The sequence below is a fragment of the Hyaena hyaena genome, unplaced genomic scaffold (genome assembly GCF_003009895.1).
Source record: "Hyaena hyaena isolate Hyena2069 unplaced genomic scaffold, ASM300989v1 scaffold_86, whole genome shotgun sequence".
Taxonomy (NCBI): Eukaryota; Metazoa; Chordata; class Mammalia; order Carnivora; family Hyaenidae; genus Hyaena; species Hyaena hyaena.
In genome coordinates, this window is record NW_024080721.1 from 108786 (window position 1) to 180307 (window position 71522).

General features: G+C 46.3%; 2 protein-coding genes across 2 annotated transcripts in view; both read right to left on the bottom strand.

Annotated features, from left to right (window-relative positions):
• Positions 1-22922: 22922 nt before the first annotated feature.
• SPP2 (secreted phosphoprotein 2) lies at positions 22923-44664 on the bottom strand. The gene is made up of 8 exons (XM_039234583.1): positions 44519-44664; positions 44269-44393; positions 37775-37897; positions 36567-36674; positions 32349-32403; positions 31576-31626; positions 29312-29407; positions 22923-23028 (listed from the first exon to the last, which is right to left on the bottom strand). Exons 1-7 carry the CDS (start codon positions 44601-44603, stop codon positions 29322-29324), a joined length of 633 nt encoding a protein of 210 aa, XP_039090514.1. The 5' UTR covers positions 44604-44664; the 3' UTR covers positions 22923-23028; positions 29312-29321.
• A 23200-nt stretch (positions 44665-67864) lies between these two features.
• TRPM8 (transient receptor potential cation channel subfamily M member 8) overlaps positions 67865-71522 on the bottom strand; it is an 81775-nt gene continuing 78117 nt past the window's right edge. Inside the window, exon 25 of the mRNA XM_039234462.1 lies at positions 67865-68636. The gene's annotated coding sequence lies outside the window, so the exon portion shown is untranslated. The remainder of the gene's footprint in view (positions 68637-71522) is intronic.

A 71522-nucleotide genomic window follows, 5' to 3' on the forward strand; every position in this document is an offset into this window, starting at 1 on the left:
CATCCAATGCTTCTCCTTACATTCCATTGATGAGACATAATTGCATAGACACATCTGCTGCAAGGAGAGCTGAGAAATGTAACCTTTGTCCCAAGTGGCTAACATCAGGGTTATTTCTCTGAATTGTCTAAAGAAAGGCAGTAGAATAAATATTGCATGTGAAAATAGCAAGCTCTACCACAATTGTCTGTTTTTATACAACATGATTTATGCATTTACAAAAAAAAAAAAAAAGATTGGCAAATTAAGAATATCGACAAAGGAAAGTAAAAATATATCACACTGGAAGCTACCTAATCGTTCCAAACATGTTGAGTTGTTTGCTATTACAATAGGGATTGAGGAAATGTTTAATAGTTGAAACATTGTGAGTTTATTAAACAATTCCTTAGGGATATAAGTGGCCAGTGAGTCAAGTGGCTTGTGAACATTGGTATAAACTTAGACGATCATGTCTCTACCAAATGCTGAGTGTTACAGACTTTTAAAAATATGCTTCAAAAAGAAATGAGAGATTTATTTCTTTTTTTAAAAAAGGAAAAGAAATACTGTATTTGCGATTTGAGAGAAATGATAAAAGCTTCATAGTAGCTTGGAGAGAATAAAGGAGTTCTGTCAAAATCAGTTCCTGGAGATTCTGAACTCATAAAATCCTTTTCTTCAGAAATATTTGGGAAGCAAGGGAGATGTGGGTAAGAATGAGGACTGTGGATTAGGAGACAATATGAATCATTGTATATTACATAGGTCTATCATTGCATCTATGATTGTATATATGATTATCTAACCAGTAAATGTTATCAATGTTTGGACAGCTACCATAAAACACATTTTTAATTTCAAATACGTTTTAATTTTTTTATTGAAGTATAGTTAATACTACAATGTTACATTAGTTTCAGGTATACAGCATAGTTATTCGATAAGTCTATACATTATGCTATGCTCACAGCAATGCAGATACCATCTGTCATCAAACAATGCTGTTACAATATCACTGACTATATTGCTTATGCTGAGCCTTTTATCTCCGTGATTTAGTCATTCTATAACCCGAAGTCCGTGTCTGCCACTCCCCTTCACCCATTTGCTCCCCACTACCCCCCCACCCCACAGACCCTCTCCCCTCTGGTGCCAAATTTTCAATTTTAAGTTCATTTCATTAACTGAAAAATAAAATCAGAATTATATTTCAGTGAAAAGAATCCCTACACGAGGTATAAATTAAAAAATCATGGGGCATCTGGGTGACTCAGTCTGTTAAGCTTCCAGCTTCAGCTCAGGTCATGATCTCACGGTTCGTAAGTTCAAGCCCTGCATCAGGCTCTGTGCTGACAGCTCAGAGCCTGGAGACTGTTTCAGATTCTGTGTCTCCCTCTCTCTCTGCCTCTCCTCTCCTCATGTTCTGTCTCTCTCTGTCTCAAAAATAAATAAACACTTAAAAAGTTTTTAAAAAATCACATGTGAGTGCAAATTTTACAGATGCCTTACAAAACCCGATCCCAGAAACACAGTATGCATGAAATCTTTGTTGCAGTCTATCTATCTTCGCTGTTTGGGTTACGATCTTCAAAACAAAGTTACTGGGTTATCAGCACTATTAGAGTTTGAGTCGACCTAGCCAATCACTACAGTGGGGGCAGAGGGCTCATTTTCAATTCTAAGTTGCTACAAATATACTTACACAGCTCAAGGGAGAATGGAGGCTAGAGGTTCAAAGACCAGACAGAGATTCCTACTGAGTGGAAAGTGGAGCCAAATTCAGGACGCCTGAAGGACTCACGGCTCATGTATGAAATCTGGCTGCTAAACCTGACAAAAGGTGATGGCTTATTAACTTAATTTCCCCATGAGAATTTTATACTTCAGTTACTGTGAGTTGAAATTAGGAATGCAAAATAGAACTCCCAACTTGCTCCTGTGGTTATAATTGTGTCTCTTCCCTTCTTTCTATGAGGTTGAATTTTAAAAATTGAGAGGCCATTGTATAAAAATATTTCATATTTTTATGAAATATTTATAAAATATTTCATCCAAAAAAATATAACTAGATATTTCTGGCCAAGATGGATTAACAGGGAATGTTTTTTAGAAAGTGAATAACAAGGGGCGCCTGGGTGGTTCAGTCGGTTAAGCGTCCAACTTCAGCTCAGGTCATGATCTCATGGTTTGTGAGTTCGAGCCCTGCATGGGGCTCTGTACTGACAGCTCAGAGCCTGGAGCCTGCTTCGGATTCTGTCTCTGCCCCTCTCTGCCCCTCCCCCACTCATGCTCTCTCTCTCTCAAAAATAAATAAACATTAAAAATAAATAGAACATGAATAACTAAAAGCACTGACTCCAATACCTCAGTCAAACAGTAATCCAGTAGGGTCGTATTTTGTAGTTGTCATTAGAGTCCATAATTGTCTGTCAGTAAATAAGATAATTCTAGAAAATCTGAGTGGGCCAGATTCAATCAATGTAAGGCCATCAGTGGAGAGCTGAGATTTCGTGATGAAGAAATTCTGGCTTTGAACAGCAGTTTCAGCATGTGCCTGAGAATTCTGGTCTGTTGTCCTGATGACCTCCTCTCAACTGCAGACCTGTGCAGCCTGTCCTCACACTCACAGAAGCCAAGCCTTTCAATAAGCCTCTTCATGTGTATTTCCTATTGGTTTCTTGACTTTAGTTGGACCCTGACTGATATGCCCATCAGTTAAAGGGGAGAGATTTTCTAAGTAGATAAGACAGTAAGACTCAACCATATGCTGTCTGCTGTTCGCAAGAAATTCACTTTAAAGATAAGGACACAGGTTTAAAGTGGGAGAGAGAAAAGATACATACTGATCAAAAGAAAGCTGGAGTGGTTTTATTAATACTGCACAAAGTAAATTCCAGAAAAAACAATATTAAAAGGGATATAGAGGAACATTTCACAATGATAAAGAAGTCACTTCATTAGGAGGACATAGCAATTTTACATGTGTATGCATCTCAACAGAGCTTTAAAATACAAAAGCCTATGATAGAAATCAAAAGAGAAATTGACAACTCGACAATTGCAGTTTGATTTCAATGCTCCACTCAGTAAAAGAAAAAATAGGAGCACCTGGGTGACTCAGGCAGTTAATTGTCCGACTTCGGCTCAGGTCATGATCTCGCAATTTGTGAGTTTGAGCCCCGCATCAGGCTCTGTGCTGACAGCTCAGAGCCTGGAGCCCGTTTAGGATTTTGTGTCTCCCTCTCTCTCTGCTCCTCCCCAGCTCTCACTCTGTCTTTCTCTCTCTCAAAAATAAATTAACATTTTTTTAAAAAAAGATAGAAGAGATCAAAAAATCAATTCAGGGGTGCATGGGTGTCTCAGTCAGTTAAGAGTCTGACTCTTTATTTCAGTTCAGGTCATGATCTCATGATTCATAGGATTCATAGAATCCCACATTGGGCTCTGTGCTGACAACATAGAGCCTACTAGGGATTCTCTCTCTCTGTCTCTCCCCCACTCTGCTCTCTCTCCTTCCTACTCTCTCTCTCTCTCTCAAAATAAACATTAAAAAATCAGTTCAAAGTAGAAATTAAAATCTTTTATGACTTATCCTCAAAAGTCACACACTGTCACCTCTGCTATATTCTGTTGGAAGGCAGCTATGTTCACCACTATACCCCCAGTGCTGTATTCGATGGGGTACACAAAGCCAGTACTGATCCAATGTGCAGGGTACTATCCAGGGTATAAGTGCCAGGAGCTGAGAGTCATTTGTAGCCATCATAGAGGCTCACTGAAGTGTATACTTATCACTATATATGTATAATCACTGTAAGTATATACTTGGTCATACACACCATTTGAGATTTTTTTGTGAAAAATCCCAACAGGAGTTAGTGAGGCAACCCAGAAGTTAGCAACAGCAAACCTCCGATGCCATTGCCAGCTGGAGGAACAAAGCGGGAAAGTGGTGTCACCAAAGCCCAGAGATGGCGCCATGTGTTAGAAGCTGGGTATGTCTGGCCTAACCTGGATCCTAGGAGACGTGGCCCCTGTTTGTGATCTCTCCAAAACAGAGAGAGAAGGGAAGAGATGCTTTGGCTTTTCCTTTCCTTCACCCTCCAACTTCTCAACAATGCCTCCCTTTGGCCAAATCTATTTGGAAGCCAGTTGATAACTGTATTAGTTTCTTATTGCTGCTCTAACAAATCGGCATAAAATTTCAATACACGGTGACCCAAATTTATTATCTTACAATTCTGAGGGTGAGAAGTCCAGAGCCAGTGTCACTGGGCTACAGTCAAAGTGCTGGCATTCCTGATTCCTTCTGGGGACTCTGTAGGGGCATCTGTTTCCTAGCTTTCTCCAATTCTAGAGCTAATTTCTTGCATTCCCTGACTCATGGCCCCTTCCTCCATCTTCAAAGCTGGCAGCATAGCTTCTTCAAATTTCTCTCTCTTTCCACTCTCTGCTTCTATTGTCACAACTCCTTCTCTGACTCTACTGATTACATGGACCCACCTAGATAATCTTTCCAACTCGAGATCTCTACTTTAATCACATCAGCAAAGTCCTCTTTGCCATGTAAAGAAATATTTCACAGGTTCTAGAAATTAGGACATGGATATCTTTGGAGGGCCATTATTCTATCACAATAAGGGAGCCTGGGAAGAGTCACTTGTAGGGTTCAGAGCCCAGACATCGAAGGGGTTGGGAAAGGAATAGATCTCAAGGAAAGAGATCCAACACAGCCATTCATCTTTTTCTCTAAATTTTCACAGTTGCAATATTACACAAAGGACCACATTTCTTTGTCTTTCTTTCTCTAAGCACCATCTCTTAATGAATTCTTGTCTTAATCACGTCCCTTTCCCGGAACAGAATAGACACAGGAGACGATGCTGCTGAACTAGAAACAATTCACTAGCAGACGCTGAGAACACGATTGGCAACTTTTCCCTCTGGTTTTGAGCTTATAGAGGCAGAGTGGTTGTTTTTTTTCAAATTATATTCGTATTTTAATCTTTCACTTATTCCTTCCCTTCCAAACTATACAGGTTTGCTTTTCCCATGTGGGGTTTGCTAAAGAGGTAAAGGAGCAATCCCCAAATACTGTCATCTCAGACATTTAAAATCTTGAATCAAGAGACATGTTATCACAGCAAGAACACTGGGTCTTCATAAAAGAAGTGGACCCCAAGTTGTGACCTGTGCGGAACTTCGGCATCTCTCTGTGCATCAGCCTCTTACCTCTATACCTGGGTATCCATGATCCAGCATTACACCTGCCCGACTCTCAATCTACCATCTCCCACCAAAGCACTGCCCTGATGCACAACGTTAGAGGCTGGCCCCTTGAGGAAAAAGGGGAAGGGGAGCTTGGCAACTCCCTTGGTTCCTTTGCTTAGGTCAGCTCTACTGTTGATGCACCACTGAAAGGCCATAACCCCAAATGATCACTGGCATCTTACTGGCACTGGCAAGGAAGGTCAGATAATGGCTGGTCTTCAGAGAGCAGAGGAAACCTGTGGTTGGCCACTCAAGAGTGGCCATGAGGGACAAAATGTAAGACTGCCAATGAATTGTAGGTGTTTAAGAAAATACTAGAATGTAAGCTCCATGGGGGCAGGAATTCTGATGGTCTTGTTCGCCATAAAATCCTCAGCACCTAGGACAGCGCCTGGCTCAATTGAATACTGGCTCAGTACTCAATGAATGTATTACTTAATTTCACTTAAAAAAGTATCATTTGGGGGCTCCTGGGTGGCTTAGTCGGTTAAGCGTCTGACTTTCGCTCAGGTCATGATCTCGCGGTTTGTGGGTTTGGGCCCCGCGTCGGGCTCTGTGCTGACTGCCAGCTCAGAGCCTGGAGCCTGTTTCAGTCTGTGACTCCCTCTCTTTCTGACCCTCCCTTGCTCACGCTGTCTCTCTCTCTCTCTCCTAGAAATAAATAAAACATTTGGAAAAAAAAAAAAGTATCATTTGTTATGACATTACTCCATAGCCAATGACTCATTCTTTCTTTCCCCAAATCATATGTATAGAAAAGTTCAGACATACAAAAAGTTGAAAGAATAGTAAAATAAATAATCACGCACCTGCTGTCTATTTCGGTAATTGTTAACAGTTCATTGTATTTGATTTTTTTTCAATATTACATTTATTTATATTTGTAGACAGGCACATGTACTGATTAAAGTTCAGAGATGCAGAACCACTACACGTCTTTGTATCTTTGTATCTGTATTTGTTTTCATATACGTGTAAGGCCACGATCTTCCCTTCTGATGCTGGAGCTTGAAGTCCATAGGGTGAGAGTCAGAAGAGAAGATCGATGTAAAATGGACGCGATGAAAGCTGGAACCCCATAAGGATGGACAGATGGCTATTCCTCAGAGAACAGCAGAAGGCTACAATTGGCAGGCCCAAGCCATTCTTGTCACCTCCAAGCTTGATGAGGCAGGACACGGCAAAAGCCAGGCCATTCCTCATGGAGCTGAGCACACACACCTGGCCCGAGAGCTGAACAAACCGAAGGGAACTCGCAGGGAAGGTGGGCCGGTTGCAGGGCCCAGACGTTTATTCACGCCAGTGAGGTGAGAAGTGGGCTGGCTCCTCAGGCATCTACGAAATCTACAGGATGTCTCCTGCATCCCTGTGCCCTCAGCATCTCCTATAAACGTCCTTTGTGGCCCACGGGACCAGAAACGTACAAGAAAGGTCATTCTGGGAAACAGGTCGGCAGAGCCGAGCAAACACATTACAAAGCCACCATCTCAAATTAAGCTCCTAAAATGCGGCCATTCCACCTCTAAATTGTCTGACTTTCACCTCGAGTTTCCCTTCTGAAATGGGAGAAGAAAAGAGCCATCTGAGGGACTTATAAGGGCAAGCATTCAGCTCTCGTGAGCGGTATGGATTAAGTGTTTGAAACAAGCCCTGGTCACCTCTGGAGTTCAATTTTACTCTCATTTAATACGGTATCTTCCGTTTTGGGAAGATTCTGTTAAATTCACCTGGCCTGATCGAGCATTGATTTTTACTCTGTTCCACCAAACAATAGAATAAGATCACCAGAACCCTTTTGACAAATGCTAAAACTTTTTGTTTTCTTCAGGGAGAACAACTTAGCATAAAACTCCTGAAGGGAGCCTGCCTCCCCATCTAACAGCTTGAGGTTTAAAATGAATCTTTTGACAAATGGCTTTCCTCTCCTTCTCAAGCTGCTGAGACAAAATTTCCATTCTGAAAAAAGAAAACAGTCCAAGTGTCTCTTCTCGAAGCTCTGTATTGTAGTTCTTATGAAGTGTCACTCTCTCCTGTTTTGTTTTCGAAGGGGTTCAGAAGAAGGCTCCCGGCAATCTGCCGCTTGTGCACATGGACTATTTTAAATTGACGGCAGTCATGACCCAACAGACTCAAGTAAAGCTTTCCTCTTTCCCATAAACTACCTACAAGAACTTGGACAGGGGGCTTAGCCCAGAAAGAGAGCCATTACCAAGAGATCACTTTCTTATCCTACTGACCTATCCACATGGCAGGAGAAACATTTGATTACCAAACACTTGATCTCCTCAGCTTCCTGTGAATTGCCCTCCTCCTCTTTAGAGCCCCAGGCTCCACCCCTTTCCTTTGCTCAGGATAACAGATAAGCCTCCATTGTCCAACTCATCTTAGGGTCTCATCTTCAATTACATAATTATGTTTTTCTCCTGTTATTTTCTCTTATGTGAGTATGATTTATTAGACCAATCCAAAAACCTAGAAGGGTAGAAGGAAAAAATTTTCCTCCCTGACATCTTCTTTTCTTGGCACTCCTTGGATAGGCATTGCTGGTGTGAAGACCAAAACTGCTGGAAAATGTATGTATTGTCTCTTGTAAGAATCAGAATATCCCTTCAGCTGCTAAAACTTGAGTCGAATTGGGAACAGCATATGAAGAATTTGTAACCAAGCAAAACTCCATAGCAACAAGTAATTAAAGATGATTATAATTGTAAGACATTTACTCAGGATTTCTTTTTTAGATCTTTAAGAAAAAGGCAATGTGAAAGAACGTCTCAGAATTTCAAGGCATGTATGTTGGCAACAAGTAAAAACCATTCATGTTAGGTTCAGTCATTCAAAAAACGAGTGCATATTTTAAGCTTGATAAAAAAGCTTTGCTTTGAGAATTCTAGCAAAGTCAGCTCCCCAGTGAAGCCTGGGACAAATTCCACATGTATGTTTCTAATCTGCCTGCAACCCCGAGTGGATTCTTCTCTGGTGACAGCTCTATCCCTGGTGGTTTGGTTTCCAGGCTAGTCCACAAAAGCTTGTTTTACCCACATACACCCAAATTACAGCTCGAAACATCCGATTTCAACTACATCTAACTGCATTGTTTCATGGAAAATGAATCTTGAATTCCGAGTTGCAATGCCAAGAACACATCTTCCCTGAACCCAGGAGCCAGAACAAGCAAACGTAGTGGCTTTAAATTTTACTTAGTAAAATGTAGCTCTAGATTAGCACTTCCCAAAGTATCCCTTGGAAAGTTCCCCAAAACAGCAAGGGAGGGGATGTCCCATTAGATAAGCTTAGGAAATTGTAGGGAAAGAAAGTTCATTTTCCCTCTACCCTTCTGAGTTCTTATTTGAGACCCCTAAATAGAAGACAGATGAACAAGAGAAAAACAAACTGAAGCTGATTGACATGTGTACCTCATCAATACACAGTAGACACCCAGGGAAAAATGAGGAGCTTCCCAGGTGGTCTACCTACACCACCAGCTTAGATACCACCTATAGCTAAAGACAAAAGAAAAGACGATGTGGGTTGGTGAAGGAGAAGCCAGTCACAGAGAGGTTGGTAGGAAAGCCATGGTAAACCAGGGCAAGGTGGTTCTACAGATTTGAGTGCTGACTTCTCCACTGATAGAAGTTTCTTGTGATTTAGAGCCCTCCTCCTCTTCCTGGTCCCAAGAAAGAGACACCCGTGCAAATGGAGATTTCCTTGATATATGTTGATTTTCCTTCAAAAAGGGTAATTTCAATTCCATATTCCAAGCTTTTCCTGTGTCCGCTGTTTCTCAAAATAATCAGCTCAAAATAATCCTTATGTCAAAGAAGCATATTTTGGAGTCACATATTCTGCTACCCTTCAAAATGCTGCATCCCCTCTCTGTGTCTTCAAAGATTTCAGTTCACAGCAGTGGATGCTAAGGAATGACTATAGAAGACATTCAGGTGATGCAAACAAATTTTGTTTAACACTTCATAGTGTGAGCAGTTTCCATTGCCCAGAACTGCAAAATGGGCCAGAAGGCAGGATGCTTTCACAAGATAAAGAACAAGGAGGCCGGGCCTCCCATGTTGGCTTTCAGCTGAGACCAGGCACCACCATCAGTTCGTGATGGACTCCACCCCCAGTTGAGCCTTCAGATGAGCTCTCAGCCCTGGCCGACATCTAAGTGTTGGAAGCAGATGGCCCCACTAAGCCACGCTCCGGTTCCTGACCCACAGGAGCCATGAGATAATGTATTGTGTTGTTTTAAGGTGCAACACTGAGGTGATTTGGTACACAGAAACAGATAAGCAATATGAGAGAATTCGGAAATGCTTCTCAAACTTCTTCTTTTTTTAAATGTTTAGTTATTTATTTTGAAAGAGAGGTGAGGACTGGGCAGAGAGAGGGAGAGAGGGAATCCAAAGCAGAGACAGCACTGACAGTGTAGAGTCCTACATAGGGCTGAAACTCATGAACCATGAGATCCTGACCTGAGCTGAAACCAAGAGTTGAACCCTTAACTGTCTGAGCCATCCAGACGCCCCATATATGATGCTATTTTATGAATTAAACAAGCTTAATCTGACCACAATCTTTGTGATTCCTGCTCCATGTGTGACTGATTAAATACAAAACAAAAAGTGAGAATTGTCAGGGACATCAATCACTTATAGTATTTAGCCAACACTCAAAAAACCCAATGATGCACAATGTAGAATAAATGCCCTGCCAGATGACCTTTATAATATTTCCAGTTGACACAATTATTTCTCAGTGGAGGGCATAAAAGGATGGCATCTTGTTTTTACCCCTGACATGAGTAATAGACCAGCTGGGAAGTTTATGGATGTGGCCAATGACAGTAGTTTAAGAAGAAACAAAAATGTTTGATACAGTTTCCAGATGAGGCTTTTTATAATGGTAACAAGATACACTTAGATAATGCTCCACAATCTATTTTTATAGTTCCTTCCTGGCACTGTGCCTTTTACATAGAGAGCACCCAACATGTGTCAGTGAACTAATGCATCAGCATAACAAGTCTGGGGATCACGGGGTAGCGTGGGCGAGAAATGTGCTTGGAGGATGTTGTCCTCATTTTCCGATGGGCAGGGAGAGCCCTGAGAACACAAAGTGTTTCAGAGTGTCAAGGAAATGACCTGCCCGTGGTCATTTCCAGGTGCGAAAACCACATTGTCTGATGCATGGTCTTGTACCTCTGTCCCATAACATAATGTCTAGAACAACAACAACAAAAGGTGTGTTTATGGGTATGGGGGTGGGATCAGGAGTAAGGGAAAGATAAGCCACAAGGAGGAGAGAGACAAAGAAGAGACAGTCCACACTTCTCTGAAAAAGTCCAGGCATGTGGGAAGGGGTGCTGTCTGCAGCCCTTCTTTGTCTCCTCTTCTTCCCTAGAAGGCAAAGACTTGAATAGGTGTGCATGCAAGAGGTCCTCAGGACCTGGAGGCCCTTTCTCAGCACGTGCAACAGCCACACACAGAAACACTCTAACCAAAAGGCAAGAACTAACTGGAGAATAGGAATCTTCATTAGCCTGCCAATCAGTATCAAAACTCAAAAAAGGTTATTCACCAGGCAAGTGCCTCAGTGCGTGAGCAAGGATCAAGAAGAATCTCAGTAAACTGGGTCATCAAGATAACCGTATCTCTCAGGCAAACACTGCTCCGTTGACTTTATCTAGTTTCTGTGATCATTAAAGGCCTTCACCGGAGAAGCCATTGATCCACCCAAGCTTAACATTTGAAAAAGCATGTGCAAAATCTGCTCAAGCTTATACAGGCTGTGTGGGTCGGGACATCAGGATACTGGGCCCCAGTTGCTGGTATTTGTGGGAGTAGCTAATGATCCTGGGCAAGCCCTGTGGCCGTGGGTTGATAGGCTCTGGTTTCTTCTATAAAATTAGATGAACTGAACGTGATAGTATATCACACTCAGAACCCCTGCTATAACAGCCAGCCTAAAATGACTTGAATGATGAAGAATGGGTTGGTATTGGAAAGGCAGGTATAAGACGGGTTTGGGGCTTAACTGAACTCCCCAGCTCTGGCTCCATGCCTCAGATTCCCTTTAGCCTTGCCTTCTGCCCTGTGTCAGCTTCATCTCTGCAGAAGAAAGGTAGACCCATAACGCACGTAAATGTTTCCATCAGAATCTGGCACACTCTTCCTTGCCTGTCCCTGGCTGCAGTGGACACACATGCCCATTTCTGGAGCGGTCACTGGGTGGAGCTGGCCCTCCCGGCCATGGTCGCCCTGCCCCCAGCTTCCAGGGAACCTGAGACTTCCACACTTCCACTACAGGTGTGTTCTGAGGCTCACCCAACTCCAGAGACTCAGCAAGTTTTATGAAATGACATAAACGCATGAAAACTTAGAAACATGAAGAGAACCAGGTAGCAACATAACATTAAGGCAAAGTCATTCCAAACTACAGAACTACATTGACCCTGGGTCTTCTAGTGATACTCCACGCAGCACCCATGTCTGTTGGGCCCTCATTAACTTCAAAAGGGTGCTCTGCGCAAATGTTGTCCCTCTCTATGATGGCTTCGCTGCTGCAGGCCTTTCCTCATGATGCATGGTGTGGTCTCCTCTCCCTAAAGAAGAGGCATTGGCATAAGTTGTTAGGAGGAGGGTGGAGGCTCTGATCTGCGTGTGTTGCATACTTTTTAGTATGTGTGCTTGTGCATGCTCATGCGTGTGTACATGCCTATGTGTGTGGATGTGTATATGTGTTATGTTTCTATCCTGGAGTCAGGAAGGAGTGCTATCCAAAAGTCATTGGCCAAACAAATAAGGAATCTCGTAGTTCATTGTACTAATCAGCTTCTTTCTGGACTAAATTCCTCAAGTCATTTTCAGATTCCAAATCAGAATTATATAGACATATTTTGTAAGCTTATGGCAGGCCACAGTCTCTTACGAACTCACAAATGAGACAAAATCGTTAGTTTGGTCATTATTCCACGATTGATTATATTGCCTTTAATTATAACCTTTTGCATCAAGATGGTAACTCATATAATAATAAAATGTTTCATCCAACTGAAAAACTGAGGTAGGCTCCCGAACAATTGCTTCTGTTAATCACGATCTTTGAGATAATTATTTTAGCACGATCTTGACTCCAAATATCACCTCTGAGCACACAGGACAGCTTGGTGTGTTTCAGATACATTTGCTCCACCACTTAGAAGTGAACACGCCAATGCCCTTGCAATGGGCTGTTTAAACATTAGCAGGAGAGCAGAATCTGGAATCTTTTAGTTTATTTAGTCCACTGCTCTCATTGCCCAGATATGTCACCAAGGTGAAGTGATACCCCCAAACATTCCCAAGGCAAAAATAATCAGTGTTAGCAAAATAGAAGTTGAATTGCAGATCCTTTGACTCTAGATAAATACAGTTTTCAGTAAATCTTCTATGCTGACCTCTTCAGAACAATGATGCCCATTGTCGGGCAAACATTATGTGCAACAGCCAGTGTGTTTGTGTTATTCGACCCTGGGGATGGAGAAGGGAGCCGCCCCATGCAACTGTAATAATTCTGGCTACTTAGGCATGACTGGCTATAGCTAAGTACTTGCTTTTAGAGTTGAGGCCAATTTTTAAAAAGGCACAAAGAAGCACATTTTAAATATGTGTCTGGCACCAAGATGGAGGGATATGACTAAAACATATCAGAGGGAAGCTCGGATGGCTAAATACTAGGTTGCCTGGTCTTCAGAGGGCTATTTTTCATGCTCAAGAGGAAAGCATCAGCAAGCATTGTCATACAAATGAGTCACAGAGTTATTACACGTCTTGGGCCACCTCGTGTGAAATAATATTTACAGACATTACAGGCTTTAAGCAGTCGGCTTCATGCAGGGGAGGCACGTGCGAGCAGAGGGTGTATGTTTTGACCAAGCAGTTCCCCTTCTAGGAAGACCTTCCTGAAGACTTCGTCAGATACTCAAACTGCATATCCGAGTGTATTTAATTCCTTGCTCTTTAGTTAGTTCAATTTTACGATATTAAATATTTTATAAAAGAAGATTGATTGGCTTCCTCATACTACAGAATAGTGTGCTGCTGTTAAAAATAATTACCACAATGCCTAGAGCCATGGAAAAACGTTTACAATATAATTTGCATGTTAGGTTTCTAGAGCTGTCACAACAAATGACCGCAAATGGGTGACTTGAAACAACAGAGATTGATTCACTCACACTCAGGGAGGCTGGAAGTCTGAAATCAAGGTATCAGTCAACGTGTTGGCAGGGCCACGCTTCCGAGCAAGTCTCCAGGGGATGAGCCTTCCTGCCTCTTCCCGCTGCTCGTAGCTGTTGTCCTGGGGGTCCATGACTCCAATCTCTGCCCCGTCCTCACATGGCTTTCTTCCCCTCTGTGTCCCTGTGTCCTCCCCTCTTCATAAAGACTCCTATCCATGGATTCAGGACCTACTCTAAAATCAAGATGCTCTCATCTTGAGATCCTTGAATGAATCCCATTGGCAAAGACCCTTTTATCAAATAAGGTCATGCTCATGGGTTCTAGGAAGACATGTCTTTTCAGCGCAGGGAATGTAAAATTCAATGTATTACAATTAGTCAGAAAGGCTGGCTATAGGCATTATTCAATCCTGCCTCACCAATGTACATATATACAACCTGTAAAGGGATTGAGAAACCAACATGAACATGCAAAGACCCCACCGCTGCCCCCCACCCCGTTCAGAGTTCAGAGAATGAAGGCGTTCTGGAGGCAGAAGTCCCCAGTCAAGGTGTTAGCAGGCCTGGTTCCTTCTGGAAGCTCTGAGAGAGAATCTGGTCCAGGCCTCCCTCCTAGCTCCTGGTTGCTCCGGCAACCCTTGGCTTTCCTTGGCTTCTAGGCACAAAACTCCAGTGTCTGCCTCCATCATCACATGGACTTCCTTCCTCTCTCTTGGTGTCTCTGTTTTCTCTTCTTATAAGAGCACCAGTCACTGGCTTAGGGCCCATTTGAATCCAAGATGACCTCGTCTTACCCAACTACCTCTGCAAAGATGCTCTTTTCAAATGAAGTCACATTCTGAGGTTCTGGGTGGATATGAGTTTGGGGGGAACATAACGGAACCCACAGCAGCTGGCCGGGGGTCCTCTTGAGGCAGTCCAGCATGGCCGCATGGCCGGGCAGGAAGGCCTGGAAGAGGAGTATGGGAGTGTGATGTAGGATGCTCTGGGACTGAGCGAGAAGTTGCAGGGACCATTCCAAACGGAGCTATGTCCACTCCAGGCCCAGGCCAAAGGAACCCGGGAGAGAAGGGCGCACAAGACATTTCTAAAGAGCCCTGAGTGGAAGAACCAGACTTACCACGTGCCAGGCCCCAGGGCAAAGCTACCCAGCACCCCCTATCAAGCCCCCCCAAAAGTGTCCATTACCCTCCCCTGTGCTTGCAGGGTGAGTGTGAGAACAGAATACCATCCCCATCCCCATCCCCAGTGCAGACACCTCTGAGATGGGAGAGATGGTGGCGATCCCCGGCTTAGAGTTTTGACTGTTATCATAGGACATGTGCTAACATGTATACATTAATATGTAATAAGCATTGCATATTATATGCCAGGCATTTTCTTGAAAATGTGAGTTTTCCTACCACAAAACCCAATTTTGACAGTTGAGAAGGGGACGTCCCTAACAGGATGTGTGCTTCAGAAGAGGAAGCAGCAGCACAGCCAACCTCCGAGCCACCAGGAGTTAAACTCGGAGACGCCCCAGTAGACCGTGGCCCACGGAGGGGATAGAGCAGAGGAATGAATGCACGACAAAGCAGCAAAGAAAGGAGAGGAAGGAACGGTGGAGATTGCAGTCAGGCTTCTGCGGGGGCTGCAAACACGCAGAGCTGTGTCTTGGAAGAAGCAGCAACAGCCCATGTGCTTCTGTCCACAGGACGACACACACTTCCCACTTTCATTGTGACCTAGTCACCGTGGCACACCAAGCCTTGCTCTCCTCGCCACAAGCCCCGCAGAGCCCAGCTTAGTAAATCCTGCCACCTAGTGCCTTCCGGCTCAGAGTGCCGCTGAACAACAGGGAATCTAAGGAAACAGCTCATTTTTCTTCCCCTCCTCCACTTCACCCACAAAGCCATTACCTCTCCCACATGCTAGTTATGAGAAAAAATAAAGCTCAGATGTTTTATCTGCTCACTAATTGTGTTTTTTCTCCTGAGGTAGGTTGTGTTTGGCTTTTAGGGATGCCAGTTTTCTGTTGAGTGATGGCCAAGGGAGTGTCTGTTTGGATAGTCAAAGAAAGAATGCCAAGGTCATGGGCAAAGGAAAACTTGGCATGAAGCCGGCTCCTCATCTAATTTCATAAGCTGGGAACGCTGGGCCCTCAGTCTAAAGAAGAATTAAATAGAAGGACAAGAGTATGAGTGTTTAACAGGGAGCTTTGGGGTAAAACAAGTCCCCACCCCCACCTGTATGGAGTCCCTATAGCTGATACAGAGAACCATGCTCCCTGGATTGGCTTATGGAGTCGCTTAACGCACATTCATCCGAAGGGTAGGTGGGTCTGTAGGGTGGGCTTGCAATGGTTTTGTAAGAAGCCTGCACTGGCAACATCTCATGGCCAATGCGGTCCATCAGGCCAATGGTTTGGCTACCCTTCTCTTTGCCTCATATCTACTGAGAGAATCTCAGACCCACTGATTAGCTTGGGCCTGGGTTTGCCTCTTTCTGGCGATGGTACAAGTTTTCTCTAAGCCACGTCTTCCTAATTGGTCAAATTGTGGTCATAGTGGGTAGGTACCCACTAGGTTTATTTTGCAAATTATAGGATGGAATCCATGTAGAGTGCTTGCCTGGTTTCTAGTGTCCAATAAAGGACAGCTCTGGTGGCAGGGTGAACAATGGCCTCCCAAAGCCATCCACATCCTAATTTCCAGAATCTGTGAATGTGTAACCTCACAAGGTAACAGAGATTTTGCAGATGTGGTTAAATTAAAGATCTTGAGATAAACATATCCTGAAATATCTGTGTGAACCCAATGTTCCTTGTTAAGAAGGATGCAGGGTGGTCACGGAAAAGGCCATGTGTGTTGGAAGCAAAGGTTGGAGCTTTGTCCTTTGAAGATGGTGAAGGGGCTATAAGCTAAGGAATGAGGCCGCCCTGCAGAAGCTGAAAAAGTCAGAGAAATGAATCCTCCCTGGAGACTCCGGAAGGAACACAGCTTTGGTAAAAATACCTTGATTTTGCCCCAGGAGACCCATTTTGAACTTCCAACCTTCAGAACTGTAAAATGATACACGTGTTATTTTAAGCTACTCCCTTTGCTTCAGCAGCAATAGGGAATGAATATAGTTATAAATACCCAAATCCTCCCAGTATGGCTGGCCCTGTGATATTGGTCTAGGAGCTTTTTATGAAAGGGATTTCCTCCCAGTCAGGGAGGATCTCCCAGCCCAAGGATCCATTCAGGGTGAACCTATTAGTGAGTAACATACTGATCAAAAAAACTGACCACTGACTATGATAATACAGTCAAATTCAAATCATATTTTAGAAATGGGTAGACACTGAGGGAAAGCAAGCCTGGAAGAGCTACCCATTCCATTCCCAGTTTGCTCAGTAGCTGGAGATTGGAAGACACTCTGCAACAATGTTAAATAAAATAAAATAAAATAAAATAAAATAAAATAAAATAAAATAAATAAAATAAAAAGAAATGGGTAGATACCATTTGGTATAAAATAGGCCTGCCCCAAACAGAACAAAGCAGTAAAGGACATCAGGGAAAAGGCTCAGCTCATGTGAAGACTGATGCAAGATATAACAGAAAATAAATGTTTGATAATTTGCCTAATTTGGAACATGGAAGGAGAATGGCTGAAGCAATCTACAAACTACCAAGGCAAGAGAGCATGGGAACCAACACTGACATTTGGACCAGCCCTACGCCGCAGCCCACATGTAAGCACGGGAACACAAGGAGGGAGAGAAGCAGACTGAGCTGGCCAAGGGAAAAATCAGCTCTGGGGGCGGCCAGGGCTGACGCAGAAGACCTTGCAATGGGGAGGGTGGAAAGGTGAGTGGAATCAAAAGAGGGAAGGAAGACAGAAGAAGTGTGGGTTTTGGACACATATGTAGACTCAAGAATGGGAGTTTGAGAAATCTGAGGGTCTCAGACCCATGGCTTCTCTCACTGACCTCTTGCTGTTTCGTGTAACTTCTATTGGCAATTCCATCAGAATGAGCATCAAAATGAGCAGCTTTGGATGGCTTCTCTCCCTCTGTCTATTGGCACCTCTAGGAAGATGTGTTCCTATGCTGGAGAGTCCATTCCTTTGGCAGCGTGAGCAGGTGGATAGAATCATGACTATAGCAACTATGACAGTTCAGAGATATAGCGGAAACATCCTGCTGTTCTGGAGAAATGGCTCTAGCCAGAGAACATGGGAGTGTGGAGGTTGTCACAAATTAAATCTGGGATTCAACTTCTCAAAGTTCCCAGGGTGGAGCAGAGGTTATAAGCCCTGTGATGTGTCCAATTCTCTTGACCACCATTGCTCAGCTGTCTGCATGTGACCCTAGGAGCCCCCTGCAGTTCACCACCTGATCCCAGCTAGAGATTTCATGTGCTACCTGGACCAGTGGCCACTGCTGTCACCATGGCAACTATGGCTGGGCTCCTGACCATCCATCCCTTGGGCAGCAGCTAGGGTAACCTTAAGAAACCATGTAACATAGCAAGGCTTTTGGGCTACCACTCTGGACAAGTCTAACCAATCACCTCCAGAAAGACTCCAGGGAGCTCTGGCTCCCACCATATTCTAGGCTTCTTGCGTCCTGAGACCCTAAAGCCTGCCCACCCAGCCCCACTCCTACCCACTACAGCTGCAGCCCCAGCTGAAGCCCCTTTGGGCTTCTCCCCTCACCCCACTCACACTCATCCACAGTGGGTCCCCCATACCCTCCTAAAAATCTACCATTCACATAAACAGAGATTTTCACATAGGACTATTGAGCAACGTGGGAAGTCTTCATTTGCCTTCCTTGGGTTGCTGAAGTTCTGAAGATACCACTGCCCAGGAAAGGACAAGGCAAGTGTTGAGGAAAGAAAACAAAAAGAAGGAAAGAGATAGTCCAGAAAACTCAGAATTGATCAAGCTGAGCTTCATTTTAAAAGCTCAGAACGGGGGGTGCCTGGGTGGCTTAGTCAGTAAGCGTCCGACTTTTGCTTAGGTCATGATCTCACGGTTCGTGGGTTCGAGCCCCGCGTCGGGCTCTGTGCTGACTGCCAGCTCAGAGCCTGGAGCCTGTTTCAGTCTGTGACTCCCTCTCTCTCTGACCCTCCCCTGCTCACGTTGTCTCTCTCTCTCTCTCCTAGAAATAATAAATAAAAAAATATATTAAAAAAATAAATAAAAGCTCAGAACGTGACATCCACAGTACAGAACATTCCAAAGGTGAGACCTGACCCGACAGCTTTCCGGCACACATACCCTGGGTGTGGGAAGAAGGGCATGGTGTGTGACATGTTGGTGACAAGCCAAGCCACACTGAGACCTTCCGGGATAGAAAAGAAAAAAGAAAATCAAATGTTGGAATTCTGGGCAATTTTTAATCCAAGCTGTGAAGGGACAAGGGACAAATGTGGCCTCCCCAGAGAGGTGTGCATGTTCCCAGGGGCTCACAAGAATGCAACATTGTTATGCTTGCGCATACTGCTAATGATTCCCTAGCAAGCAAGTCACCTCATACGAGGTTGGCTCTGGTCACACCTGCCTCTGGAGAGAGGCCAAAATTGTTCTGCTACCAGCCTCCAAGTGGCACAATGACATTGTTACAGAGAGGTTTGTCACTGTTTGTCTTGTGCCAGGATTTCTATACCGGCGGAAGCTGGGAAGGAACAGGTGTGTGTCGTTCATGGGAAACCCACAGAGTCTCTTTGGTTAACAGAAAAGTACTCACTTGAATTGTGGCCCAAAGGAATTAGAAATACCTCCGCCGAGTGTGAGGAGCTTGTCCACAGCAGCTGAGCCCACTTCCCCCACTAAATGTTTCTCTTTCTGCTGGCCTGCCAAGGCCCAGGAAACATCAGTGCTGGGAGAAGACATGGGCCAAGTGAGAGCACGGTGCCTGTGCTCAGTGAGGGGAATAGCTCACACAATCCCCATGCACACATTTCTAGAACAAATCAGACAGTTCCTCCACCAGATCCATGACCCAGCAAACTCCCACCCCAGCACCCAGGACTGTTGCTGAGCAGGGATTGATCATTTCAGGCTGTGTCTGTTTCTTTCTATTCTCTCCTTCCAGAAGACAGTGGAAGAAATGTGTTGGCAAAAATGCTTGGGGAATGCAGATTACGGAAATACTTAAATTACTGTGTATGTGGTTAATATACTGTTCTGACCACTAAAGAGGTCACACCTGCCCTCTACAGTTGTTCTTTTTTTTTTTTTTTTTCCTGAGAGAGAGAGCTGGGGAGGATCAGAGAGAGAGGGAGATACAGAGTCTGAAACAGGCTCCAGGCTCTGAGCTGTCAGCATAGAGCCCAACACAGGGCTCAAACCCATGAACTGTGAGGTCATGACCTGAGCCGAAGTCGACAGCTCAACCCACTGAGCCACCCAGGTGCCCCCACAGTTGTTCTTTTATTAGACCAGAGCCCTGGGAGATGGTGGGCGGTGGAAGTCCCATGTACAGGCTGTGCTGGGCTTCACAAGATTGGTACCAAAACCAGATAAGACAGCACAAAACAAGACTATGATCACTCTCACATATGAAAGGTGATATTAACATCCTAAATGAAGCAGTGCCGACTGGAATCTGGCTGCATATTTAAAGAACAGGAAACCACAGCCAAGTGGGGTTGTTCCAGAAATGCAAAGATGGTTCAATTAAGGCAATATATTAGTATAATTCACTGGTTTGTTATCAAAGAAGAAAGACAAATTCCAAATCTCCAAATGCAAATTCAAAAAAGAGACATCTCAAAAGATGTTTGACTCAATGTACATTTATGTTATAAACTCTTAAAAGGGGAAGGATGGATGCAACCTGAATAGGGTAGAAAATATAAGCACCCCTTAACCCCTTACACCAAGCCAGAAGGCAGCTGGGTGCTTAATGGTGCAAGGCTGAAATCCTTCTCAGAACACTATCAAAGTAAGAAATAAAAGAGGGATTGGGGCGCCTGGGTGGCTCAGTCGGTTAGGCGTCCGACTTCGGCCCAAGTCATGATCTCACAGTTCGTGGGTTCAAGCCCCGCGTCAGGCTCTGTGCTGACAGCTAGCTCAGAGCCTGGAGCTTGTTTCAGATTCTGTGTCTCCCTCTGTCTCTGACCCTCCCCTGCTCATGCTGTCTCTCTCTCTCTCTCTCTCTCTCTCTCAGAAATAAATAAAAACATTAAAAAATAGTTTTTAAAGAAATAAAACAGGGATGCTAGTCACCATGCTGCTATCTAACCCTGTTGAAATATACTCAAAGAAAATAAGAAAAAGAAAGAAATGACAATAAGGGCACCTGGGTGACTCAATCGGTTAAGCATCTGACTCTAGATTTTGGTTCAGGTCATGATCCCAGAGTCATGAGATTGAGCCTGATGTCAGGCTCCGAGCTGAGCGTGGAGCATGCTTGAGATTCTCTTCCTCCCTCTGTCTCTCTCTTTGTCTCTCTCTCTCTGTCTCTGTCTCTCTCTCTCTCTCCCCTACCCCCTACCCTTGCACTCTCCCTGTCTCTCTAAAAACAATAACAATAACAACTAAAAAAAAAAGAAATGACACTGAAAAATGAAGAGGAGACAAAATTAATATTATTTGCAAAAGTTATGTGGTATACATAGAACACTCTGGAATAACAACAGAAGACCCATTAAAATCAATATGAAAATTACAGTAGGAAGACAGGCCAAATTTCTAATATATTAGTCAATTTTATATTATAAAATCTAATGAAAAAGGATCTCATTTATAATTTTGGGGAGATGGCAACTGGGTGGCTCAGTCAGTTAAGCGTCTGATTCTTAATATTAGCTCATGATCTTGCAGTTCATGAGTTCAAGCCCCACATTAGGCTCTGTGCTGACAACGCAAAGCCTGCTTGCGATTCTGTCTCCTTTGCCCTCTCTTCTTCTCTCTCTCTCTCTCTCCCTCTGTCTCTCCTTTCTCAAATAAATAAATCTGTAAAAAAAATAATATTTTAAAAACTATGCCAAACACACCCCTCAAAAAACCTTAAACTCTATTAAGGGTCATATAACTTACAGAACAAAACTCAGAAGTCTAAAGATGTCAAATTTTCAAAATAAGCTACAAATTTGGTATAATTTGATTTAAAATATCAACAGAAGGGTTGGTTTTTTTTTTTTCATGACTTGACATTGCTGATTAAAATGGAAATAAAATAAGCACATGGGAATAACCAGGAAAGTTCTGAAAAATAGGGAAGATGGTGGGTGAGGCAGGGTCCAGCCTTGGCAGACATTGAAAAGCTGTAGGGAGAGGAGCAGTTTGCCCCGGGAGCAGGAGAAGGCTGTTGCTTCTAAATGAAGATGCGAAGGACTAATAACGTCTTAGAGTAGTACCAGTCCAGGAAATAGTCCTCAGGGGCTTGTGACGTCCTCATGGAAAGCCGGGGAACCTGACAGGGCTTCAATCCCACAGGTGAGGCACTGCATTTGGGTTTGCAGATTCTCACATCTTATGATCCTCTCAGGGCTCCCCACGAGGGCCTGGCCCCAGGAGCGACTCCTACTGCAGCAATTGCTAAGTGACTCTGTCCTTGGGTTCTTTCCTGGCAATACCTGCTTTGACAGAAGGCTGGCTTTGCTATATTGACACCCTGGACTGAGAAGTCTAGAGAAAAAGAATCCACAGGGGCATTTTGGTGGTAGGGAGGGGACTGCCTTTGCCTTTTCATTCCTAAATCACCTTTTCGTCCCTAAATTTTACATTTAAAATTAACATAAGTCACAAAAGGAAAGACACCCTTGATGCCCAGCTGCCTGGGACTGATTGTCTTTTTAAGAATAAGGAATTGAGGGGCGCCTGGGTGGCTTAGTCGGTTAAGCATCCGACTTTCGCTTAGGTCATGATCTCACAGTTCGTGGGCTCGAGCCCCGCGTCGGGCTCTGTGCTGACTGCCAGCTCAGAGCCTGGAGCCTATTTCAGAGTCTGTGTCTCCCTCTCTCTCTCTGGCCCTCCCCTGCTCACACTGTCTCTCTCTCCTAGAAATAAATAAAAATATTTAAAAAAAAAAAAAAGAATAAGGAATTGGGACACCTGGGTGGCTCAGTTGGTTAAGCGTCCAACTTTGGCTCAGGTCATGATCTCATGGTATGTGGGTTCAAGCCCGGCATCGGGCTCTGAGGTGCTGACAACTCAGAGCCTGGAGCCTGCTTCAGATTCTGTGTCTCCCTCTCGCTCTGACCCTCCCCTGCTCACGCTGTCTCTCTCTCTCTCTCTCTCTCTCAGAAATAAATTTAAAAAACATTTTAAAAATAAGAATAAGGAATTTACAGTCATTGCATATTGATCTAAAACATGTGTTTGACATAATTAGGCTAAGCATGGCCACTTTGTGAGTCCTCAGCTCCTAAAATCCTTAGGTAATACTAATCTCTTCGTGTCATTGCTTCTTATCTAAAAACTTGGTAGTTATGCCCATTTATTTTTAAAAACTCAAACAATGAAAAAAGAGGAAGAGTAAGACATTTATTAAGGACTGGGACTGATCAAAAGAAAAATTACACAGTTCATGAAGTATCTTTCTTCACTGGAACTTCTATTCCTTCTGATGCATTTTGCTGTTAAAGAGAGAAGAGGGGAGGGATTAGATTCTGTCGCATGCTCTCCTCCTTCTCCCCAAGGAGGCCCAGGACCCAGCACTCCTGATGTATTCAAAGGAAATCCAAGATGGCGCTAGGAACTGGAGCAAACATACTAAGTGCGCAGAGGAGAGAGACACCTGCAGGGGGAAGGGGACATAGCCCCAGAAAGGAAGCTCAAGTCTCAAAAAAGGAAGGACCAGAGGGGCTCTGAGGCAAAGCTGCAGGCAGTAGAGAGGGTGCAAGGAAGGGAGCCACCCAAACCAGTGAAGGGGGAGACAGGCCTCAGCTACAGCCATCCGTTCATCTGATCAATAAGCATGTATGTATTCATTCAGTATTAGGGGTACAAAGATAAATAAGGTGCAGCCTCAGTGGAAAGAAGGAAGGAAGGAAGGAAGGAAGGAAGGAAGGAAGGAAGGAAGGAAGAGAGGAAGGGAGGGAAGGAGGGAAGGGAGGGGAGGAGAGGGAAAGGGAAGGAAGGGAAAGAAGGAGGAAGGGAAGGAAGGAGGGGGGAAGGAAGGAGGGAAGGGAGAGAGAAAGAAAGGAAGAAATTGCCAGCTGTAGAGAAGCCAGAAGGGGCTAGAATACAGTATGAGAAATGTAATTCCAGACATTCATCTTGTGCAGGAGACCCTGTGGACAATCTGGGGGTGGGGTGCTGTAGCAGGGCACCAGGGGTCTGGGAATGGAGATCGGAGCCAGACTGGGGGCCCATGGAAATAATCAGCCATGACACTCTTCTGTGTGAGGTGGAGGCAGAGAGGAACAGGGACACAGATCTGGCCACACCATGGTGCAGAGGGCCTGATTCCTTGTGTCCCACTCGACCCCCATCCCCACCAGTGTTAACATAACTCTGGTGACATGTGGAGGTGACCTTGAGGGAACAAGATGAAACCATCAGGAAGACGCGACCACACAAGGCCAGCGAAGGGTCAGAGCCAGGGACCTTCAGAAGGAGGCAGCAGAAAGCAGTGACTGGGTGTAGGAGAGCAGGGAGGAAGTCTGGGAGAATTATGTTTCAGACCTAGGTAACCAGGAAGATGAGTTGGTTACAAGAGAAAGACCAGCCCCGAAGGGAAGAACTGTGCTTTGAGCATGTGGCAGAAGACACAGATGGAGGTGTCTGGCATGCTGTTGGTTAAGGCACAGTATGGAAATACCGCAGAGGTGCAATGTGGACATGGCAGGCAGAATGCTTTCCGGACAGATGGGCGTCACAGTGCTGGGGGTGCCCGGGATCACCCAGGAAAGAGAAGACAGTGCATAAAAGAAGAGCTGAGGCCTGGGGGACACCACCATTTGGGGTGCATGAGGAAGAGGAGAGATCCATGCAGGAGAGAAGTCTTGGCTGAAAGGAGAGTCAGGAAAGAGGCACTAAATGCAGCCATGAAGTCCAGTGGACACAGGGAAGGTCAGGGGGCTGGAGGCCCCAAGAGGCGCAGAGAGAGCAGGGCGGAGCCAATAGAAAGAGGAGGCAGCAGTACAGACACTACACCTTTCAAGCCAAGTGGGAAGAGAACCCGAGAGAGTAAAGAGAAGGTAGGGATGAGCAAGGGGTGGGGACCGTTGCTCAGTAGATCCTCTGAATTCACAGAAATTCACCGGCTCACTAAAATTCCTTTGTAACCCCCAGATCAATACTCGTGGAGGGTTTACATTCATTCTACAACATGCTCAGGTGGCAAAAACTAGAGTCTCCCAACATGCGTGTTGTCGGCCAAGGTCAAACAAGACAACGCTCTGCCTCCTTATTGCAGCTCAGACTGTCAACAAGTGTCCTTCTCTCAGCCACGTTTTTGGCATTTTTGTGCTTTCTGGTGGTGATTTTGCTATTTAAGGTGGCCCCCGCGCATAGTGCAGAAGGGCTGGCTAGTGCCGCTAAGCATGGGCTGTGACATGCCTCGTGGAGAATGCACGTGTGTTAGACAAATGTGGTTCGAGCACAAGTTACATGCTACTGGCCGTGAGTTCTACGTGAATCAATAGTGTGTGGTAAAGAAAGTGTCCTTAAGCAGAAACACACATACGACAAGGCTGTGCACTGACTGGTTGACAAAAGGTGGCCAGAGACTCACAGGAACCTCACGCTGTACTTCCCACAGGGACAGTGGTTGAGTATCTGCTTATTCAGCGTTGGCCCAACTTTACAGATCATAACTACGACGATAATGAGAACCAACCGTACTTGGTGGAGGAATTGTCACGTGTGTGCCATGAATGAGCGTTAGAGCAGAGCGTAAGTGGACACAGTAGCATATAGCCAGGTTGCCACTTCCCAAGCACTGGCTGGTCTTTTCCATCTCCGATGCAGGGGGCAGGGGGATGGATCTGGCTTCCCCAGGAGGTGGGCAGCCATGGGAGATCATGACAAGAAGTTGTCATTCAAGGGTCTCACACCTCATTCAGTTACTCACTTAGGGGCCCGTGTTGTAGAGTCTCCCCACCCACCTTGCTGATGATCGGTAGGTATGTGTTAACACTTCCAGTCAACTAGTCTACCTGCCAGACAGTTGCTGCCTACCTGGCTTCACCCCACCCCTGACACATGTATCTTCAATAAATAATCCTTGGGGGGGTTGCCCTTTCACGGATTTTCTCAAACATGAAGACGTTGGCGTGAGGTAGAGTAGCACAGGCAGGAAAAGAGAGATACCCAGACATCAGTAGTTAAAACCGCAGGCTCAATACCACATCTGAGAGCAAGAGCCTCCTATGCCTCTGCTTCTTCATCTACAGAACAGAGACAATATGAGTTGTTGCAAGATTTATAAAAGGCAATGCACATAAAGGGTCCAAACGCAGATGCAGGCACTCTTGGGTGTTGAGCATTTGTTGGGCAAAATGATACAATCCTGAGACTGAGTCTTTCTATCACGCAGCTGTCCCCAACAGGTCTCACTAGCAATGGCCTCCTCCGCTGCCCTTGAACGCAGAGTTCCAAGGGTTGGCACACATCGACATGGCCACACAAAGGCAAAGGCCTTCCTCATGCTGTTGTGGTCTGGGTGTACTCAGTGTGGTCTGCCATCATCGGGCCACTGCGTAATTAAAGGGCGTGGACTATTCTAGCACTAAGGATCGAGCAAGGGTAAGACACTTGGCGAGATCCTTTCCAGTGTGAGAGTGGGAACCTGAATAGCGAATAAGAAAAAGATTCCAAAGCTCTTGTTTAAATGCTCCCTCTCACTATCTACTCCCATATATGAAATGACTTTCTAGCAACCTGAAAGAATCTTAGACAGTGTTTATTAAATTAGGAAAACATGTACTCGACCCCTATTTTGTTCCAGGCACAGAACCAGGGTCTGACGGCTCAGGCTACCTGAACCGAAGCCTCTGTCTTCAGGGAGCTCCCCACCCGAAAAATGTCACTCACAGCTTGCAAATAGTCACCCTGGTTTGGCTCATGCATGTGTTCCTTCCTTCCAATCTGATTGAACATTTATGATGTTCTAGACATTGCCCTTAAGTTTATGGTAGGAACTAAAATCATTAATAAGAATAAGGAGGCCATGCCTCACCAAGGAGTTCACCGTCCAGCAGGGACAAAAACAAATACAAAAATAATAATAATAAATCCCTTTGAGAGAAATGAGCCAAGAAGTTATGAGAGTGGAGCAGTGCCTCACAGTTCATGGTGGCGGAGCAGACTGGGAGCCAGGTCCACCGATCCCAGACCCTGTGCTGGCCTTCCCAGGCTCATTTTGTGATTCTAGGAAATTCAGAGCGCAGCGGGGAAATCTAAAGGTCATGGGAGGGCAGGGACATGGCTGGGACTTAAATCAAAGTCAGTGTCCAAATGAGGGCAGCAACATTGACCCTTCCGTCTGCACTGCCTTTCATTTTTTTAAACATTTATTTATTTTTGAGAGAGAGAGACAGACAGACAGAGCGTGAGCAGGGGAGGGGCAGAGAGAGAGGGAGACACAGAATCAGAGGTAAGCTTCAGGCTCCACGCTGTCAGCACAGAGTCCAACACGGGGCTCAAAATCACAAACCGTGAGATCATGACCTGAGCTGAAGTTGGACGCTTAACCGACTGAGCCACCCAGGCGCCCCTGCACTGCCTTTAAAGAGACATTTCCTAAGTGATCAATTTTGTTATGGAAATCAAATCAAGAGTTTGTACCGCAGTGCATGTATGTGTATATGACCAATAGCATCATATTATTAAATGAAATATAGCCAGTTCATGGAGAATTCTATATTTCCCCAAGGATGCTCTATAAAGCAAAAGGAAATGATTTAAATTTATAAAAAAGGAATATGATGAGTCCATTTCTTCATAATGAGTAGTTTCTTGATTTCCATATGAAGTTGGTGTTTATTTTTAGGAAGCACAGAGATTAAAAAGAAAACCTACCGTTTGCATCTTTCATCCAATACAGCCTCACTGGTAAATTTGCTTTCTATTTTAGTAAAACGTCAGTGGACTGCCTTCAAACTACAGTGGTTAAAAATTAATTATACTAGGCTCAACCGATGTTCTTTAAAAATAACAATTTCAGGGACCTAATGTGCAGGATTCCATCATCTGCTCAAAAATACCCGCTGGAAGCTTGCTGTGTGCCAGACTCTGTGCTGGGCACATGGAAATTGTAGCGAGTGAATTGCCCTCCACCCTGTGCCCCGGGGGGTCTGGCGCAGCACGATGCCACAGAGAGGAGGTGGACACCTTCTGGGGGGTCCCGTGATGAGGATGTCCTAAAGGGTTAGGAGTAGACCTCCCAGGGGACATCTGGACACCAAGCTGAGCCCTGCCCAGGGAGGGGCGAGCAGCCAGGTGGCTGTTCCACGTGGAGGTCACAGCAGGACGGGCTGGGCATATTTCAGTCCTGCTGAGCTGAGGGGTGAGGCCGACTTGGAGAAGCAGACACGGGCCAGAACACCAAGGCCTTTGGGCCACGCTAACGGGTTCAGACTTTATCCTGAAGGGTTACGGTGCTGTGTAAACTGAGCTGTGAGAGCTCAAGCTTTGGTATTAACATGTGTCTGTGTGCAAAAGCAGATGTGCACTGAATCGATGTCTGTAATTGTGCCTGGGGATTCCTTTTAAGCGTCCACTTCCTGATATCCCCTTACTAAAGGGAACCTTTAAACAGACTTAGGTACAGATTCCCCAGTAACTGGGAATTTATAAACCCGTGAGACTCGATGGCACTCGATGCTGGTTTGGTACATCAGCGCTCGGTCTTCAGCTCCCCCAGCACTGGGGGCAAATAGGCTGCTCTTCCTTTTGGCTTAGTGCCTGTCTTTTGCACACCTCTGCTTTACCCCATACATGAAGTGAGCATTAGGGGATTACATGGAAAGGATCAGAATCTCCTCCATGTTTCAAGAGAAGCCCGAGGACAGGGTGCAAGGTGGACAGCATAAGATCAGAGCCAGAGTCAAGAATGCACACACCGGTCCATGGTGAGAATGAGGAAATAATCAGCCAATACCAGAGAAAATGTGTGGCCAAAATCAATAAGACTGGACCCCTGTGAATGTTGAGGGAAGAGAAAGAGTAAAGAAGAATCAGTGATGCTCTAAAATTTTGAGCTTGAGAAAATTAGGTGGATGGTGCTGCCCTCAATTAAGACAGGAAGAGGAGGCTGGGTGGGTTCTGGGAGGCCACAGGTAACCATAGCAACTGCATCCAGCGGGCCCAGATCTCAGGATAGAGTGCGGTCAGAGAAGTATGCTTGGAAGTAATTGCAGATCATCGATGAAGTCGGGCAAGTGGAATAGATAATAGAACAATCTGTAGAAGGAGGAGAGAGTGGGCTAAGGAGATAATACAAATGGTCACCAGGATTTAAATTATCGATCGAGGAGAGGCAGGCGGATCCAATTTCATGGATCCGAGGGTTGGAAATCCAGGATGCAAAGAGCAGAAGCGAATGAGAGGTGAGCAGGGTGGGCAGCAGCCAAAGTCCATGGAGAAGTCGAGGAGCTTAGCGGACAAGGAGGGCGGGCAGTTGCTGGGATGGGGACGCATCAAAGGAACGGCTGTTCTGTCTGTCTGTTTGCCCTTCAACTGGACACTTGGTCACACCAGAGGTGATGATTACAAAAGCCACAGGAGAAAGCCCGAGGTGCATGGGATGGAAGAGGCGCCTGAAGGGCAGAGGCTTGGAGGAGGCGAGGAGGTGGGGAGGCGAGGGTGAGAACAGAGCAGCAGAGTAAGACGTTTGGGGGCAGCAGTGCCCAGGCGCTCGCTCCAAGCAGCTTCTATTTCTAAATATGCGTGTTTTCAGCCGTGTCCCCTTACCTCGAGGCCGTTACTCAAAGCCAGTGTCTGTTCTTGCTCTGTGCCTCCTGTACGGGTACCCTCGATTCTCAGGAGGAAAGATCCTTCTCAGGCTTTCTACAGACAGAAGGAAGGATAGGCTCTGTCATTCACACCAACATGTGAGATGACATGGGCCCCACGACAATAAGTAGTGGAAACGGTCATGACCGGCATGAGCCAACCCACACTGCCGAGGGATGCCCAAGACAGGACAGCTCCATCTTCCTTACCCGGCTCTCCCTCACTCTCCCCTGCGAGGCATCACAGCTGAACCCAGGCATATTTCTCTGCGCGTGTGATCTGTCCTGGCCACTACTGTAAGCCTCGAGGGCAGGGACTGTCACATTTGTCTTTCAGTCCTCCGTGAGATCTGCCCAGTGCTTGTCACACACATTTGGTGGAATAAATTAAATTGTTGTCTTCAAAGAAATCTCAGAGACAGATGCTCAGGCGCGTGTATCCATGACATTCCCAAGGCCCAAAATGTTTTTAAAATTCAGCTCTGGAATCACCTTCTGAGCTGTGCAAAAAGGATCAGTCACATCAATTTATATCCATAAAGTAGTTTTGGTCCCAAATGGCATTTTCCCAATGCGTAGCCAGCCTCCCCCAAGATGGCCTCCTGGACTTCATACTTGGTCACCGGACCAGAGTTGGCCTGTGTGACTAATAAAATACACAGAAGTGATGATATATAACTTCCAAAATTAGGTAACAAAAGACCATGTCTTCTGTCTCAAGTGCTCTGTGGCATGCTTATTCTCTCCTTCTCTCTTTTATTCTCTCCCTCTCTCTCCCTCTCTCTTCCTCTCATCATTGTCTCTGGGGGAAGCCAGCTGTCACATTTTGAGGACATTCAGACAGCCCTACGGGAAAGCCCACAGTGGGAGAAATTAAGCTCTCAGTCCCAGAGCCCATGAAGAGCTGAGGCTCTTCACAACCATGTGAGTGACCTTGGAAGTGGATCCTTCAGACCCAGTCAAGCCTTCAAATGAGATCACAGCCCCAGACAATATCTTATCTGCAGCCTTATTAGGGGCTGTGTCAGAACCACGCAGCTGAGCTGCCTCTGGGTTCCTGACCTTCAAAGATTGTGATATAACAAACATTTGTTGCTTTCAGCTGCTGAGTTTTGGGATGATTTGACACACAACAATATATAACTAATGTACCCAAGTTGGTTATTAATCTGATTAGTCACTTTCATTTTGGCTATTTCCAAAATCAAATCCAAGGACACACACTGTCCACCGCTACAGCAGTTTGAAAGAATGGGCCATAGATTCTGAAGGCAATTCCAAAAAAAGAAGCATTCAAAAAAAATGTCTTCAGCAATGGTCACGCTGTTCAAATAATTTTATGTTCTCCCAGACAACTCAGAGGGAGTCTAAAACTTCTTGTTTTAAATCAAGCCTCAGGTTGTAAGCTTTGGCACTTCAAATAAATTTCAGTATGCCAAGTGAGGATCAAACACATATTAATGAAATATTAATATCTGTATTCATTTTAATGAAGAAATCCAAAATAAAGTGAATTTCACAACTCTTCCCAAAAACAGCACTGGCAAAAACAGAAGCTTTAGAGTCTGACAGATCAGAAATAAAGTACTGTCTGTAGATCCATCTCCTACATTGGCAATGTAGCCTTGGACAAACTACAGAAACTCACTAAGTCTCAGTTTGTTCGTCCACAAAATGGGAAGGAATGCAGTGCCTCCTGGGATGGTTGTGAAAGAGAAAGCTGGGTCAACCAGTTAGCACAGAGTATTTTGCATATACAATTAACACCACGAATTATCACTCATCTCTTATATAAAAGCAGGCTCACAGAGCTATCAAGAAGATTAAATGAGGAAAGTGATCTGTAAAAGAGAGGAACTCCAGTCTTATTCACTTCATCTGCTGGCCCCCAAACACCTTTCAAAACAGATGGCAAAGAGGGGTTCAAGAGAGTTTACACTTTTTCAGAAAATGCCCCAAAGTGGGGCAGGAGGAAAGGTCAATGCCAATGTCCTCAACCAGATGTGATATTTTGATTCCTGCTAACATTTAAGTAAGTTTTGATGCCTCATGTTTACCTTTTTAGTGATTCACAAAGCAAGTTCGTGCAGTACTGCTCTTTCCGTTTGCACTTAAATATTTTGTATTTCTGGGGTTAATCTACTATGAAATGGTTTCAACAGAGTCTGGCTTGATCCGAAAAGCCTCTGCTGGTGTCGCATGGAAAAAAGTAGGACCACTTACCAAGTGACCGTTCATATAACTGTTCACTTCTGGATTTGTCAGGAATGAGACCTGTAGTACAAGAACAGTCATCAGGCAAGACCCTTTCTCCATTTCCAGAATATTCTGTGATTTTATTATCGATGCCCCGAATATGCCTCCTTTTAAGCAAGGAAACAATGGAAGATCACCATCAGCACCAATAAGAAAAAGGCTCAGGAAAGTAAAAATGGCTCCTAGCCCATTGAACCCTAACCCAACCCCACTTCAACTGAGAGCCCACGCAAAAAGGAAAGGAAGGAGGGCCCTCCCTCCCTCAACCAAGACTCTTAAAGGGATGGTCAGTTCTCATCACATGGCTGCAGGAAGACAGAATTCACCCTCAATCAATGAGATGAGCTTTAGTCCAGGCCTTCCAGCCACACATTGTTGCACACTTGGGTCCTACAACCCAGGCTATGTACCCAGAAGGAAATAAGCATGTTCAAGTTAAGGGGGCCTCTCAAGGTAAAATCCAACTTCTGCCCTGCCTGCTTGACACACAGGGCCTTCAAATGGAATCATGTATGGAAAATCTCTGTATAAACATAAAGGGATACCTAATGAAAAGTTGTATCGTTATTGCCTACTGGTAAGAAAGGAACAAAATAAAAGAAGATGCTCATTTTCTGGAATACTGTAATTGTTCAAAGGTATGGATAGTGTTTCCAGTTTTAATGACTCATTAACAGAGAATTACAATATAAAGTTGTTTCAAGAAAGGAAAACATTAAAAAGAACATATCTCAACTTACCAAGTAGATAGCTGTTTCTCCATGTAGAGGAACCAAATATGTCCCCAAAACCCATCTAACTCAATTTTAAGTCATTTCAGCACATGAAAAAGAGAAAGAGAAAAAACACATTGTAAAAAAGGCAAACATTATCAGGAGGATTCTGATGTATCACATAATTCATTTTTGATGAAATAAGGCAATTTATTGTATTAAATAATTTGATGTGGTGTCAAAGATGTATGTCTATGAAAGCACATGGCAAAGAGCAAATTACATGAAGTTTAAATTGCCTGAAAAGCTTTCCACTGGACTCAGAATGTGCTCCCAAATGTTGGGAAGCAGAAATACAGAACCTTTCATATGGACTTGCAAATAGGCTGCATTTAGATCAGATGTGGGGGTTTTCTGGGCATGAAGCTCCCCTAATGTGTTCAGTTAGGAAAAGTCTTGCACAAGTAGATTCCACGAAGCCACTGAAAGTCCATATACGTAACAACATATATCCACACAAAAATTTGCACACCAATGCTCATACCATCATTGTTTATAATAGCAGAAATAACCCAAATGTTGATCAAGTACTGAATGGATAGATCAAAGGTAGTATATCCATACAATAGCATCTTATTCAACACTAGAAAGGACTGAAGTACCAATACATCAGGTTGAACTTCCAGAACATGATGCTTAGTGAGGTAAGCCAGTTACAAAGGACACATACTGTATAATTCCATTAGTATGAAATGGCCAGAGAGGCAAATCCATAGACCCAGAAGGCAGATGAGTGATTGCTGGGGGCTGGGGAATGGGGAGCACAGAAATGGCTGCTAACAGGGATGAGATTTCTTTTTCAGTTGATGAAAACATTCTGGACTTAGATAGTGGTGGTGGTTGTACAACCTTATGAATATACTAAAAGCCACTGAATTGGACACATTAAAAGGGTGAGTTGTATGCTATGGGGATTATAACTCAGTAAAGGTGTTATTAAAAGAAAAGGGAGGGGACTTGCGTGGCTCAGTCAGTTAAGTGTCCGACTCTTGATTTCAGCTCAGGTCATCAACTCTGGTTCATGGGATCAAGCACCATGTTGGGCTCTGTGTTCACAGCAAAGAGCCTACCTGGGATTCTCTCTTTCTCTCTCTCTCTCTCTCTCTCTCTCTCTCTCTGAAAATAAATAAATAAACTTGAAAAAAATGGTCTGGGGAATACATGACCTAAGCCAGGCCAATGGGAGTCATGCCAAGAGGCATGTCCAGTAGGGCTAGAGAGAAATGCTGCCTTTCCCCCCCTAAGTTAGAGGATCTGAATCTGGAGCAGTGTGTGGCCTTGCTGAAAGGAAAAAGCTCATCTGCAGTAAAAGAGGGAAGCAGAGAAGGGAGGGGAAGTGGTGGGGATGGGGGAGGGGGGGAGGGAGAAGCTGGCAAAGGTGGTATGGAAGATTCCTAAATGAACTGGTCCATGAGTTCAACTCCGCCCCTTCCTTTCTGGGAATGTGATCCAGGGACTTACCCGTTTTGGCTTAGGCGAGTTGTAGTTGAGTTTCTATCATTTGCGATGGAACACGGTAAATAAGTTAAATGCCTGTCACCTCTCATCCCCTGAGATCAGAATTCCATTTCAGTTACTCTTCCTCAGTTTCTCCCTTTGGATTGTTTCTGGGTCTCCTGGCTGAAGCCATAGGCAAATCTCATCCCAACTACTCCAAATCAGTGTTTGTCTAAAGTCAAGTTCCCTCATCAACCTACAGGAATTAGCATCACACTCTGGACGGTGGCTAAACCATTAAGTGGTTGACTATGCACTCAGGTGCCACAGAACCCTCTGTCCTCTCTATATTTCTCCTTCAAAATTAACAAAAAATCATAGAAACTACCCACAATTCAAATATGTACTTGGTTAAGGAGAGAAGAATATTAGCAAACTTAGACATTTATTTCCTCATATTTCCTTACAGCTTTTATACTTATTAAAATCATGTAAGGGAAAAATCCAAACTTCTAATATTTATGGTGTCTCTCATTATATCCTTGGGAGATATTTTCCCTTTGATCTAAATCCTTAGTTTTCATATTTTGGATTTTCAGTCTTATCCTCCATGGTTTACACCTTTCTTCACATCATATTCCTTTCCCTGGAATTGTTTCTATAAACTACATATGCTTTTCAAATGATCTTCATTTTCATTACCCCAGGATTTTTTTTTTCATTTTTATTTCTTCTATTTCCTACTTCCAACAATGATTTCTTTGTCTGGTGCCTAAATTCATCCTAGTTTAGTTTCTTTTATGTTTCTAATATCACTGCTTATTCCACTGAAAATGGTTAAAAGCTGTTTTCTCATTTTTTTTCCTGTTTCATATAAGAAATCTATTTCAGAGTTTCCAGGAATTACTTGAAATCTCCATCTGCTTTCTCTTTCTTCCTCCAAATTACAGAACTCTTTAATTTAAAGAATTCTTTTTTTTTTTTAATTTGCTCATCATTCTTTATGACCTCTTAATCTTTGAAGGACATCCACCTGAGAGTTTATTTCACAACCTTGCTTGTTTCAGGGGCTCACCTAAGGAAATGTCAGAGTCTTCTTACAAAGCTTGGATTGGCAGAAGTGGGCAGTCTTCACTATGCCATGAAAAAGTTGCAACAGATGTGTGGGTTGTGTGATCAGAACTGACTTCCCAAACCAGTGATGGAAGAGGGATTTAATGGAGAGGGGCAGTTACTGAGTTCATTTCCATGTGTTAAAGGCCATAGAATGAACTAGAATCCATTTCTCAACACTCACTACTCACTCCCAGCTGCTGCTGGCTTCCCTCACCCGTCCTGCCTGCCTCCTAGGGTCCCCACCTGGTCTCAGCTGACCATAGGGCCATTGTCATTAGGATGAAGCCAGGGATCCTAGACACGAGCCCAGAGGTCCATCCCTTCCTCTCCGGATCAACCCTCATGTGTCTGTGCCCGTATTGTGCTCATGACGGTTGTGATGATTTCTGCCCGTTCCAACTCACCAGCTTCTCTTGCACGTCACAGAACCCCTGATGGTCCCCTTGTGCTTGGAGTCGCTTTTCCTCCCTCCGCTGAGCGCCTGTCCCCTTTGCCCCGATGGACATTCTTGCTGCGAACGTCAGTTCCCCAGGGAAGCTCTCCCTGCCCCTGACGATATTGTGTCCTCTCAACCTATGTCTCCAAATGCTCGCCTGGTGGTCAGGACCAGCCCTGCTGCACGGACCCCCCCCCCCCCCCATTTACTCGTCTACAAACTCCACACGGGTCGGGACTTGCTTGTCTCACTCCTCACTCTCTCCCTAGCTGCTCCCATATAAGCCACAAAATTAATACGAACAAAATGCCTGTGAAATGCTGTGCTGGGTCCTTGTCATTTCTGGGTTGGCCGGGCCACGACACATGAGTGTGTCAGCTCAAAAACACATCAGACTTCCTAGACCTTCCACTGGAGTCTAGAAAAGGAAGCCCTTTGGGGCGCCTGGGTGGCTCAGTCGGTTAAGCGTCCGACTTTGGCTCAGGTCATGATCTCACGGTTTGTGGGTTTGAGCCCTGCGTCGGGCTCTGTGTGGACAGTTCAGAGCCTGGAGCCTGGTTTGGATTATGTGTTTCCCTCTCTCTCTGCCCTCCCCCCGCTCATGTTCTGTCTCTCTCTGTGTCAAAAATAAACATTTTTTAAAAATTAAAAAAAAAAAAAAAGAAGCCCTTCATCCCATCCTAACACCCAGGAAATAGATCCTGAAACCAAATCAATTTCAGTTGAGTTGCAGACTCCGGGAGCCACGTCCAGCATCTCTCCTGGACCAGACGCTGGACCAGATCTTTCTTTTCCACCAATTTACTCAGTTCTCACAGTGCTGTCAGGCGGTCTTTCCTGATGGCATCTCACTGGTGAAGAGGCGGCCGGCCCATCATGGAGTTAAGTACCCAGTACGACAAAACTGCCCTTCCTCTTCCCTCCACTAAACATAGTGCCAGTGAGCTGCATACTTGGTTCTAAAACTTTAAAGATTTGCCAACTGTTGCCTTAAGCTCTCTGTTTCCAAATCTCTGGGAAACAGAGAGAGAGAGAGAGAGTCTGGGAAGTTCGGGAGACGCCAGCCAAGCAAGCAGAGCTGGGCTTGCCCGTTCCTGGGCGATATTCTGGTGAGTCTATCACATGGGTCTGCTGGTCACAGACCCACACAGAGCCTCCCAGGTGCCATCCCGGGAGACACCAGCCCCTGGTCCTACCTCTTCGCTGCTGTTAGACTCAGAACTGGATGACCAGCGGCAGTGAACCCACACGTCGTGCACCTGCTCGGCAGACATGCGCACTGTGCTTCTGCAAACAGCTGCCGGCTGGAAGGGAAAACAGAGAGTTGCATCCTCAGCAGCTCGTAGGAAGGGTTGGGGCCTGTCTCAGAGATCAGTCAATGCTGTAATGCCTGATGGAAGGACACAAACAGAAGGGGGAAATTCAGAGGCACCTCGCGTTTCCGAAATGAAAATCTCTCAGGAGCGAAGCCTACACAAATGAAATATCTCAAGATGGGCTGTTAGGAGTGTGGTGTATCTTGAGTTCCCCTGGAGAGCAAACACCACCTCTGTGAGCACTAAGCGGGCTGCCCCGAAGTTTCCCACTGGAACACAAGGAAGCCGGAAGGACCCAAGGACTGTGTTCTCCTCTCCTTTGGCCTCAGGGTCCGTTAGGAGCAGATGCTGTGACACTTGGGTTTGAGCCCTTTGTCCAACAGTCACAGAGGAAAGTCTCATGAAATACGTAGCAAAATAAAGGATTTCCTTTTTAGAGTTTACATTGTTGCAAAGCGACTCTGACATAAAGTAACAAACTCATAAACTCACAAAACCCTGAGAACTCCTACGTCTGCAGGCAGGCACCTTGGAGATGGAGAGCTGGCGTGGTGGTATTGGCCTGCTACCCCAGACTCCTGCCCACAGGTGGTAACCTACTGTTGGACCGCAGTCTGGTCACCAGGCAAACAAAATTGAACATGACATGGTTCAATAGAACCAGAGCCAGTTGACCTATTATACAATGGTCAGCTACAAAATAGCGTGGCTCATGCCAAGAACAGTGTTAGATTAGTTTAAGATGGAATTTAAAATATCTCTGGAATTTGCCTTTGGGACTGGCCTCTTTGTATTCACTTAGCCCGGAACCATCATTGTACCCATTTCAAAGAGCAGGAAACTGAGGCAGCAGGGGTTACATAATTTGCCAAGATCACTCAAGACCATGGAGTCCAGAGCTCAAGCCCTCAACCGCTGAGTCGCACTGCCCCTGCGCAGGGAACACAGCACGGACACAGTTAGAGCCCCCGCCCCGTGTGCCTGGAGACCAGAGCATCCGTATGACTGGGCACAGCCCCGGGTCATGGAAGACATGAGGCGCTTCTGCATGTTAATTTCTGGGATTCGGCGTTTCCTGCCCCGCTTACCGCGTAGTAGCCCCTTTGGAAGTCACAGGTAGAAGGGTCTGCTCCAGAATCTCTCCTGCATGTGGTCTCCCGAATGCCGAACTCCAGGTCCATGTTCAAGCTGTCCTGCTCCAGGACATAGACCTTCACAGACACAAAGCATCAGTTTGCCATTGGTGAGCTTCTGAGGCTTATGACGCTACAAATGTTCCTCCCTGCACAGTAAGAAAAAGTTACAGACCCTCTGTGGAATCTCCCAGTTCCAGGCCCTCAGTCCAAGACCAGAAGAAGAGATGTTTTTCCAAAGGCACATAATACTTCATTAAAAAAAAAAAAATGGAGTCAGAACTTAGGCGTTCAAAATCCAAGGTCAACATTGCTTATGATGATTTCCATTTATAATTGATCCTCATGGCGGACTCCATTTTTGCCAATTTGCCTACTCACAAAAATTTATTTATAACCCCAAAATCAAAGTTCGGAGTCCCTTTGCTGCCATCCACAGGCATGCGCGGAGGGGCAAAGAACTTGAGGTGCCCTGTGCACACGTTCCCAGCTGAGATCAGTCAAGGCAGCTCTCTGCCTTCTGGTTTCTGCCATCATGCTGTAGGCTAGCGTCACTTTCCTGGTCTTTTTCGGGCCCAGTTTTTCTCATTTCTGTGTTTTCTACTGGTGATTTTGCTGTTTGAAATGGCCCCTGGGTGTAGACTTAAGAGAGCCGTCCAGGGCTCCCAAACGCAGAGGCCTGGACGTGCCGTAAGGAGAAAATGCGCATGGTAGACGAGGAGCCATGGCTCAGGACGTGTTTAGTGTGTATGGTGACTTTATAGACAAGTGAGAAACTTCCAAACTCCCTGACGAATTGCAGTGTTCTGATGACACAGAAGTCTCAGGACTCAGGGAGTCTCCACTGTGTGCCCAGCGCCACAGGCAGAGCAGGGAGGATTCCGTGCAGCCTGGATGGCAGTTTAAGCGCCACACAGTAAACACGATAAAGGAAGCTAAGCGAGGTGGCTGTGGATGGTTATGGTGTCATGAGGGAAAAAGCAACATGGTGATGGGGTGGAGAGGAGGAAGTATTGGGGACAGCATGCCAGAGAAATCCTCCCAAGGAAGAAATATTTTCCGCTGAGGCTTATAGAATGGGAAAGAGCTCATCGCGTGTGGAAAAGGCAGAGCCAATGTCCTGGGGCAGAACAAGTCCAGCGGTTGTGGCCGAAGCAAAATGAGCAAGAGGGGAACCCTACACGATGATGTGTGAGAGATGGGGGCGGGGGGTGTCTGGTAATTTATGCTCCTGCTGCCCATGGGACGGTGTTTAGATTTCATTCTCATTGCAATAGAAAGGTCTCAGAAGGATTTAAGGGCTAAGATGTGAATCACACAAGGGGGAGGGGCGGGAAGAAGATGGCAGCCGGGAGGCCGGACAGGAGCTGCCACGGCCCAGTACCTGGCCACACACCCAGGCTCCAAACCTCAAGTCCCTTTCAGTCCAGTGAGAAGAAGGTGGGGAGAGGTCTCAGTGAGAGCCCGGACCGCTCACAGGTAGAAAAGAGCCGGAACCCGCAGAACATTTTGTTTGGTAATAAGTGACAAACTCCCAGCCTGGGATGGGGGACCTTCATGTCTATTCCTTTCTTTTAACTTTTTTAAAATGTTCATTTATTTTTGACAGAGAGAAAGCGCAAGTGGGGGAGGAGCAGAGAGAGAGGGAGACACAGAATCCCAAGCAGGCTCCAGGCTCTGAGCTGTCAGCACAGAGCCTGACACGGGGCTCGAACTCACAAACTGTGAGATCACGACCTGAGCTGAAGTCGGATGCTTAACCCACTGAGCCACCCAGGCGCCTCTTTCATATCTCCTTATAACACTGGGTGAGGCATGCTCGTAGAAGTAGATTTTTCTGGAAAGAAGTAACACTAAACATCCACAATATTTACCACTTCATTTACTCATAATTTTAAAACATTGGATAATAAATCAGTCTCATAAAGAAAGAACCCTATTCAGCTGGAGACCATTGGTGGGGCCCTTCCCCCACATCACACGTCAGCAGTTTCCCTGAAAGCGACCCAGTGAGAGCAAACTGGAGTCACAAAGCCTGGGTTGAAAAGAGGAACATGTGGAAATTTTCGAATACAAATAATTTTCTTGAACTCTGAGATAAGTTTGCAACCTTTTTTTTTTTTTCCATCTTTAAGCACTTGTACGCACTCTGTTCAGAATAAGAAGAAAAGCCTAATGATTTTGCCTTTTCGTGGAAACTCAGTTTCAACCAGTGACTTTTCCTCTCTGTGTTGTTTTAAAAAAGGCGAGACAACTTAAATGTCTGAAGGTAAGGAATCAACTGGAGGAAACCCAAGATCCAGCATTGTTGGATTAAATTGTAGTGAAGTAAATCACGGGACTTCACAACTGTTACACTACGCTCCTGTTTGTCTTTAAAGAAAATATATTTTATTCCAATACGTGAAAAAGGTCCAGCAAGGCATTCTCCCACATGTTCACAGTGGGTGTCTCAGAGGAATGGATAATAGATAGTAATTTTGTTTTTTTCTTTCTTGTTGTATTTTCTGACTTTGTATAATGAGAATATTTGGGGGTTTCATTCCAAACAGAAGTAAAAGTATATAAGCAATAAAAGTCCATGACAATTCCTTTTGGTGATTATAATGGTTCACTTTATGTGTCAACTTAACGGAGCCACAATGCCTGGATTTTTGGTCAAAAAATATTTTGGTGATTTTCGTGGATGTTTTCTGGATATTTTCGTGAAGGTGTGTTTGGGATGCAATTGACATTTACATTGGTGACTTTGGGGGGCACCTGGCTGGCTCAGCCGGTTAAGAGTCCGACTTTGGTTCAGGTCATGATCTCAGTTTGTGGGTCGGGCTCTGTGCTGACAGCTAGGCTCTGAGCCCAGAGCCTGCTTCAGATTCTGTGTCTCCCTCTCTCTCTGCCACTCCACTCCTCGCTCACTTGCTCTCTCGCTCGCTCGCTCTCTCTCCCTCTCTCAAATATAAATAAACATTAAAAATGTTTTTAAATAAATTGGTGAATCTGAATAAAGCAGATCATCCTCCTTAAATGTGGGTGGGCCTCACCAACCAGTTGAAGGCCTGGATGGAGCAAAAATTGTCTTTTTCCTGAGCAGGCAGGAAATCTGCCAGCCTCCTGCCCTCAGACATGAACTTCACAACCACCTGCCAGCCCACCCTGCAGATTCTGGATTTCCCAAACCTCCATCCGCATAGCGTAAGCCAATTCTTTAAGGTAAATCTCACTCACTCTCTCTTTCCTCCCGCATTTCTTTCTCTATACACACACACACACACACACACACACACACACACAATTGGTTCTGCTCTGGAGAAGCCTAATACGGTGATCATTTAGGTTTTTCAAACTAATCCTTACAATTGGACAAAAAGTAAAGATCAGGTACGAAGCTAAGAATAATTTAGAAAATTATTTAGAAGAAAAAGCAGGGGTTGGGGGGAAGCAAAGAAGATGAACGGTAAAAATGGACAGAAAGGGGCACAGACATCCAAGGATCCCAAACCTTCCGTGGCTTTGCTGCCATCTGCCCCGGAACCCAGGCACCCCCACCCTCCCGCACCCACCCCAGGCTTAGTTGTCCCTTGTCACCTCAGCTGCCCTCCATCACCACCTGCTCCCTGTGGCGGGGGGCTCGGCCCCCTCCCTGGCTCCCCAGTCCACACGCGGCAGCTGGAGAGAGTCTTCCCAAGCGCGAAGATCTGCCTGCGCGTTTGTGCATCTTCCGTTGTCCTTAAAACAGACTTTGGACTTCTCAAAGTCATGCTCTGGGAATGTCCCAAATCAGGCCCACCTCTCCGAGCTCACTTGGCCCTGCCGGACCCTCTCTCAAGGCCTTCAGCCCCCTAGATCCCCCCCCCACGATCCCCCCCATGGCTGGAGGTTCTTGTCACTGAGTCTTCTGCCCCATGTGACGGCTGCCCCGGCCGCGGCCCGGCCACCCCTTCCTCTGCCTGTTCTGCTTTCCCCGCAGTGCGCCCCGCCCTCCGAAACGAACTTCATTTGTTCATGTAGTGGTACATCCCATCCTCCGTCTTTCCCACCCTCTGCTCCGTCCCCAGCGGAACCCGAATTCTGTTATTTTCCCCAGCACAGGGCCCATGTCCACCTTCCTCCCCCGCCCGTGATCCTGACGGAAGGATCTGAGCAAGTCCAGTGTCGATGTCAGAGCACATTGTCTTGTCTTTTCCCATCTTTTAAAAATGTGGACCCAAGTCATTTTGAAGCAATTGCAAGAATATTTGACCCAGGTCCACTGATGAAACCCAAGGGTTCTTAACCCCTAATGAACATGAGAATGACGCGGAGAACACTGAAGAATGTGGTCGCCACCCTGGAGCCTGAGACCTAATTACTCGACCTTCCCTCCCCAACATCAGGAGGCGTCCCGGCTCCGGCCATGCTGACGCGCGGGGTCCAGAGCCTCCGGGCATAGGAGGCAAACTCAGGAATACAGTAGCAGGACCTGACCCTCCTCCCTGAGTCCCTGACCGGGACCCCAAAACCCCCACACGTACATCAACACGACTGAGCCACTTCATCCTTTGGATATATTCCTAGAGTGAAACTAGGAGATCAAAAGTTACAAATGTTTGCTGTTTTTATTGTTTCACATGCTTAGTAATCCGAAAAGGCTGATGAGAAGAAGAATAGGCAGATTTCCAGAGGGAAGAGCCGGAGAGGAAAGGCGTCGCCTGTGAACGAAATCACCAAGCATCACGGGGACGCATGCGTGGGTGTGGTTTGCAGGTGCACCTGTGTCTGACTCACGTGTCTGATACAAGATGGCGCACATGCTAGAATGTGCCCTGGGGAGGCGCACCTCACCCCACCCGTCCCTGCAGGCCAGATTTCCACGGTGTCAGGCCCCACCCTCACACTCCTGTTCACTTACCGAGCCACTAACTTTGTTCTGAAGTGAGTATCAGCCAGATTACAGGTAAATTGAAACCTTGTATCTGTAAGCTCAGCCAGAGGACGCTGATGCCCTCACACCACAAGCAGATTTCGTTAAATGCGAAAGATGGAAGCCAACGCAGCCAGTGTGCAAAAGGGGCGTCCTTGATTCTGATCCTTACTCTTCCAGAAGGAATGCACCTGGCAGCCTGGCAGCTGACCTGTCTCCCAGTGTCCCCGAACCCCACTCCGGGCCCTGACGCCTGGGCATTTAGCTAAAACACAGCCCATCACCTTCATGACCTATGGCCCAATTAGAAAACATAACTGAGACAATTCACTTAATTTCCTGGGAATCTGGACTTGAGAAACCGAGCCCGTTTCAGAACAAGGGTCAGGATGGATGTGCTGTATTCGAACATGGGGCTAGGAAAGCCGTGTGCTTTTCACAGCAGGAGAGAGAACAAGGTACTTGTGAGCTGAGGCGGTACCCAGTCCCCGCTGGAGAGGGCTAGGCGAGCTGCAGGCAGAAAGAAAGCAAAGGCCTTGGGCCCCTGAGGGGGTGTAGCCGCTGCCTACACTCCTGGCTGCCTCTCTGCCCCGGTGCCCTGTGGCCTGGCTGCACGGAGCTCTCATTCTTACCACCCGACCCGTGACTTTACAGACCCTCCCCCACCTCCCATCTTAGCACCCAGTGCCTGGGGGGACTTCTGTTCCCACCCAGCCCACGACCATAAGTAGGCCAGGAAGTCACTGGGGACAGAGGGGGGGAAGGGGACTTGCTGTCCAGGCGTTGAGGCATCTTTCCGCATTTCTTTCTTCGCTGATCACAGACTGAGTGATCGGAAGCCCAAGAAAACTCCTGTCTTCCCCATTTCCCAAAGCTAACAGGACGCAGACCACTACCAAATTCACAGAAGAAGGTGGGATTTCTTTGGCTCAAAAGGCGGAATTTATTTCGTCTAAGGATGAGGAGCAGGAGGTCCAAAAAAAAAAAAAAAAAACCCCTCATTTCCCATAAAGGAGCCATTCTTCATGAAACCTCTCAAGAGGAACCCGGATAGAGAAGCAGGCTGCGGGAAGGGTAACATCTGGAAGGAGGAAACCAGGCCAGAGGGGAAGCTACAGAGGGATCCAGCATCCAAAGTGGCTTTGAGGGTCTGATGACAAGAACTGTAATTAAACTCTTTCTCATGAAAAAAAGTTCAAAAACGAGGATTAGCTGTTATCTTTTTAAACTGGAAAACATTTTAAAGTGGACCCAATAGATGAAAGGATTAAAAAAAAAAAAGGAACAGAAAACAGTAGAAAGAATCAAGATAGAATGTGCACTTACTCTTTTTTTATTATTTTTAATGGTTACTTATTTTTTGCGAGAGAGACAGAGCAAGAGTGGGGGAGGGACGGAGAGAGAGGGAGACAGAATCCAAACCAGCCCCAGGCTCCGAGCTGTCAGCACAGAGCCCAATGCAGGGCTCGAACTCATGAACAGTGAGATCATGACCCGAGCCAAAGTCGGACGCTTAACCGACTGAGCTACCCCCAGGCGCCCCTGTACTTACTCTTTTGACTGAGCTTCTGAAGGCTCGAAACAGATACGGACTCAAGGACTGGGCATTCACTTTTGCCACAGACGCGCCGAGGGCTTCCCGCAAGGAGGACGGGTCATAGTCATACACCGGAAAACCTGGACGTGAAAGGATGTGGGGGACACAGTGAGACAAGACCCCCCCACCCCACCCCACCCCCGCCTCTGGCCAGGATGGCGCCCGAGGCATTAAGGGCAGTGGGGCCTGGCGCTGAGCTCCTTACCTGCACAAGACGGCAAGTTCATTCCAAGAACAAGCACAATCAGTATCTTCATCCCTATCTGCTCCATTCGGGGAAGAATCTTCATTCAGAGGCAGCGAGATCGTGTCTATGTGTCTGAGAAAGCAGCTCTTGATCAAATGTGACCCGGCTTGCTCTCTCCGACCGGAGCAGCCTGCAGCTTAAACAGAAACCATTGATCTTGGGGTCAATATTTACTGCTGGCGTTTCCTATGGAAACGGTCCAGGTTGAGGCTACTTTTGAAGTTCTGACCTCAGCAGGGGACTTTAGCCCACGGCGAAAGACATCAGGATCCGGTCGCCTGTGGGTGCTGTTTGTTTTTCCGTCTTAATTTCATCCGCATGTGCTGCTTTGTCTCTTTTTTTCAGTTGCACGTTTAGAAAAAGGGGGTGTTTTCGTGTTTTCGGCAAAACCGTGAATTTTAAAGTGCTGTGTCTTTGGGGCTCTCCCTCGTGTTCCTAAAGATCTTGTGGTTGATGGCATATGGAAGTGGTGTGGCTATTTCAAGGTGTTTTTGGAAAGTATGAAAGCAAAGGAGATAATTTAATACACAGGAGCTAAATGCGACGGGCAAGGACACGAGCTAAGATACAGCTTCCTGCTAACGGACAATTTTGCACATCACTTAGAGGAAAAGGTGTTTGCGTGTTGATGATCCTCACATGCTACAAGAGTCCAATGTAGCTGGTGAATATTAAAAACGAAAGATACTGGGGCGCCTGGGTGGCTCAGTCGGTTAAGCATCCGACTTCAGCTCAGGTCATGATCTTATGGCTCGTGAGTTCGAGCCCCACGTCAGGCTCTGTGCTGACATCTCGAAGTCTGGACCCTGCTTCTGATTCTGTGTCTCCCTCTCTCTCTCTCTGCCCCTCCCCGACTCATGCTCTGTCTCTCTCTCTCTCTCAAGAATAAGTACATTTTTAAAAATATTTTAAAAAATGAGAGATACTTTATACTTAGTAGTGTGTATTCATGCATGAGAAGCCATGTTGCACTGTGGCTCAGGAAGGCCTAGCCTGGGATCTTGGCTCCACACGCATCAAGTGTCTACCCTCGTGCACAGTACTCAATGCCTCTGAACCTCAACTTCCTCATCTGTAAAATGGGCATAAATAGTAAAATATAAAGTGTGTGTTTTTTAAAAATTTTTTAATGCTTATTTATTTTTGACAGAGAGATAGACTTTAGCAGGGAAGGGAAGAGAGAAAGAGACACAGAATCTGAAACAGCCGTGCTGACAGCTCAGAGCCTGATGCAGGGCTCGAACTCATGAACTGCAAGATCATGACCTGAGCTGAAGTTGGATGTTCAACCAACTGAGTCACCCAAGTGCCCCTGAAGTGTATTGTTAATTGGAGTTCTCCAGAGAAACAGAACCGACAAGGTGTTTAGAGAGGCAGGCAGACAGAGACAGAGACAGAGAGGGACAGAGAGATTTGTTTTAAAGAAAAGGCTCACAAAATGGTGGAGGCTAGAAAGTCCAAAATCTGCAAGGTGGGCCAGCAGACCAGAGACGCAAAGAGAGGCGCAGTCCAGTTCAAAGGCAGTCTGCTGGCACAATTCCCTCCTGCTCAGAGGAACTCATTTTTTGTCTATTGGTGCTTTCAATTGACTAATCTCCTTTTTTCAAAAGACTAATCTCCTTTACTCGAAGTCTGCTGATTTAAATGTTAACCTCATCTGAAAATATCAGTAGAGAAACAGAAAAATGTTCAACCCAGTATCTGGACAACATAACCAACTGACTTATAAAATTAACCATCACATGAGGCGCCTGGGTGGCTCAGTCGGTTAAACATCTGATTTCGGCTCAGGTCATAATCTCACGGTTTGTGGGTTTGAGCCCCGCGTCGGGCTCTGTGCTGACAACTCAGAGCCTGGAGCTGCTTCAGATTCTGTGCCTCCCTCTCTCTCTGACCCTCCCCTGCTCACGCTGTCTCTCTCTCTCTCTCTCAGAAATAAATAAAAAACATTTAAAAAAAATTGTTTAAATTAACCATCACATGAGGATTAAAGTACAAACCGTTAGAAGAACCCTTGACAAATTCATTGCTCAATAAATGTTAGTAAGAATGAAATTCAATACTTACTTCCTAGCATCTGTTAGTATCAGGCAACAGGTCTGGAGAAGATCTTAAGTGAACGAACGATCTGGCTCACCCTGCTTAAACCAGGCACATATGAGTGCCAACCGGTGAAGCATGAATTGCTATAAGAGTTCTTGGCAGTTTTCCTGGCTCCCAGGCGGGTGTCATGTCTGCACGGGGCCTGGACAGAAGCAGAAGCACAAACAAGGTAGAAGGGGCCGGAGGCCAGGAAGGAAGAGCGGAGACCCTCTGGGAAGGAGATTGGGGCCGTTTACCAGGATCGCGCGTGGGGCGGGCTGCTGGTCGGGGGCAGGCGTTTGTTAGCGACGGGAAGGAGGGGGAGGAGGAGACACTGTGTAGGTTTACCGTGGCCGCCGGGCCCTACTGGAAGGACGGCACACAAGTGTTACATTAACGCTACTACAGGAGGCAACTTGATGAATGAAAATTTTGCCTCTGTTTTGCCTGCCTTGCACAAAGGGTCAAAGTCATGCATCTCGTGACTTCACATACTGGATGGTTCATGAATATTTACTGTCCTGAGCCCAGAGGTGATCTTTCTACACACCTCATTCATCCGCACATCGCCACCAAGGTTACAACTCAGGAAGCAACAGATGTTGGCGAGGATTCAGAGAAAGGGGACCCCTCATGCACTGCTGGTGGGAATGCAAACTGGTGCGGCTGCTCTAGAAAACGGTGTAGAGTTTCCTTTAAAAATTAAAACTAGAACTACCTTACAGCCAGCAGATGCACTACTAGTTATTTATCAAAAGGACACAAAAATGCTGATTCAAAGGGGCACATGCACCCCAATGTTTATAGCAGCGCTATCAACAGTAGCCAAAGTATGGGAAGAGCCCAAATGTCCGTCAGTGGATGAATGGATAAAGAAGATGTGGTATATTGGGGCGCCTGGGTGACTTATTCGGTTAACCATCTGACTTCAGCTCAGGTCATGATCTCACCGTTTGTGAGTTCGAGTCCTGCATCGGGCTCTGTGCTGACAGCTCAAAGCCTGGAACCTGCTTCAGATTCTGTGTCCCATTCTCTCTCTGCCCCTCCCCCACTTGTGCTCCATCTCTCTCTGTCTCTCAAAAATAAATAAATGTAAAAAAATTTAAAATAAAAAAGATGTGGTATATATACATATACACACACACAATGGAGTATTACTCAGCAATCAAAAAATGAAATCTTGCCATTTGCAATAATGTGGATGGAATAGAGGGTATTATGCTAAGCAAAATTAGTCAGAGAAAGACAAGTATCATATAACTTCTCTCATATGAGGGATGTAAGATACAAAACAGATGCCCATAGGGGAAGGGAAGGACAAATAAGGGAGGGAGAAAAACCCTAAGAGACTCTTAAATACAGAGAACAAATGGAGGGTTGCTGGAGAGATATTGGGTGGGGGGATGGGCTAAATAAGTGATGGGCATTAAGGGGGGCACTTGCTGGGATGAGCACTGGGCGTTGTATGTAAGTGATGAATCACTAAACTCTACTCCTGAAATCATTATTACACTAAATGTTAACAACTTGGATTTAAATCTAAAAAATAAAAATTTTCAAAACAAAATTTTTTAATTGGGGCACCTGGTGGCTTAGTCAGTTGAGCATCCAACTTCCACTCAGGTGATGATCTCGTGGTTGTTGAGGTTGAGCCCCACGTCGGGCTCTGTGCTGACGGCTCAGAGCCTGGAGCCTGCTTCAGATTCTGTGTCTCCCTCTGTCTCTGCTCTCTCTCTCTTGTTCTCTCTCCCTCTCTCTCTCTTTCTTTTTCTCTCAAATATGGATAAACATTTTTTTAAATATTTTTACTTATTTCTAGGAGAGAGAGATAGAGTGTGAGCAGGGGAGAGTCAGAGAGAGAGGGAGATACAGACTCTGAAACAGGCTCCAGGCTCTGAGCTGGCAGTCAGCACAGAGCCCGACGCGGGGCTCGAACCCACAAACCGCGAGATCATGACCTAAGCGAAAGTCAGACGCTTAACCGACTAAGCCACCCAGGTGCCCCCCAAATATGGATAAACATTATAAAAAATTGTTTTAATCCCTGGATAATCTCAGGGTCTAAATGTCCATCTGTCCCATGCAATACTTCTGGTCCAGTACCTCTGGCCTCCTCTCAGGCCATGCATCTTCCTGGACCGGTTCCATTCATACGGGGGCCCTTTGCAGTTCCTTGGGGATGCAAAGCAGTCTCCCTTCTAGAGCTTTCCATGCACGATTCCTTCTACCCAACAGTGAGGGCCTTCCTTCCTCGTGCTTTCCCCAACCCAGCTCCTTCCCACCATTTGGGTTATCAGGGTAACTAGCGCCTCCCTGGAAAGCCTTCCTGAGCACCCCTAAACTTCGTGTACCCTTAGTCCTTTCACATCAGCTCTCTGCTTCCTCCCTTCCCAGCCCTTATCACAAGGCCCAGGGGTCTTGTGTGCTTGCTTCAAACTGTCTTTGATCGTGAGTAGACTGCACACTCCGTGAGGCAGGGAACACGCCTTCTTGTCTGTGCGGAACCACAGCATCCAGACTGGAGCACACGTGGTCCCTCGGAAGCTTCATCCAAGTTCTTTCCTTTTCAAGCCAGCAGTACCTTCTGAGGCGCACAAAGCAGTGTGCTATGAGATCTATAATTCTCTTCTTCCTAACCTGGTTTGAACTCAATTCCATTAGAGTCTTCCAGATTTAACTAACGGCACCATCTGGCTCCAAGCTCCAAGGTCTCATTAAGTGAGCAGTGCTAATAAAAGTAATTGCAAAAGAATAGAGGAGATGGAGGAGATAGCAATAAAATAATGCTGCCAGCACAGGGCTATTGTTTCGTTTGTAGCTTTTGCTGGGGTGAGAGAGATCATTCCAGTGCTGGATTCACTTGGCGACAATAAACAATGGCTTGGAGTATGGAGAACAGGTGCTCATTGGTGCTAAGAACGGATGGCCTAGGGACACCTGGGTGGCTCAGTTGGTGGAACATCTGATGTCAGCTCAGGTCATGATCTCACAGTTCATGAGTTCGAGCCCTGCATCGGGCTCTCTGCTGTCAGCGCAGAGCCTGTTTCAGACCCTCTGTCCCCTCTCTCAGCCCCTTCCCCACTTGTGCTCTCCCAAAAATAAATAAATATTTCAAAAAAAGAAGTGATGATCTAAAACTGTGTCACGTCTGGCAAACAAAAAATCTTACATATAAGCCATCCCAATGAAATTCAGGCCATAATGATTTATTTCATTATTGTTTGCCTAGCTGCAGAAAGGTGTACAGCATTAATTCTAACAATTTTCTGCTCTCTCAACAAAAATTATTTAGTTAAGCTATTAAAAGTTATATGGCGGTAAGTGAAGAAGGTCTTATAACTTTTTTTTAACAGAGACCCTGGACATCTATATAACCTTTATCAGAGGAAGCTTAGCGAACAATTGGAACAGCTATGAATAAAGATGGTGGTTATCCAAATCACAGACTAGTAAGATTCATTGCGAACATCTCTGTCATTTCTCTTGAGACTGTTTCTTTTTCTTTTGGTCACGTCTACGGTACTATTACTTAAGAAAAATCACCAAGTTTAGAGCAAATATACACCAAATCTTCATCAGAGCCATAAATCACAAACTTTGCCTCTATCATGCAATCTCTCCTAACGACATGGTCTCTAAGCTCCCAAACTCCGCCGTCAAGATGTACCTCAATTACCTATGGTCACAACCTTTCCGTGTTCTGGAAAGGTCAATATTATCGTTGCTTTTATACTCTAGGGGATGATGGGTTTTTATTTGCAAGGAAAAAGATTATAGATCAGAGGTTCTCAAAGTGTGATCCCCAGGCCGGCAGCTTCGGCACCCCCTGGAAACGTACTAGCAACACAAATTCTCAAACACCCCCTCCTGACACTTACGTCAGATATCCCAGGGGCGGGGCACCTGGGTGGCTTAGTCGGTTAAGCGTCCGACTTTCGCTCAGGTCATGATCCCGCGGTTTGTGGGTTCGAGCCCCACGTCAGGCTCTGTGCTGACTGCCAGCTCAGAGCCTGGAGCCTGTTTCAGTCTGTGACTCCCTCTCTCTCTGACCCTCCCCTGCTCACGCTGTCTCTCTCTCTCTCCCCTAGAAATAAATAAAACATTAAAGAAAAAAAAAAAAGAAATCCCAGGGGGGAGACCCGGGCATCCGTGTTTCACGAATGCTCTAGGCGGTTCTGACGCATGCACAAATGTGAGAACCACCACCTGGGACAAGTGATTCTCAACCCGGGCTGACTTCTCCTCAAGGTCATGTGGCAACGTCTGGGGATATTTGAGTTGTCAGTCACCAGGGCAGAGGATGTGACTGGGCATCTCCAAGCCAGAGCTGCAGCTGAACTTCCTACACTGTGCAGATCCCCAGAGGAAAGAATTATCCAGTCCGATATGTCAAGAGTGCCAACGCTGAGAAACCCCGGTTGAAGGTAAGAACCTTTGACCAGCAGCCTTGAGTTTTAATTATGGCTTCCTATTAATTTTCACTTATTTTGTTTTTGGTGTGATGTGTCCTGTGAAAGATTTTATTTTTATGTTACAGCCACTCAACTTGTTTTTGGTTTCTACCAGTGCCTTCTGTCCAAAGCCTCCAGGTTGGAGTCATAATTGTTTACTTAGATGTTTTAATTTCCTCTTTTACATTTTAATGATTTAACCCACTTGGAATGAAAGTTGTGAAGTAATGATTTAAGGATTTCTTTTTCTAAGACTTCTCATACCTGGGGTACACAGTCACTTCTTTTTTTTAATTTAATTTAATTTTTTTTACAATTATTTCTGAGAGACAGAGATAAAGCATGAGCTGGGGAGGGGCAGAGAGAGACAGAGACACAGAATGTGAAGCAGCTCCAGGCTCTGAGCTGTCAGCACAGAGCCCGACGCGGGTTTCGAACTCGAAAGTGGTAAGATCATGACCTGAGCCAAAGTCAGACACCTAACTGACTGAGTCACCCAGGTACCTCAAGTACACAGTCACTTCCATTTCCTCACCAAACCCTGATAGATAAGAGGATGTGCTTCACCACAACAAAAGAGTTCGATAGGCACAAGGAGAGTTCATTTTGAATTGGCTTCACCTTCATGAGACTAAAATTTAAAACCAGATTAAATAATATATGTTTATTTATCACATTTAAAAAATAAACCTGTGATGATAGGCAACCCAGGGCTTGTTTGGAGGCTCCACAATCATCAGGGACCTGGGTTCCTTCAAGACATCCTGTCCTTATGGTCCAAAACAGCTGCCAGAGCTCCGACCATCACATTCTATTCCATGCAGCTTGAAGAAGGAAAGAGAAGGATGGGCCTCTTCTCTTTTTTTTATTTTATCTTTTAAGCTTATTTGTTTATTTTGAGAGAGAAAAAGAAGACACAGGAGGGGCAGAAAGAGAGGCAGAGAGAGAGAGAGAATCCCAAGCATCCTCCACATTGTCAGTGCAGAGCCTGATTGGGGCTCAAACTCACGAACCATGAGATGATGACCTGAGCCAAAACTAAGAGCTGGATGCTTAACCAACTAAGCCACCCAGGTGCCATCAGCCTCCTCTCTTTAGGGACCTTTTCCAAAGGTCACACACAGCATTGCTGCTTACAACTCATTGGCCAAAAATAACGTAGCAGGGGATTTATGCTCCACAGTAGAGAGGCGAAGGGGGTCTGCAGGAAGACAATGGTGCAAGGCTAGAGGGCCACCCCTGAATAGAGAGTCCCAAAGAAAAGATGAAATTAATAGTCTCTGACCAAGAATACTAAGAAGAGATTTATACCTTTAGTGCAGACTTTGGAGTTGAGTTTCTGATTGGTACAGAGAAAATAAGCAAGCCTTTTAAAATGACGCATTGGAAAAAAATAAAAAATAAAATGACGCATTGGTATTTCCGGGAAAAATAAACATTTGCTCTGGAAATAATTCAGTTGGGAAAACTTTGGTTACAGTGTGCTAACCAACATGGTCCCCAAAACCATAGTAGCTTAAAACAATCAGATTTTATCTTTTGCTTACGGCTATGTGCGCGTCGCCAGTTGACAAAGGGACAGTCTTCATCCTAGTCACAAAAGGACCCAGACCGACGGAGCAATCACCTTCTTGAACCCAGGGAATTTGCAGCGCGGGATACAAGAGACCCCTGGAGAATTTCCCATCAGCCATTAAATGCCCTGGAGCCTGTTGGCCACATCAGTCACACGACCCGCCGCCTGGACTCAAAGAGGGCGGGAAAAAGCCTTGCTATGTACCCTGAAGGTGTATTCCCTAATGTTTGACATCGGGCAATAATGGCCATCACACAAGCACACGGGGAGTTGCTGTGGAAAATACAGATATAATCATGATCGTATAAGCATTCAACAATGATGTTTGGGGGGATGGCAGTTCTGGGAGGTGTTTACTGCATGGCCGGTGGGGGTGGCGAAGAGACATTAACAAAAGGAGTCCGTGGGGAGCCTGGGTGGCTCAGTGGGTTGAGCGTCCAGCTCTTCGTTTCAGCTCAAGTCATGATCTCACGGTTCACGGGTTGGAACCCCAGGTCGGGTTCTGTGCTGTTAGCCGGGAGCCTGCTCGGGATTCTCTCTCTCTCTCTCTCTCTCTCTCTCTCTCTCCTTCTCTGCCCCTCCCCGACTCTGTCTCTCTCAAAAGTAAATAAATTAATTAAAAAAAATAAGGAGTCCTTATCTTCCACAATAAGAAGTCATGAGAATAAAAAAATCAACAAATAGCAGGACAAGTCTATTACTTAGAAATATGAAAATAAGGGGCCCCCTGGGTGGCTCAGTCGGTTAAGCATCCAACTTTGGCTCAGGTCATGATCTCACAGTTTGTGGGTTCGAGCCCTGTGTCGGGCTCTGTGCTGATGGCTCAGAGCCTAGAGCCTGTTTCAGATTCTGTGTCTTCCTCTCTCTCTGTCCTTCCCCAGCTCATGCTGTGTCTCAGTCTCTCAAAATAAACAAGTGTTAAAAAATAAAAAAATAAAAAAAGAAATATGAAAACAAGAAAGCACAACAGACAAGCAAAACACTTTTATGTGTTTGCCTTAGTTCTTCGTTGGGGGTGGGGGTGGGCAGGACACAGACTTATTTTTCACTGTTAGCCTTGTGGTGCTTTTCAGCTTTTTAAAAATATGCCAAACATTATTTTGGAAAGGCAAGAAATTAAATTTCAAATTTCAAGAGTGGGAGGGAAATGCCTCGAATGTTCGATAGCAACCGTCTCTTTCTTTTTTGAACGCACAACACCCCATGTGGCCTCCTATGACAAAAAGGGAGGAACACAATGAAATGCCTTATCCGTGCCTTTGCCCCTCGACTCTGGGTGCTCAGACCCGGAACAAATCCTGTGTCTGTTTCCCTTTTCACAAGCAGCCAAGAGGCACCATTTAAGAATGAAGCAAACTAAAGAACACAATCGCCCCCAAAGGAAAGATAATTTGCAGACTTTTCTACTCCCAGCAGCCATGTATAATCTGGCGCTAACCCCTTGGAAGCCCAGCGGTGTTTCCAAGAGACAGGAATCCAGAGAATTCTAAAACAACACACTTTCCTTTTAAAAATGCAAATCAGTGGACATATTTGCAGGCTCTACCATCGAGTGCAATCCAGAGATTTGTCCAAACACCTCCATGATGCTTCTAAGTTCTTGGGATTGCTTTGTGTCTCTCTGAAATTAAGAGATACTGAACATTTTTTTTTTCTTACCTGGTAGTCATTTTCCAAGCATATGCTTGCTTGACGAACATGCGAGCGGGAGCTGTTTGGGAGGGCAGCACGGCTCTGTCCCTCTGCGGGCTTCTGGAAGGGCAGCCAACCCCCGGTGACTGAGACTGTTAAGCTCTTTTCATCGACTCACATAGATGTAAATAATGATGAGAGCCCGGCGTCTTCTCACCAGAAGCCCTGCACTGCCCTGTGCTCCTCTGTCATCTGTGATGAAGGTGGTGGCCGAGGGGAGACTACTCGAGGTAAGGGAATAAAGAATTTGTGATTCCACCTCAAGACAACGTCCTGCTTCTCAAAGCTCACCTCTTGCTGCCTGATTCTCCTCTCCGCTCCCTCCTCCCAGCCCAGGCAGATGGAGATCCTGGGCCAACTAGGGAGAAGGTCATGTTCGCAAAGAGGCAAAAACGAAGTCATGAGTCATTTCCAAAACGTTCCCCTGGCTTTGATGCAGTCGCTTGGAGGTTTGCCAAGTGCCAAGGACCACGCTGAACACTCACATCCACAGCCAGCCCCTAGGGCACACTGATCCCTTTGGGGCGGACAAGATGGCGGGGCCCAGATTGTAGGGCTAATGGTAGCATTCATTGTGTTGTCATGCTGCCTTCCACATTTTTCATGGCCCTATGGGTGTTAAAGTCTCCCCCCTAGGGACACCCCTGGAGGGCTGGGCCAATCTACCGGTAGAGGCAGAGCCTGGGAGGTAAAGGCTCAACAGGAATTATTGGGACTTTCTCCTTCCTGGCCTTCTTCATGGCCAAGCACTTGCTCTCCCAGACTCGGCTCAGGCCCCAGATGCCCGCACGGTTCACTGCGACTCGCTCTTGCTCCTCTGCCTGCCCCCACGGACCCTGCAATGGGTCCCCAGGACTTCCTGTGGGATCATGCCTTTCACATCATGTTAGGATCCTGAGTTCTCTTGTCTGTCTCCTCACTAGAGTGTGAGTCCTGCGAAGTGGTGTCCTTTATTCTAAATAATTTAACAAGTGATTGTTGATGTATGAGTGAACGCAAGAATGAATGCATGAATGCCTGCATGCATGAAACGAACGAACGCATGAGTTCAGGTGAGGAAATCAGAGTTTCCCGACCTGCCCATTTCACGTAAGTGAAACGCCATAAGTAGTTTCGCCAGAACAGAACAACATACTGTGTCTCCTAACTTCTGACCGCCTTTTGCCAAACTTAGAATGTTTTCCCTCTTTAAGATCCCCCTCTACAACTCCGCTAACACTGGGCAAGAACTAAGCTTCAGTACTCGAAAGGGAACAGAGCACAGATGGAAGAACTCAGAGAGAAAAGAATTACAAATCAGAAGAAAAACAGAGAACATACAAAAACAAGAGAGAGGAAGAGAGATGGTCACCAAAACCACCACGTCCAGATGATCACCTAGCAGGGATGCCGGGGTGAGGTTTGTCTCGTGGAAGCAGTAACAGTGCCTGGGATTCATGATTCCTTTCATCACATCTTGACACCGAAGTCCAAGAAACCTGCAGAAGAAATAAAATATAATTACTTTAATTAATGTCGAGAACTCTGAAAGGTGTGAGATTTCGCCCAACCAGGGAGGGGTGTAGAATCTGGGACAAGACCCGCCACTCCTGAGCTGGAGGTGAGGGACGGCTTATTACTGACGACAGCAGCCAGAGTACCTCATGCTCTGCTTTCTGGTTACCTGAGCCCCAGGCCCCGGGCGGCATGAGAAAAGCCAGCCTTTTCCCAGGGGCGCCTGGGTGGCTCAGTCGGTCAAGCGTCCGACTTCGGCTCAGGTCATGATCTCACAGTTGGTGGGTTCGAGCCTCGCATTGGGCTCTGTGCTGACAGCTGGGAGCCTGGAGCCTGCTTCAGATTCTGTGTCTCCTTCTCTCTCTAACCCTCCCCTGCTCACGCTGTCTCTCTCTCTCTCAGAAATAAATAAAACATTAAAATTTTTTAAAAAAAGAAGAGCCAGCTTACACCTGCATGTAGGGTGGCCCACACTACAGAAGACCCTGCTTCTAGAGAATCTGAACCCCCCGGCATACAGTAAGGCAGCCCAGCCTTTTCTCCAGGGGAGAACGTTACTTTCATGGCAGAAAGTTAGCATGCCTGTCCTTGGTTTTGAAGGGAGACATCATCTCTGTCTTCCAAGGCTGTGCATCATATAAAAATCCTTGAGGGGCACTTGGGGGCTCAGTCAGTACAGCATCCGACTCTTGATTTCAGCTCGGGTCATGATCTCACGGTTCAGTTCGTGAGATGGAGTCCTGTGTCAGGTTCTGCACTGACCGCACAGAGTCTGCTTGGGATTCTCTGTCTCTGTCTCTGTCTCTGTCTCTGTCTGTCTCTCTGCCCCTTCCCCCCTCATGAATAAATAAATAAATAAAACATGAAAAAAAAAAAAAAGGGCACACCTGGGTGGCTCATTCAGTTAAGCGTCCAACTTAGGCTCAGGTCATGATCTCGTAGTTGGTGGGTTCAAGCCCCACATCGGGCTCTGTGCTGACAGCTCAGAGCCTGGAGCCTGCTTCATGTTCTGTGTCTCCCTCTCTCTCTGCCCTTCCACTGCTCACACTGTCTCTCTCTCTCTCAGAAATAAATAAAAACATTAAAAAAAAAAAGAAGCTATTTAAGGGTTTTAAACAAGAGTGTCACATGATCAGGTTCTCACATTGAAGAGAGCACTTCCGCCCAGATGTGGAGTTTAGACGAAGTGAATGGTGAACAGGGAGGGTCAGAGTCCATCACTGTGCCTGCGAGGAGAGCCGTAGTGGTCCAGGAGAGAATGGTTAGATTTAAGAGACATTCAGGGATACACCTACCAGGGTATGAAGTGAGGGGAGACGGGCCACCAAGAAGGACCCCAGGACTCCCATCCACACGGCCGGTGGGTACGCTGGACAGTGTAGTCAGAGAGGCGGCGAGGAAGCGAGGCTGTTGGCTACACGGGCATGGAGGCCAGCTGGGAGATGCAACTGGAGGTATAGCCCGGGGTGGAGGCGGGGGGCGACTTCACAGAGATAGTAACTGGAGTCGTGAGAGTGAACGAGAGGTCCCACGGAGGCACAGAGAGAGCCCAGGACGGAGCCCTCAGAAAGCCAGCATGAATAGACACATAGGGTAGAATGGTTTCCAAGGTACCTCGGAAGGTGCCCTCACAGGTATGAAGACAACCAGGAGACTGGTTTCCTGAAAGTAAAGAGGAGAGGAGAGGAAAGGAGGGGAGAGGAGGGGAGGGGAGGAGGGAGGAAGGGAGGGGAGGAGTGAGGAGGAGGGAAGGAAGGGGAGGGGAGAGGGGAGAGGAGAGGAGGGGAGAGGAGAGGAGAGGAGACGGAAGATGGAAATTATCAACCATGTCGAATCTGCTGGGACAGGAGGGAGGAGGTCTTTACACCATTAGATGTAAAGACCAGGATCGGACTCACTGGTGATCTCGGAAGGTGCGTTCTGGGGGGGAATGCGGGCTGAGGCACCCCGGGGGAGGACTCTGCCATGAGTGAGAGGGACAGAGATAGAGGCCGCCAATACAGGGCCGTCTGTGAAAATCCAGACTACGAAAAGGAGGCACGGAAAGGCCAACAGAAAGATGGAGGACAGAGGCTTTGCATCTTGTGGGCAGGAAAGATTTGAGGGGATGGAAATTCTTCCAGGGGGAAGCAGTCACTTGGGAAGGGACGAGGTTAAATAGCGGTGGGCAGAGTGGTCACCGTAGTTTCCTGAGATGCACAGAGCAAGTAGATAACGTCCGACGCCACTTGGAGATGACGAAGGCCAGGGCCTGGGTAGCTGTGGGCGGAAGGAGAAAACCCCAAGTCCACGCGCAGGGTAGCCTCCAAATCTGACGGAGGGAAGTTGGGGAGGTAGGAGGCCAGGCTATTTGCCAAGAAGGAGATGGCGGAGGGGGAGTCAGCACTCGGGAGGGTGGGGGGTCTGGCGTGGCCACTGGGGGAGGGGGTGGCAGAGGAAAGCAAGGAGGGTCAGACAGAGTTTATGTGTGCGTGCACACACACCCAAGCACACACGCTCAGGACACGATCCAGTCTCCGCGTGCCTTAGATTGTCTCTCAAGTCCAGCCAGCCAGGCCTCCTTCCTCCTGCCCGGTGTCTGTTCCCGAACCCTCCCTCACCAGGATCAGCTCCTGATGAAACCCAGCAAGAGCGTCGGCCCCTCAGAGGGCTGGAGGGGCCGGCAAGGGGCCGGGAAACGGCTAACACTCATCACTTCACATCCGTCCTTCATGCCCGCCACGGCTACAGAAATGAATTCAAAGCAACCCAAACGGCCAGAAAGAGAAAGCCCATCTCCGATCAAAGCGGTTTCTACTATTGCTCATCCAGGCAGAGGCAGATTCCGAGGGTTTCAGGGGGCTGGGGAATGGCTCAGTTCAAGCTCTCCTCTTTCTACCATCTCAGCCATGGGCTGTCCGTATTCCCTGAGAAGGTGACATACGGGAGAATTAATCCAGCCGAGCTGGATCCAGGGGCAGGTGATGGGTGCTGAGTGAAAACGAATTTATCTCCCCCTTTCAGAGTATAAAAATGCTCCATCCAAGTCAGATGCACGTCGAGTCTGAAATGACTCTTTCTAATAGGGAAACTGAGTCACGTACTTACAGAAGGATCCGAAGAGGAGAGCTCACAAAGAAGGGACTTAAATCCAGGATTCTGGAGACGGGAAGCAACGGGCTGTCAGGAATGAGGGGAAATTGTTCTCCTGACCTGGGAACGACCCTCACTTGGAATGAGTCTCCTGCTTCCTGACGTTCTAAGGACAGTGGGGCTCAGAGCCTGGGGCTTTGAAGGGCTGGCGAGGGGGGTGTGGAGGGGGGTGGGCAGTCTGCAGGGAGCAGACGGCAGCCCCCCACCGTCCCTGGGGAGGGGGGCCAGCAGGGACACCTGCGGGGGCTGCTGAAGTCCCAGGGCAGGACTCTGCGGTGTCTTCCGTTCCGGGTCACTGAAGGCACAGGACTCAGAGTAAACCGTCCGTAAAGCACCTAATACGCCCAAAGGAAACTTTCAAGCGGGGCTTGAAAGGAAACCATTTCTGGAATAATCTCAGAGTGCTACAGCTTCTATGGAGGAGATTCTAGGAAAAGCGGAGAGCCTGGGGGCCGGTGGGGGCGGGGTTTTTCCAGAAGCCTCTCCACCAACCCCGGGCGAGCGGCTTCTCTTTCATCTGTCGCTCGTCTCAGAAAATATTAACTAGACGTCAGGGCCATTTGCCAGCGCCGAGATGGAAAAGGACAGAAGGGGTGAGGACAGCGAGGGGAGGCAGGAGACAGGGACACAGTGCCTCGCCCTCGCGGTGGAGCAGGCTGGAGCTCTGACATCGCTGGAGAGTCCAGGCTCGGACCCCCGCTTGCATCTGCACTTCCTTCCGCACAGGGTGGCAGAACGGGCACGTGCCGTTTCCCTTCCATCCACGCAAAATGATTGCAAACCCGATTCCTCCACCTCGTAACTCAAAACAACAACAACAACAAAACCCACAAAACGCTACTAAAACTCTTAATTTGGGAGCTTTGTCTTTTTTTTTTTTTTTTGCATATTCTAAAAATAAAAACAAAACTCGGGGGCGCCTGGCTGGCCCAGTCGGGTAAGCACCCAACTTTGGCTCCAGTCATGATCTCACAGTTCGTGAGTTCAAGCCTTGTGTCAGGCTCTGTGCTGACAGTTCAGAGCCTGGAGCCTGCTTTGGATTCTGTGTCTCTCTCTCTCTCTCTCTGCCCCTCCCCTGCTCATGCTCTGTCTGTCTCTCAAAAATAAGTAAAAACAAAAGAATAAAAAACAAGTAAATAAATAAAAACAAAGCTCAGTGCTCTGTGAAGAGCACACGTCGGGGCCAAGGAGCCATCAAAGGCGCGCATCAAGGCCACCATCGGTCCGCAAGGGTCCCCTGTGACCCTGCAGAGAGCCCCTGTCCTCTGTATTTACACAGCTACAGGAGCCTGGAGGTGTTTGGTTTTTTGCATTTCACCGGGAAAAAACCTTTCCTGAGGATAAATTTCACAGGCTGACCATACGGTCACACTTTGGGCCCAGAACCTAGAAGTTAAACCAAATGGGTAGGTGACAGGCAGACACAACAGCTAACGTGGTGTGGGTTGGGACCGCTGGCCGGCCACTGGGCTCTGCAAAGCTGAGAATCAGGATTTGAACGCAGGTGAGCTGGTTCAGGTTTGTTCTCTTACGTGCTCGCCTGTGTGTCTCTCCTCTGCCTCAAACACTGGGTCAACCCTCGTTAGCCCTTCGATGGCTCCAGGCAATGCGCTCCTGCACTTGCCAGAACTCTGACCGGGGCCCTTTCTACCTGTTCCCCTGAAGTCCTGTACTGAAGTGTCCGCCAGACAGCAAGACTCAGGACCGAAACGCTATTGGGTTTGCCTCTTCCCAGAGACGGTGAGGTCTCTGAGGGCAAGGTCGGGACGATATCCGTGTGCAGGGCACACGACTTCTTTGTCTGAATGCGTGGATGAATGAATGAAATGATTCCTCGAGAGCCGCTAATCAGTGGGGAACAGATCGGTGGACGAGAACCATGACGCCTCACAGACAGGCTGCAGGGCTTGCAGCCAAGTTTATAATCAGATGCCAAACTCACATGGAGAAGGGCTGGTAACCTCTGCCCAGGGAAACAAGGAAAGAACCGATGGTGTTTAATTAGGGATGAGTAATAGCTCGGCTGGCCAAGAAGGGAGAAGACACGTGAATGAAGGAAGCCCAGGGCACACTCTGGAGAACAGTGCGGAAGAGTCCACTTCGATGACGCACATTCCTGACGGAGCTGCTGCAGTAGACCAGCATCGTCTAGCTCCGGCGACTAAAACACACCAGTAGGACAATGTCTCTTTGCTCCAGAACTTCACAGAGAGGGAGAGCAGGGGAGACACATAAACAGACCGTGTTAGGAACTGATAGCCACAACTTCCCGGCCAGGATTCTGGACCGGGAATGGATTACAGCTGTGCCATGTGCTGACCCTCCAGGCTGGGCAGCTAGCTGGGGACCTGGCCAGGGCTCGTGGCCTCCAGAAGCCTTCACGATGGTGACCCCCAGATATTTCTTTCCTCCACCCCTGTGATGAAGTCAAAGAGTCAGGAGGTGGTGGGAGTTGGGGGATCAAGGCAAGCTTTCTGGAAGAGGTGATTCTAGAGTTGGGCGCCGACAGTAGAGTAGGAGCTTGCCAGGAAACCAGGTGGAAGAGACTTTGGACAAAGGAACAGTGGAAGGTGGTGACAACGGAGATGCTAAATTCGCCGGGCAGTTACCAAGGGCCAGCCGGACCTGAGACACCCCCTAAGCTATCTTGTTTAATCCTCTTAACCCTCTCAGGTGAGGGCCAGGGTGGGTTTGAGCGAACCGAGGCACAGAGAGTTTGTGTAACCTTTGCAAAGGCACACAGCCAGCATGCAGTGAAGGGGGATTCCCAGCCAGCACACTTGTCCCGCAGTTCTGAGCTGGGGGGCATCACCCCGCCACCTATTCAAGAGTCCACTGAGGCATGAAACCAAAGAAGGGAGGAAAGTCATGGGGAAGAGAGGGCAACGTAAGCCACGAGGTTTTCCTGCGCCCCGGAGCACTGGGCAGGGGCTGGGAGGAGGAGACGGCAGCCCAGTGCCCCAGGGTCTGCTCAAGGCAGCTGTTCCTGAAGTTCAGAAACTTGACAGAGAGGGCAGACCAGCTGTAATCTGGGGGTGCGGGAGGCCACAGGGGCTCACAGGCATGACGTGGTCCTAGATCTAGATTACGCGTGATCTGCGGCCACCCTCGCTTCGTGGTTTACATATTCCTTTCCTGAAGATGTGCGCCTTCACAGGGAAGTGGGTCCCAAACACTGTGCTCAGCTCCCCACTCAACGTGCTCCTGCTAGCTTGCCCTTTCCAATGGGTCCCCTTGGCGAGTGCTTCTCGATTTCGTTGCAAACTTCAGACACCTCACTCCTGTCTGTGCACAGCAATCAGTTCCCATCTTTAGCCACTTGGGCTTCACCCTCCACCCCAAGGAGCTCCTCCAGGCATTTGTGCTAACACAAGAGTGCTCTCTGTGAGAAGAATTCGGGGGAAGCGGATTTCCTCCATCGATGGCACAAACAGGTGCTTCTCAGGTCCTTCACGCGATCTATCCCTCCTTAGTGGGCATCCCACTGATCCCGCACCTGTCCCCGCGCTGGGCAGAGTGCTTTGTGGTGTTAGCTCTGTTTCTTAAATCCACTCCATCTCCTCCGGAAGACGGTAAGACAGCAGAGGGCAGGGGCCTCACATTGCTCTCATTTATTCTGATCCATGTTTATTACCCACAAAGGGCTCACAGTGGACAATTAATGAAAACATATTGTACATATAAGCGAATGGGGGTGACTTCTCCTTGTCAAGCAAGAGTTCTGTAGCCGGAAGAGACTGATATTTGCCAACTGATGCTACAAATGTGTTGAGCAGAGCAGAGCGCACATTTCTGAACAGCTATTCTGTATTCCGAACAGGATCAAGCTGGCGGGGGGCGGGGGGGGGCCTCTGGGGCACTCTGGTCGGATTGATGAATGGGGCAGGCCACCAAAGGTTGATTTTCTCCTAAAGATTTCCATCTTCAGGAGAATAAAGGCCCAGGTGGGAGGGCAAGGAGGCCACCGGAATGTTTGGCTCTGAATCAGCTCCAGCTTTGCCGAGGGCCCGGCTTCTGAGACTTTTATGTTTGAGACAGAGGCTGTGGGCAGAGGCTGTCTCCATGGCGACCAACAGCTCAGTCCCTACTTGACCCAGAAGAAGCGAGAGGGGTAGAGGGACACACACTCCCTCAGATCTCCCTGGAACAAATGTGGTGGCTTTGGAGCCAGAGGACCCTGCCTTCAGCAAGGAAGCCATGCCCCATGCTGGGCCCAAGGCTCCATTATCACGTGGGGTTGTGGACAAGGGACATCTATTTTGCCCCCAAGACAGACCTTGAGGACCTGTTGTGAGCTCACAGGGGATCTCCCTAACCTCAGAAATAGCAAGGCATGTCTGAGGGGTGGTGGGTGGTATGTGGGGGGCTCCTTAGAGAAGTCAGCTCATATGACCCTGGGAACAAAATCCCTGTAGAAACACATCTGACTCAACTAAGGGATTTGAGGAGAGCCTGGGTGACTCAGTCGGTTAAACTGCTGACTTCGGCTCAGGTCATGATCTCACAGTTCATGAGTTTGAGCCCCACATCAGGCTCTGTGGCTGTCAGCATAGCCTGTTTCTGATTTTGTGTGTGTCTCTCTCTCTGCTCCTCCCCCGCTCATGCTCTGTCTCTCTCTCTCTCAAAAATAAACAATAAAAATAAATAAATAAGCTAAGGGATTTGAAGCCTTCTCCAATGCAACTGATCCGTGTCCAGGCTATCCACATGGTCGGAGATCCCTCCACCATCAAGCCGCCCAAGACGGACAGCCCAGGGACAGAAGGGAAGAAACAACCACCACAGACCCATAATCTCAAACCCTATGACTTGAATGTGCTCATGCTCACTGGCATCTACAGCTCTTTGTATTCCAAAGATTCTGGATGGAGGGTATCTTATGCCCAGCTCCCCTTTTACCTTGGCTCTTGACGCGGGAGCCTAAGGCAAGCAGACAGGCTGTAAGCACCACCCCTTGTCCCAACCAGGGGGCACGTGTGTGATGGTCCTGGGCATAGACCTGCAGGACCCGAGTCTTCATCTCCCCTCCATTGTGATGGGGAAACAAAGGCAGAAGGAAATGCAGAACTAAATTTCCTAATAACTTGCAGCCCATTGACAGATACTTGAGGCTGGCAGAGTGAAACATTTCTCCAGGAACTCTCTACTGTTTTAATGTTAATGTTTTGCTAGAGGGAAAACAACCTTAGCTTGACAATAGCCAGGCCTCCAGGATCCTGGGAGTCTCTTTTAGCATATGAAAAGCTCACTGGAAACTTCCCCTGGACTTTACCATGCCCAGCTCCATAGTATAAATCCAGTCTCTCCTCATGGTCTGGGCAGCTCTTCCTGCCCACAGGTCCTGTCCCTGTGCTTCAATAAAGTCATCTTTTTGCACCAAAGATGTCTTCAAGAGTTCTTTCTTGGTCATTGGTTCCAGACCCTATGAACCCCACTGTCACCCCCAAAGCCTCATCAGCTCTGAGATGGGAAAGGTCGCTGTTCGCATTTTTTTATTTTTTTAACGTTTATTTATTTTGAGAGAGAGAGAGAGAGACAGAGCACGAGTAGGGGAGGGGCAGAGAGAGAAGGAGACAGAATCTGAAGCTCCCGGCTCTGAGATGTCAGCACAGTGCCCGATGTGGGGCCCAAACCAGTGTGCGAGATCATGACCTGAGCTGAAGTTGGACACTCAACCGACTGAGCCACCCAGGTGCCCCATGTTTTTTTTTTTTTTTGAACTTCTTAAACAGAGACTAGGGCGGAGACATAATTGGTTTTTGAGAAACGTCAGTGCAAAGCTTGTCCTTGGGTGGAAGAAGCCATTTTGTACTGTTTAGTTTACAGTTAACCTGACTAATCCTAGCAGTGACATATGGGGACCTCGTTACCCATGTTTGTCTTGTTTACAGTAGGCAAGCACTTCCCCCATTGCTTACTAGGTAGGCAATGTTCCTCTTGTTCCAGAGCTGAGGCTTCTGGACTCCCTCACCACTAGCAACGGGAGCAGGGACAAATCATGGAATAGAGGTGTTCACGGACCAGTTTAGACTTTGGCCGACTTGACTAGAATCTTCTGCGTGCTCCCGTTGGCTGGGGGACCTGGGACCTGTCTTGAGACCTGGGTACAGTTACCAGCAGACTTGTCAGGGGCCCCTCTTTCTGTACTGAATCTTGAGTGTCCTTGCATTCTGGGAGGGACGGATCACGTCACCCAGCAGCCCTTCCTTCCGGAGCACCTCTTTGGCCATGACTATTGGAGGAATGTTTCCTTTTAGGTGCCACAGTACAGGCGCTAATCTTGAATATCCTTTTTCTTTTTCTTTTTTTTTTTTTTTTGGCCTTTTAAAGTGAGAGTAATTTAACTCCAGTTTGGTTGAAAACTTTGTAAGGGAGAAGATTCAGTCTGCTGGTGTGGTATGGTTACATGGACATGAAACTTTTTTTAAAGTAAAGGTTATTGTCTTGAGTTTCATGTGAACCTGGTGTCCCCCTATTTTGACTTTCTTGTTCAGGCCAGACATAAAACATTTTTCCCGACAGGTGAAAGAACTTTTAATTTTTCTATATGAAATCATTGCCCCTCCCACCACAAAGATCTGCGTATTTTTATAAATACAGTAAAATCTTGGATTGCAAGTAACTTGTTCTGTGAGTGTTTAGCAAGATGAGCAAACATCTCTAATACATTTTAACTTGATAAATGAGTGAATTGTCTTGCAATATGAGTCGTGCGTGATGCCGAATGTCACATGATCACAACTGAGCCAATGGTTCTTGAAATTTGCTTTGATATACGAGTGCTTTGGATTACAAGTCTGTTTCCAGCACAAATTATGCTTGCAAACCAAGGTTTTACTGTATATAAGTCACTAAGGAAAAGCACTAGAGAAGCCACCTTTTTATTTCTCCTCTCACCATGTCCATGTTTGGTCCTTGTCTTAAACACTGTCTCAAATTCCCCTTTTTTGTTTTTTTTGTTTGTTCATTTTTGATAGTATCCTGTCTATATAAGGAGTCGAGCTGACCTTTCCATAGAGAGGCCCTGGAGTCTGAAATGATCGGGATCATTCATTTATTTGTGCCTTCTGTTACACTCAGGTCTCTTCCTTGTATTCACAATAAAAAATCTTACTACTTTCTCAAAAAAAAAAAAAAAACACAACTAAGTAATTTTATTTTATTGTCAATAAAATGACAAAAGCGACACATGACAGTTCCTCCTTGTTATTTAACTCAGTAACACACTCATTTAAACCAAGTTGCAGCATTGCCAGTGGTGACACACAGGACACACGGAGTCCCGGAGTCCCGGACACAAGGTCACTGCAACTTGGATTAGAGGTACATTCCATACCTGTGCTATTTCCGTGAGCTACACCTAAAACGGTGACTTTGCATATGCAAAACTCTCCGTAGAGTAGCCATGCAAAAACCTCCAACAGACAAGCTGAGTTGAAATCTCTCAGTGGTTCCTGCTCAATCACAAATGAATTCTCCGCATGTGTCCAGGTTCTTGGTCACGAGTGCCAATGGGAGACGTTCTTGTGCTGCTGATGCTGATGTACATGTAGGCGTCTCTCTTAAACTAATAAAAACATGGGCAGCAGAGATAGGAATATGTGCACTAATGCATTTTAGGGGATCCACTACTGGTTATGCTAAATGTTGTCTTATGAGAGGTTTTCACTGTGATTTACTAATTATATTCAAATTCACTACTCGTAGGAGACGGGGACTGCTGTTTGCCCCTGCACAATCTCTTCTACCCAGTGCCACACACTTTATTGTTTCCAGCCAGCACGGAGATGACACAAAACTCTCCTTGGTGGCTTCAGAAAAGGCAGATATTCTAGTGGCCATAGGAAAACAGAAGTAACATCCTCCCATGAATGGAGAAATTTTTGAAAATTCCATTCATTGGCAATTTTTGTCATAGAAATTTTATTACATCTACTTTTAGCATCCAAAGCCATGAACTCATCAGCCCTATTGAAGACCATTCCCCTTTAAGCCATTAATAAGGTTTAAATAAAAAATAAAACATTCATTCCCACGTATTCGTTCCCTGCCAGCCTTCTGAATGTTGTGAGTAATCACGTTAACTAAAGCCCAGACAAAGATGATAAAACACTTTTTTTTTTGGTTCGTGCTTTTGTAGTTTTTCCAATTAGATGATCTTTTAATAGCTTCCTTCTAAGATTTCCTTCTGCAGCCCCTGAGTTTATAGTCTATTCAAAACTGAAGAAGCCAATTATGGACACTGAAAGTGCCTTCTGTTCCTTGAGCCCACATCTTTTGGGCAAAGACACCACCACTTGCAGAGAAAGTTGGCACTAGAAGTGTTTGATAAGATGATCTCCCCAATTCTATACCGATACCTCCACTATCTGCGGTATTTGTAAGTGTGTCAGTTTCTGCCTAAACTAAGGGTTAAATAGAATGTCTTCTGTTAAGAGTTCTAAGTTCATGTGTCTTGTAACTTACACTAAAGTTAATAATTTCTATTTGCTATACAATTATGAAAAAGCCTCGTAAATGGTTTGATAATCAATGCCCACTCCTGGGGCTCTAGCTATGGGAAAACTTCCCCAATGCAGAAAAAGATTCATGCACCATGATGCTCATTCCACTGACCAGTTGGAAACAGCCTTCAACGACCAGCGTTACGGAAATCACCAGAGGTGGTATATTATGCATCATTAATATGATGTTTAAGAAGACCAGGAACATAACAAAAACATCCTTGATAAAATACTAAGTGAAAAAGCTTATATAAAATTGTATATGTGGTATGATGACACCATGTAAAATTTTAAAAGAGAAATAAAACATGCATAGAGAAAAATAGATTTGGAAATGCATCCTAAAATGTTAGCAGTGATTATCTTTAACCACTAGCAGGACTATTTATAGTCTTTCTACTCATCTATGTAGTCTGAATTTTCTGCAATATCCATGAATTATCTTTACTGGGAAAAGAGTAAGAGGAGAAAGGAGCATCCACTGAAAACAAAATCAGGGGTGTCTCTTCAGGTCCCATTTTTGGGTGATTATTCACACCGTTAAGAGTGGGGGGGCTCCTGGTGAGGGTAAGAGGTTAAGACACCATTTTGTCACCTCCACTGGTAGATAAAAAGCATAATGAGAAGTGAGAACAGTCTTTGCTGAGCAGAGCAGGGCCCTCTTGCTCTGGCAGGTTTTAGAATCTGCCCTGATGGGGGAGACTTTAAACGACATGCCCACTAATTAGCCACATACTCCAAAAAGGGAAATAGCCAGGAATCAAAGGAGTTAAACAAAACAGCGGTCCAGGAGGGAAAGCACGACCCGGTTCTTATTCCCAGGGTGGATGTTCTATAGTGCTCAGGAGTCAGAGGTAGGGAAATCAAAGTGGGGCAGGCGGGGGGAGGGGGGGTGTTCAGGATCACATTTTGATCACACAGCAAATCAGAGTGATCCAGACTCAGGATGTAACCGGGCAGCCTTTAGGGGAAGCTCTTCCTTGGTGTCCATCTTCCCGTGTGAAACCAATCACACATCCGTTTCTCAGATTTGAACACACTGGAGTGATGAAAGCCATCTGCGCCTGAACAGTTCCTACTGGCTACTCAGTAACAAAGCAGTTCATCGGCACTTGACTCTTTCCCATGTAGATTTCTGAGATCACCTGTGAAACAGAGAAAGAACGCTATTTTAGGAACAGATTTCCCACATCTGTTCTCAGGAGACGATTTGCTTCTAAATATACTGGTAACGTACTGGTCATGGGTCCGAATACACTTCCAAAACTTGATTTTCTTTTGGTATTGAGTTGGCTATGAGACCATTGTTTTCTCTTAAAGGTGTGAGTTCTGACCAGTTTGCCATGAGGACACATTGACCACAGGTTGAGTGACAGAGGTTCAGCTCAGCCCAGGTTAAGACCCAGAATGGTTCTGAGTGCTTTACCTGCTGAGTAGGCTTTCCATTAATAAAAGGATGACTTGAAGGGGCGTCTAGGTGGCTCAGTCAGTTGAGCGTCTGACTCTTGATTTTGGCTCAGGTCATGATCCCAGAGTCACGGGATTGGGCCCTGAGTCGGGTTCCAAGCTGGGCATGGAGCCTGCTAAAGATTCTCTCACTCTGGGGCACGTGGGTGGCTCAGTCGGTAAAGTTGCTGACGTCGGCTCAGGTTATGATCTCACGGTTGGTGGGTTCGAGTCCTGCATCAGGCTCTGTGCTGATAGCTCAGAGCCTGGAGTCTGCTTCAGATTCTGTCTCCCTCTCTCCCCCTTCCCCTCCCTCACTCATACTCTGTCTCTCTCAAAAATAAACATTTAAAAAAAATTCTCTCCCTCTCACGTCCACTTACGCTCTAATAATAAATAATTTTTAAAAATAAAAGGGTAAGTTGAAAATAAAGTTTAAAACTGCAATCATTTATTGAAATGAAGTTTTAATATGACCCCCAAAGGAACTTCACATTCTTTTACTGACCTAGAATTTCAAGAGAGCAAATGCAAGAATCAATGGATTATTGTGTAGGGATCAAGCCGTTTCCAGTGACTGTCTTTCCCTCTTGACCCTTGGTCCACTGGGTCGTCGGGTCCACTCTAAGTGTAAAGGTCTGGGGAAACAAACGGATTTGCTCTGTCCCCAGTTCTTAATTCCTCTCAACGTGTGTGCGAGAAAGGAAAATATCTGTACAAGTGTCTGTTGATTTTATTCCAAATTACTGGATCAACTTAGTGATGGAGAGCCCACATGGGCAGGTTGGTGAAGGCCTGTCCCTACCAAAGCTCGTTCATCCCGTCTGCAGCTGCATTCTCTTTCCTTGTCCTTTCCCCCAGAAAGATGACCTCCACCCCTCCAGAGAGAGAAGTATCAGAGAGATACTACAAGAATAATGCTTTAGCTCCATGTAGATGGTTGCCTATAAAATTACATTTTCAGTGAACTTCAAAAGGCTATGCCAGACAGACAACATAGAAAAAAGGAAAAGAAAAGAAAAGGGGTCTTATGTTGAAAAGCAAAAAATATACCAAAAAATTGGGCATGCCAAATTCATTGTTTCTAAAGGTATCAGTGGTGACGAATTTACAGGATTTCTGTTTTCTCATATATTCCTCTTCTCATCTTTTTTCTTTCTTTTTTTAATGTTTGTTTATTTTGAGAGAGAGAGAGAGAGAGAGAATAAGCAGGGGAGGCAGAGAGAAAGGCAGAGAAAGAGAATACCAAGCAGGCTCTGTGCTATTGGCGCAGAGCCCTATGTGGGGCTCAAACCCACGAATGATGAGATCATGGCCTGAGCCAAAACCACAAGTCAGACGCTCAACTGACCAAATCACTCAGGCTCCCCATCATCCCCTTTCTTTCATGGGCAGTCGACACAGAAACGGAGGAATGTCCTTCTCTGAATTCACTTTCATTCACCAATTAATTCTCCATGTATTCATAAAAATCTAAGTCTTAGCAAAGGGCAGGTCAATAAGGAGCCGGTGTGTTTGCTCATTTTACTCACAGTCAACACATCCAAAGAAGAGCAAGCGATGAGGAAACTGGAGCTTTAAGAAATGGGTGTGCACCTCATTTTGCGATCTTTGCTGATTATTAGACTTTCCTGGCTTTTAAAAAAATCATGTTTAATTGTTTTATCTCTTCCTGGGTTTTTAAAAAAATCTATTTCAGCTCATAAATTAAACAAAATGACAAATGTTTCAAAGCTCAAATTGTAATTTGTTTTAAGGTATAATATTGTTTTCACTAAACACCATTATGAGAGAGTTGATATATATTCCTCCCTGATACGTGAGGTTTATTGTCTGGGGCCCATCAGGAGCCTGTGCCCGCCTTTCTGGATAAGATGTGCAGCTGGCTTGCTCTAACAAAGTGACCCATAATTGTCAGAACCCAAGGAAAAGTAGGGAGTGACCAGAAATATTGAAAGGAGCCTAATGCAACACAATTTCCATCTGTAACACAATTAATCTGCAAAGAGAAATTCTACAGTGTAAGTGTTTAATGCACAGCCTGTAATCAGTGTCTGAGCCTCAGCACAGATCCCGACACAGGACTTCTCTGAGAAGTTCATGAGCACTCAGTAAACAGGGAAGGGAGGGAAGTAGAAGGAAGGAAGGAAGGAAGGAAGGAAGGAAGGAAGGAAGGAAGGAAGGAAGGAAGGAAGGAAGGGAAGGAAGGAAGGAAAGGAAGGGAGGGAAGGAGGGAGGGAGGAAGGAGGAAGGGAGAGGGAGACAGGAAACCTTAATTGCCTTTCCTTGCAATTCACTTTCTCAAAAAATTCTAGTCAAATGGAATTCCCACTGCAGTTTTTTCCTGTATTTACATGCTAACGTTTTAACACTTAGGTTCAGAATTTGGACAGGTCAGGGAAAAACATAATTAAAGCAAACGGTAAGATCACAGAGCAAAGCCTTTGCCAGTTCCCTGAATTACATTTTTACTGTGCAAATGAGCTACTGCTGAAAAGCCTTGAATGGCTCACTAAAACATTTTTTGGTAGGAAAACCTGCTCAACATACGTTTGTCTTTCCCACAGCAATAAACATACATAGTG

What these genes read in the sequence shown, in the direction of transcription:
- SPP2 (XM_039234583.1), bottom strand. Translation starts at nt 44,603, where the DNA reads ATGAAGATTCTTCCCCGAATGGAGCAGATAGGGATGAAGATACTGATT. An exon ending in TCAGAAGCTCAGTCAAAAGA is followed by an intron (nt 37,898 to 44,268) that starts GTAAGTACAGGG and finishes GTGTCTGTGAAG; the next exon opens with GTCTATGTCCTGGAGCAGGA. An exon ending in TCCAAAGGGGCTACTACGCG is followed by an intron (nt 36,675 to 37,774) that starts GTAAGCGGGGCA and finishes TTTCCCTTCCAG; the next exon opens with CCGGCAGCTGTTTGCAGAAG.